We start from the raw sequence: 57,556 nt of genomic DNA, 5'->3' as shown, positions 1-57,556 counted from the left end.
AACAAATATTTAAATCTATTATGACATATCCATAAGGCATATAACATACCTTTTTTTTAAAGATAAAGACCAGCAGAATACATTAATTTTTATATGAAATTATGAGACAATTTCAGTTCTAAAATTTAGAAAAAATTTAGATTTATTCTACAAATGTAGTCTGTGAGATTTTTAAACATCCAAATGAAATTATTTAAATTAAAAATTTGATAATATATAATAAAATAATCACCTGGGTGGATGTCAAATGGAAAGGTTCGAGGCGGTTGCTGGTGTTTTTAGAATGTTCTTCAATCGGTGGAAAATGGTCATGATATTACCAAGGGTCATCTTTGAATTGTCAAAATTTATAGGCTATAAAAATAAGAAAACCGAAATCTATTACATAATTCATCTAGAATTTGGTATAAACAATTTAAAAGAAACAAAAATTAGAAATCACAATCGGGCATATCAATTTCTTCAATTGGCTGACTTTTTTAATTAATAAATGTTCAATTATTGGATTTTTAAAGTATTAGGATTAAAAAATATATTACAATTGTTTGACATGTGACATTCCCACGGTCTTCTAATTTGATAATAGTTTAGATTTCTTCATGAAAAGAACTATGTTTTTAAATATAACAGTTTTAAAGATATATTGTTATATTTATAACTATATTTATTACTTCAAAAACAATAAGTTAATTTTTATTTAATAAAATGTTAATTTTAGTTCAATTGATTGATAAAAATTCATGTTATGAACTATTATATATACTGGCACTTTGAGATAGGAATAGACTTAAGATAGGCATGGGACGAGTATGTTAATTTTTATACCAACTCCACTAATAAAAATATAAATTTATATCTGTCTCATATATGAATCATGTAAAGAAATTTTTATCCACTACGGCTTATCAAGTAAAATCTTTTACCTATTACCTACAATATTTAGCCCTCTTTAATTTTAAAGAATTTTATAAAATATTTAAATAATTTTAATTAAAATTATTAAACTTTAATTAAAATAAAATATAATTTAAAATAATATTTAAATATAATAATCAATAACAACTGTGTTCGAATATAATATTTTCGTACAGCATTGATTAAACATAATTTCTTTCTTTTTTAGCATCTTAATTTATTTTTTTAATGTCATGATTTATTTGTTTTTTTATACATTGATTTACTTCAATCTTTAATAAATATATATTTTAGATAACAAAAAGACTATATCTAATTATTTTAAAAAATTAAATTAATTTTTATTTTCATCAATGATAATGATTTTGTAAATTATTAATTGCAATCATCAAATGAAGAGTAGTGTTCTATCTATTAGAGGAATTAATTAATTATGTATTTTTGTAATTGTTAATAATTTGATTGATAACAAATTGTATAAATTATGTTACCGCAAATTAGGTAATTGATAGAATTAGAATATTTGATTGACCGTTAAATTTTCATCTTGTACATGTATATATACCCCACCTATATTCAATGGAAATCAAACTATTATTTTCAGTTTCATACAGTATCAGATCCACCACGCTCCTGACCTATTTCTTCTCTTCTCTTTTTTTTTCTTTCTCTTTTACAATTCTCCACACTCTTTTTCAACCTTAATAGCTTTCTAAGATATCTCTGCATCTTCCACTCTTGATACCATTATTCAAAATATAACTTTGATAGCTTGAAAATACATTCGAATTAATTTTTTATGTTTGATATATTTAATTTAGCCATTATTTGAATTTTGAAATGTATAATAAGGTTAAAAATGTACTTTTGAGTCAAATGAAAAAAAGATGAATAAGGACGAAGGAGCTAGAATAAGCATAAAAAAATATGAAAAAATGTGAGAACCTTTTAAATGAAGTGGTATAATGAAAAGTGGTAACTTTTACATAAAATGACATAACAAAGAGTGGTAACGTTTAGATAAAGTGACATCACAAAAAGTGATACCTTTTAGATAAAATAACACCATAAAAAGTGATGACTTTTAGATGAAGTGACATGTGAAAAGTGGTAACATTTTAGATAAAGTAACATGTAAAAAGTGGTAACTTTTTAGATAAATCGATATGTGAAAAGTAGTAACCTTTTATATGAAGTGACATAATCAAATGTGACAACTTTTAGATAAAATGACATGATAAAACGATGACAACCTTTCTCTCGTGGCTCCGCACTCCTATAAATAGTGGATGAGAGAAGGGAGGAAGAGACGTTCCAGATGAGAAAAAAATAGTGAGAACCATAGAGGTGAAGGAATACGAAGTTTATGATTTCTGAGAGTATTGTGAGGTTTTAGATAAAAATCTTGGAAAAACTCTACTAAATCTGTGAGAACAGAGGAAGAGGAAGAGAAGAGGAAGAAGGCTCAAAGTCAAAAAGAGGTTATAAACCGTTAGAAAGGTAAATATTTTCTTAAGTTTTGAAGTTTGATTTCTCTCTGATGTTTGAAATTAATTTTTAAGTATTGTGTTGGATATTTTCGAGTCAAGATAAAGACCAAAAAATCGTCCCGAAATTCTGCTGAATTTTTAAAAAGAAAAAATCATAAATAAAGTTAGAACTCTGCTGGAATTAAGATTACGATTGCTAAAGATCTACCGTAAGTGGATATTATGGATTCATTAGCCTAAGTAATTTTAGAGTATTTTACGTATTTTTAGTGTGAAAATGTAAAGTGTTTGAATTGTCTTTCGTATTTGCTAAGTAAGTATTTGTTAAAGTTTTACTTGGATATAAGTATTATTTCTTTTTTTATTTTCGAAATGTGATTTTGATATGTGTGCATCATTCTTTATGAAAAGAAGTTATTTCGAAAGCACTTGTATTATGTTAGGCTTCAATCTGGTTGTATATAACTGTTCTGTATTCGGGTATACTGGCAAAGTGATAAGTGTGTACTCATACATAACCATTCTGTATTCAAGTATATGGAGAAATAGTCTGATCTGCGTGCCCTAACTATTCCGTATTCAGAGAGTAGCAGTATTTCAAGGTATTCATGTATATCGTTCCGTGTTCGGGTACATGGAAAACTAGTGATAAATATATTTGCTTATTTATAATGTATGGTAACTGATTGATCCTCCATAATAATGATGAAGTATACAACATGAATCTGTTTTCTGATTTGTGCATTCATATTCTAATTCGTATATGTTTTGAAAAGATTATATGATATATGTTTTGTTGTGTAAAGAAACTATATATTGCATGTACTATGCTATAATTTCATAATATCGCTTATTGGGATATTTTATCGTACTCCCCTATCACCTTTTAGACACTGAAGATATCATTGCAGAGTGTGTGATGATATATATGAAATTTCTGAAGCTAGACTCTGATATTAAGGCTACTATTTCGTACTTTTTTTTAGTAATGTAAGTAAGAAAATTTAGAGCCTCGTACATATATTTATGTTTACATTTAATGGATGTAACACTTCTGCAACTTTGTTATGATTAATAAAGTTAAGTTATTTTACTTAACTCGAGTGTATGTGATTTAAGTAAGTATGCTCCGGTCATTATCTTATAAGATGGGTTATGGTCTGGACAAGTAATATCAAAGCACGATTCTAGGATATCCCTTGAATACAAAGCTTAGGGTTACATGAGATTTAGATAGAGTTGTGAAACATATTGAAATGCATCTAAGTTCGAATTTCATGAACGTAGAAAATGGCAAGGATAGCGAGAGAGCAGACATATCGGGTTCCAGAAGACTCGATCGAGAAGAGTCTAGATAAACTCATGCATATAGTCGAAGGCTTGACTACGGTGATAAGTCAACACGTAGTCCATAACCAAAGTGCTACTAATGGTAATAATACTAGTACCAGTAACACCCAACCAATGGAGAGAAATAATGAAAAACCCATTTAAATATTTAAGTGGATGGACCCACCATCATTTGCTGGAGCAACCGACTCGATATTGGCTGAACAGCGGATCATGGAGTTAGAGAAGATATTCGATGTTCTTACCCCACTTTAGAGCAAACGGTACAATTAGCCACATTCATGTTTAAGGGAGCTGCAGAACACTGGTGGCACCTGAAGAAGGGATCCTTGATGACACTAATCTTTTGAGAAGCATTTGGAGCGGTATTCTACAAGATGTATTTTCCTGACTTTGTTTGAGAACATAAACAAATAGAGTTCCTAGAATTAAAGTAAGGGAACATGATGGTGGCAAAATACACGAAAAAGTTTATACAACTGGCTCGATTTATGCCCAACTTAGTAGTAGATGGAAGCCTAAGAGCCAGGAAGTTTCAGAGAGGCCTGCGAAAAGTGATATGGGATAAAATCTTAGCTCTGAAGATTAATAACTACTAAAAAACAATGGAATAGTCTCAAATTATAGAAAAGCCTATAAGCCCAATCCCATAACAGATCCAACGGCTTCAACCATTTATACCAAATAATAAGAATAAGGCCCAAGAGCCATAACAACCTGATAAGAGACAGAAGGCGGATTTAATAATTTCTCCGAGAGCCTTAGCACAAGAGTTAGAGCAAATCTGCCCCCATTGTGGAAAAAATCATTGTAGCAGACCCTGCTACAAGTTGACAAAAGGATGCTTTAGATGTGGTAGTACTTAACATCAGATCAAAGAATGTCATATCAATAAAGAGCATACCAGACCAACAACTCAAGGAATAGTGTATACCATTACAGAGCAAGATGCTCAAGCCTCTCAGGATATAATCTAAGGTATGCTCACTATCTCTAATACCTTGGCTAAAGTTTTAATAGACCTAGGATCTATACACTCTTTTGAATCACATGAGTTTGCTTAGTATCTGAACATTGAACAGTCACATTTAGATTATGTATAGTAGTCTCTACTCCAGCCAATAAGGACTTGACCACTCTTATGATTTATCGAACATGTATTGTAGAGATTGCCAATAGAGAGTTACTAGTATATATCATATCTTAAACATGCATGATTTTGACATCATATTATAAATGGATTGGTTGACACTGTACCATACCAATATAGATTGTCATGGGAAGACGGTGACCTTTAATTTTCTCAATGATAACATTTTTAAATTAAAAGGGATTAAGGAGCCCCAACAACCATGCTTTATATCTTGCATTCAAGCTCAACGATTATTTAAGAAGGGATGTGCAAGGCATTTGGCTTACGTAGTAGAGAATAAAAGTAAAGAAGTCAGTCTACAACAAATATACATAGTAAAGGAATTTTTTAATGTTTGCCCAGAAGATCTTCTAAGTCTACCTTCGAATAAGGAGATCGAGTTCTTTATTGACTTAATTACGGGTACGAGCCCTATCTCTAAGGCTCCATATCGAATGGCGAAAGTCAAATCAGAGGAACTAAAAAAAAAATTGCAAGAATTATTGGATAAGGATTTCATCAGACTAAGTGTATCACCATGGGGAGCTCCAATACTATTTGTAAAGAAGAAGGATGGTACCATGCGGCTCTGTATCCATATAGGTAGTTAAACTAAGTTACCATAAAGAATAAGTATCCGTTGTCTCATATCGATGATCTATTCGACCAATTTCAAAGAGCCCAAGTATTCTCGAAGATTGATGTACGTTCTGGATATCATCAACTAAATATTAAGAAAAAGGATATTCCCAATACTGCCTTCAGGACTAGGTATGGCCATTACGAATTCTTAGTCATGCATTTTGGTCTAATAAATACTCCTACAACATTTATGAATTTAATGAACAGAGTCTTTCAACCATTCCTGGATAAGTTTATTTTTGTCTTCATTGATGATATACTGATATATTCATGGAGTGAGGCTGAACATGCGGAGCACCTGACTATAGTGCTTGGGATACTTAGCAAAAAGAAGTTGTATGTCAAGTTTAAAAAGTATGAGTTTTGGTTAAAGGAGGTTACCTTTCTCGGACATATAGTTTCAAAGGACGAGATATTAGTAGATCTAGTTAAAGTAGAAGCGCTAATAAATTAGAAAAGACCTATAATGGTAACTGAAGTCTGAAGTTTTCTCGATCTAGTTGGGTACTAAAGAAGGTTTATTGAAAATTTTTCAAAGATTTCTGCTTTACTAACTCAGCTCACTATAAAAGACATAAAGTTCGAGTGGAATGATAAGTTTAAATAAAGTTTCCAGGAATTAAAGAAACAGTTGACAACATCCCCAGTATTGACTATTCCTAACAATACTAGTGGATTCTTTATCTACAGTGATGCTTTATAGCAAGAATTGGGATGCATGCTAATGCAATACAAAAAAGTGATAGCTTATGGTTCTAGAAAATGAAAGAATCATGAGCAGAACTATCCTACACATGACTTAGAACTAGCCGCCATAGTTTTTGCCTTAAAGATCTGGCACCGTTATCTATATGGTAAAAGTTTTGAGATTTACACAAACTATAAGAGTTTGAAGTATTTGTTCTCGCATAAAGAACTTAATATGCACCAAAATAGATGGATGGATTTACTTAAAGATTATGATTGCAATATCCTATATCATCCGAGAGAATGCAATATGATTGTAGATGCATTTAGTAAGAGGATTACTTGCACTCTTGCCTACATAATATCCTCATAGTGGACATTTATAGAGGAGTTCCATAAGTTAAACCTGAATATCTGACATAAGAGATCAGGAGGATACCTAACCAATATAAAAATATAACCCATTTTGGTGCAGAAAATTAGAGAAGCCCAACAGTCTAATCTTACCTTAAAGTCGATTATGGAATATGTCAGTAAGGGACTTAGGCCAGAATCCAAACAATCGAAAGATGGTGTTTTGAAGTTTGAAAACAAAACAGGTGTGCCAAATAATAACAATATGAAAAATGAGATATTAAAAGAAACGCACTGCTCTTGATTTGCTATGCGCTCTGGTAACACTAAGATGTATCAGAACTTGAGAACTAAATACCAATGGAACGAGATGAAAAAGGATATAGCAGAGTTTATTTCTAAATGTCTCACATGCCAACAAATGAAGGTTGAACATAAAAGAATAACAGAACTACTTCTGCCCTTACTGGTAGCAAAATGAAAATTAAAATATATTACCACGAATTTCGTGGTGGGTCTACCTAAAACAAGATCCTACTATGATGTCATTTGAATTATTGTTGATCGACTAAGTCTGCTCATTTCCTGGTTATTAAAGTAAATGACCTACTGGACAAGTTAGCCAAACTTTATATCAAGGAAATTGTGAAATTGCATGGAATTTCAGTCACAATCGTCTCCGATCAAGATCCCCACTTTACTTCAAGATTTTTGGACCAGTCTACAGAATGCTATTAGGACCAAGTTATCCTTTAGTACGGCTTTCCATCCTCAAACAGATGGTCAATCAAAAACAGACAATTCAAACTCTAGAAGATATGCTACGAGCCTGTGTCATTGAGTTGCGAGGTAATTTAGACGATCATTTGCCTCTGATTGAGTTTGCGCATAATAATAGTTATCAATCCAGCATTCAAATGACACCCTATGAGGCTTTGTACAGAAGACCCTGCAGATCACTTATTTGTTGGGAAGAAGTTGAGGAATGAAAACTGCTTGGACTTGAATTAGTAGAAAAAACTATAGAGAATGTAAAATTGATTAGGAAACATCTTCTGATAGCTCAAAGTAGGTAGAAAAGTTATTCCAACAATCAGAGAAGAGATTTAGAACTCGAAGTAGGCGACCATGTATTTTTGAAAATCTTACCAATCGAAGGGATAATGAGATTTAAGAGGAAAAGAAAACTCAGTCTTAGATTTATTGGACATTTTGAGATATGAGATAGAGTGGGAGTTGTCGCCTAGGGTTGAGCATGGCAACCTAAGTTAGCCAACATACACAATGTCTTCCATGTTTCATCCAGATCCATCGCATGTACTCCGATATAAACCACTTGCACTTCAAGACAACCTATCCGACATTGAGCTTCCTGTGCAGATAGTGGATTATAAAGAAAAGATATTACAGTCCAAAGTAATCTCCTTAGTAAAGGTATTATGACAACATCATTCGATTAAAGAAGCCACATGGGAGCCAAAAGAGGAAATGAAGGCCAAATATCCACATTTATTTATGACAACTGGTAACTTCAATTTGGAGGACCAATTTTTTTAAAAAATGGGAGGATGTGATAGCTTGAAAATACTTCCAAGTTAATTTTTTATGTTTGATATATTTAATTTAGCCTCTATTTGTGTTTGAAAATATATAATAAGGTTAAAGATAGAGTTTAGAGTCAAATGAAAAAAGGATATATAAGAATGAATGAGTTAGAACAAGCATGAAGAGGCATAAAAAAAGTGAAAACCTTTTAAACGAAATGGTATAATGAAAAGTGATAACTTTTAGATAAAATGACATAACAGAAAGTGGAAACTTTTAGATGAAGTGACATCACAGAAAAGTGACAACTTTTAGATAAAGCGGCATATGAAAAGTGGTAACCTTTTAGATGAAATGGCATGTGAAAAGTGGTAACTTTTTAAATAAAACGACATGTGAAAATTAGTAAACTTTTAGATGAAGTGACATGATAGAATGGTTGCAACCTTTTTCTCATGGCTCCCCACTCCTATAAATAGGAAGTGGGAGAAGGGAGGAAGAGACATTCTTGATGAAAAAAAATAGTGAGAATCATAAAGGTGAAGAAAGAAGGAGTACGAAGTGTGTGATTTCTAATAGTATATTGAGGTATTAGATAAAAATCTTGCGAAAACTCTACTAAATTTGTGAGAGCAGAGAAAAGAGAAAGGAAGAGGAAGAATGCTCACAGTCAAATGGAGGTTATAAACCGTTAGAAAGGTAACATTTCCTTAAGTTTTGAAGTTCGATTTCTTTTTTATTTTTGAGATTAGTTTTTCAATATTGTGTTGGATAATTTTAAGTCAAGAAAGTGACCAAAAAATCATTCCAAAACTCTACTAGATTTTTTAGAGGAAAAAATCATAAATAAAACCAAAACTCTACCGGAATTAAGATTACGACTATTAAGGACGTAAGGTAAGTGGATATTATGGATTCATTAGCCTATTTAATTTTGGAGTATTTTACATATTTTCAATATAAAAATGTGAAAGTGTTCAAATTATCTTTCGTATTTGCTAAATAAGTATTTATTAAACTTCGATATAAGTGTTATTTCTCTTTTTTTTTTAAAATGCAATTTTTTGATATGTGTGCATCACTCATTAAGAAAAGAAGTTATTCCAAAAGTACCTGCATTATGCTAGGCTTCAATCAGGTCGTACATAAACGTTCTGTAATCGGATATATGATCGAAGTGATAAGTGTGCACCCATACATAGTTGTTTCATGTTTGGATATATGGAAAAACAGTCTAATCTACGTGCCTTTATCATTCCGTGTTCGGGGGGTAGCAGTGTTTCAAGGTACTCATATATGTCGTTCTGTGTTCTAATATATAGAAAACTAGTGATAAGTATCTGTGTCTATGCATAATATATAGTAACTGATTGATCATTCGTAATAGTGATGAAGTATACAAGATGAATATATTTTTTTAGTCGTATCTGTTTTGGAAAAATTATATGATATATGTTTTGTTGTGTGTAAAAAAATTATATATTGCATGTATTTAGTTGTGATTTCATAATATCGTTTATTGTGATATTTTATCTCACCCCCTTATCACCCTCCAGATACTGAAGATACCGCTGCAGAGCGAGTGGTGATACAGAGAAAATTTCTGAAGCTAAACTCTGATATTGAGGTTATTGTTTCATACTTTTGTTTTGTAATATAAGTAAGAAAATTTAGAGACTCGTACATATTAAGGTTATGTAATTTTAAGTACGTTCCAGTCATTACCCTATAAGATGGGATATGATATGTGACAACAACGACTCAAATAATTCTCTTGTTAGCATAAACACAACAAACATCACAAAATTGACCACTACCAACTAAATCATGTGAAGCCTCCAAATCAGAAGTCTATTAGAAGACTATGATCTATATGGCTTTCTTGATGGGTCTCATCCTAGTCCCATACTGACACCACTTCTGATGGTAAGATGACTCCAAATATGGCCTACAGAACATGAAAGTGCCAGGATCGTAATTCTTTTCAATGCACTTCTTAGTGTCGTCTTTATATGCATCCAACCTCTTTTTATCCATAATACCATCTCTCAAGAGGTATGGACCACTTTGGCCAATACATATGCCAAACAATCATGCGATCACATTAAACAGATCAAAGACTAATTAAAAAAATGTGTAAAGTGTTCTAAGACAATCTCATAGTATATGCAATTTATCAAGAATTAGACTAATGAACTTGTTCTTCTTGGAAAGCCCATTGATAAAGAAGATCTCATTAATAAGATTCTTAATGGTCCTGGCAAGGAATATAAAGTAACTTTCGATGTAGTTAATGTTTATGAAATGCTTATCTCCTTTGACAAAATTCATAAAACACTCATTAATAAGGAGGCATCTCTCCAACAATCATACACACCATCATCATTCTTTTCAATTAGCATTAATCCTATTAATCGACGTAACAATCAATCTAGGTGACCATTTCCTCCTTTTTGGCACCCTTTCACAACTGCCTTTTACAATCACGAATAACAATCTAATGCTCCTCGTTAATCGTCCTCCACCATGTCTGTATCTTGGGTATAGCTAAGGATGTGACACTCAAGGACATATTGTCAAGCTATACTCTCTTTTTTGCATTGTCAATACCTAATCATCATCGGCTCTATGGATAACACATCCATAGGCTGGGCATCCTGTTTCTCCATGGCAACTGCACACACACTTTATACCTCTTGAGACCATCGACACCCCCATATGGCTACTCAATAGTGGGGTGTCGCACCATGTCACCATAGACTTGAATAATCTTTCGCTTCACACTCCTTATGCAAGTCTGATGACGTTATGATTGGTGATGACTTAAGTCTTCACATTACCCATACTGGTTCCACCATTCTTCTTGCCCTTACTCGCATATTTAATTTATACAATGTCATTTATGTGCCTAACATGGAAAAAAACTTTATTTCTATCTACCAATTTTGTAATACTAATCATGTTTCTATAAAATTCTTACCCATAATTTTTCACGTGAATGATCTAAGCATGAGGTAATCCTTTTAATGGAAAACACTAAAGACGGTGTCTATGAATGGCCAACCTTCTCTTAAAAATTATATTATTTGCTCATTATCTTGTCTAGCTTCAAGACTACTTTCTCCGAGTGGCACTCCAAATTAGGTAATCTATCCTCATATATTCTTCATCATATTATGTCAACATTTTCTTTACCTTATTTTAAGTCACAAAACACTCATTGTAATGCATGTTTGAGCAATAAAAGTCACAAGTTTCTTTTTTTAGATATACGATTATTTCATGTCACCCCTTACATATCATATTTTATTATGTTCAGACCTCTCTTATTTACTCTATTGATAATTTTAAGTATTATTTTATTTTCGTTTATCACTTTATACATTATATATGGTATTACCCCTTAAAGTAGAAATCTTAAGTTAATGATGTCCTTATTTTAAAGTACTAGTAGAAAATGACTTCAAATACTCTAATGTCACTCTTTACTCCGATAATGGAAGGGAATATTAAACACTAGATCAATTTTTATCTCTCCATGAAGTTTTTCATCTCACATCTCCTCCACATACACCTGAATATAATGGTATCTCCAAAAGCTGATATCTACATATTATTGAAACCAGTCTATCTCTGCTCACTCATGCCTCATTTCTGCTTACATACTGGAATTATGACTTTGCAACTATAATGTATCTTTTTATTCGCATGCCCATACACACATTTTCCCTTTATTCTCAATATGAGTCCCTTTTATGCTCTCCACCAAACTATACAAAACTCTATATTGTTGGTTGTCTATGTTATCCATGGGTTTGTCCCTATTCTAGCCACAAACTTAAGTCTCAATTATTTCCTTGTGTGCTTGTTGGGTACTCTCTCACTCAAAGTTCCTATCTTTATCTTGATCTTTTTACTTTTAAAATCTACACATCATGTCATTGAAATTTGTGGAATCTATCTTTCCATTCAAGTCCATTCAAAGTCACCCTAGTTGTCCAAGCCTAAAAACACTCCCAACTTGGTTTCAATCAGCATCATTTCTTCCTACAAAGGTTATACCTCCCAACATAACCTCAACAGCCTTACCCCAACACTCAATTGCATCTCATAACCAGTCTATAGTTGATCACTCCATATCCTCCATCCACATCACACCCTCCAAAACTCAACATCCCGTACTTGTACCCCTATTTCTTTTCAATTAAACATTAGTAAGTCGAGCCTCATCATCCAATTAACCAAAACATTGTACCAACACCAATAATAACCCACATAATCCACCACCTAATTCATTACCTCTCTCTCAAGACGCCCCTCCTCTAAAGCCACCCACCAACACTCGCACCATGATCACTTGTGCTAAAAAAATTATAAACCCATCAAAAAACTTAATCTTACCATTACCGTTACCATCACCTCACACCATCAATTTGAGTAGCACACTTGATCCAAGCCCTTAAAGATCTTAAATAGCATCAAGCTATGTTTGAGAAGTATGATGTTTTTGTGAGGAATGAAGCTTGGAAACTTGTCCCACCTGATTTAATACAAATTCGTGTTGATTATAAATGGATTTTTATAATTAAATGTTTACCTTATGGCTCGATTGACTGGTACAAAGCTTGACTTGTAACGTTTAACTTCTTTTTTTTTCAAAAAAAGTGAACCTATAAGTGTGTACGCTTCTGGAAGTCAAAGAAGAAGAAAAGACTTGCACACTGGAGAAGAAAGAAGGCATGCAGGGCTCCCCTTCTCCCCCTACAAAAAAAAAAGATGTAGCAAATGAGAAGAGAGAGAGAAAGAGAGAATAGATCTCGAGTTATGCAAAGAGTGATAAAAGACGACACTAAAAAAGATTCTAGCTTTGTACACCGCAAATTCGATTGATCTACATGAGGATTGTTCAGAGAAAAGTCAGAAAAGACTATCAACGTTAGAATTAGAAATCCAGAGAGGGAATCATGTGGCAGTGTGTCCAGAGAAGAAAGAGATCTATGACGGCTACTAGGGGCAATTTTATAGATCCAAGGTGGTTTTGGGTATAATTTCACCAAATTTATTTTGGATCTGAGCACATATATTTTTACATAATGCTCCCCCACTTTGTGAAGGCATACTTATTGCCTGGGGTAAGCAGGCTCAAACTTACCTATTTTGGAAAGGACTTGTGTAAAAGGTTACTTATATTTACGAGGAGGTGATGGTCCCCCTATAAAGAATGTAGTGCCCACGCTATACTGATCGACGTGGCTCCATACGATATCCAAAGCCTTATAGAGGGCCTCTAGATTGCTGGGAAAACCCATTTAACCGATATCAAAGAGGGGTGGGTACATATGTGTGGTTAATTTAACATGTGATGTGGGTGAACCATGTCTATGGATACGACCTCAGTTAGACGTGGTTGGGAAGTCTCATACTAGATGTCGTTGTTAAGAATCTGTTATCTGTTATCTGGTACCCATAACCTTTTGGGGAATGGGGGTCTGTCATATATTATCTATTATCTAGTACCCATAACCCTTCGAGAAATGGAGGTATATTATCTGTGTAATACCCAGACCCAAAATTTTGCTTGGAATCAATTTTAAACATTTAAAAATATATAGAAAGTTATTTTTAAATTAATTATTTTAATTTTTTGTTGAATTTATTGGAAAAAAATAGGTTATGGATGAAATCGAAAATAATTTTAGAAAAAAGATGTGAAAATTTGAGTTCGGGAGTTGTTTTTGAAAGAAAAATTAGAAACAGGGGATCAGAGTATAAATAAAAAAATTGTGCCATGTAGGACTGCCCAGTCAGTAACCTCGATGAACCAAAGCATACTGGGTGGCGAGGCACGCTGACACTGGTGCCACGCGAGATGCCACGCGGGCGATCCGCGTGCCCCGCGATCGGACGATCTAGGATCGATCCTGCACACGTGGACGACTCGAATTTATTCCCCCTTTAAGTGTGATCAGATGACCAAGATCAAATCGTGATGGACGGTTCAGATTCATTTCCTCCTTAAGCGTAATCAGACCACCAAGATCAAATCGCGTGGGCAGTCCAGATTTATTTCTGTGTGATCGGATGAACGAGAACGATCGCGATGGATAGTTCATATCAATACTTGATGGATATAAATACCTCGCACCACACGAGAACACCAACCCTAGCCGCCAGCCCCCGCCGAAGAAAAAAACCAAGACACTGAAGAAGGAGGCCGACCGCCGACTGTCAATACATCGAAGCCACTACCGCACCAGAGTCACCGCCGACTGCAAAAAAAGGTAAAAATTCTCTCTACCCGCTCGAAATTCGATTTTGAGCACCAATATTGCCAAATTGAAGCAAAAGAGACGGCGAGTGAGCCAGAAACCACAGGGGAAGCCCGGCGGAGCCGCCGCAGGCAAAACAAAAAAATTCTCCGATGAGCTCCTTTTCGATTCTTGTTTCACGTGATTTTTTTATCATTTTGTTTACCGTCATTTTCTGTGTAGGTTAGCCAAAGAAAAAACCTCAGCCACGAAGGAGAACCAACGGAGCCGCCACACCGAGAGGCCTCCCCCCCCCCCACTGGTAGGTTCAGTTTTGTGTGATTTTTCGGCCAACCAAGGCTCCTAACATGTTTTTCTACATGGGTACGACTAAAACTGCCCAAAAAACTGGCCAAAACTAGCTAGACCGAGATGGACCGCCGCCGTGTTGGAACTCCAAAATTTATCGAATGAGTTTTGGACACCGATTTTGGATTTCTAGGATATTTTTAGGTACGTGAAAAGTTTTGTATTCTACAAGAAAAATTCAAGAAACCCAATACCCATTAGGAAACGTAGTAGGCAGCGCGACGTCCTAAAATACCGATCCGGATAAGGATCCCTCACCCTATTCTCTATTATGATAAATTGAGGTATAATAATTTATAATTTTGTATTTTTATGAAAAATTAGAAAATCCTAAAAATAATTACAGGTTACTAGTTACATTTATCCTCATTTTCTGTTGATTTTTATGTACTGCCTAAATTGCTTACTATTACATTATACATGTTTACATTGATAGTTTTATAGTCTTCTCGATTATCTAGGTTAATTGGTTCCTTCTTGCATGATTTATTTAGAAATCTGATTACTCAGTTATTGGTTATGATAAGTTTAACTGCTTGCTTAAATGCTGTTTTATTGATCGGTGAATATAAAATGAGATATTGGTATTGCATGGTTGATTGTTATATTGATGAAAATTTGTATGTGAAAGTCTTACTAGATACCCAGAAAATGGTGAACGGGTCCAGTATATAGGGAACCCTACCATGAACGTTACCTCAGTCAGACGGAGCTGGAAAGTCCCTTACCTAAGGTTTCAGAGATATGGTTTACCCTCATACCGGATGGAGTATCGAGGTAGTAGAATGTCTGACACCCATTACCGAATGGAGAATGGGGACGGCTGATTAATTGTTAAATTGGATATTGGGTTCATGAATAGGAAGACATCCCTATGAACCCCCAAGGGTACCGGTAAACGGGTAAAAATTAAAAGTAATCATCTCTTGTTATCTTATATGTGAAAATAAAAAGTGTACGGATATGGGTCTTCATAGGTTATTTTTGGAAAAACTTGTTACGTAAATACGGAATAAATGGTTTCCTTTATAGTAAATGAATTCACATTAAATTAAGGGCTTCATTAGTTATTTTTTTCTAATTTTTACCAATCTTCAGTTTTCCGTATTTGTGATTAGTGTGATATTCTTATTGGGTTAGTGTAGCTCACCCTTTCATTAATTATTTCAAATCAAGATGATCAAGATCCAGATTCCGATCAACAAGAGAGTTGTGAATAGTTCACCATCTGTACTCCCTTTAAAAGCTAGTGAAGGTCGTCTTAGGATACTTAGTTATTTATTTTTCGTTTATTTCTTTAATTTTTATTTGTTCTTTTAGAATGGACATTCTCGTAGCCCTATTGGGTATCTTAAATTCTTGTGTAAGGAATGTAAACCCTAACTCTATTATTCACTTTCGTATTTAATTTATGACTTTATTTCAATTTAAAGTTTTGGGCTTCTATAGTTGGTATCAAAGCCCCATTCCTTAGAACCATTCCTTAAACAAAGACCTAAGAAAACACTAAAAATGAATTATCACTCAACCATTCCTTGTGAAATGTAGGTACAGATAGATAATGAGAGGAAAACCCCCACTAAATCGAGCAGCCCCGGAGGGTTGGCTTCGAAATGATGTTGACCGACTCTTTGAGATAGAGAGGATTTTGCAGATCCAACCTGGGAGGAAAGGAGTGAGCTACCTGACCCTCCTCCGCTGCCACAGTTTGAGCCACCCTTGTAGCGAAAAAATCTAGAGCCACCCTGGTACAACCCTACTCCTCCATCGTACCGTCCGCACCACCACAATATAATCCAGTGCCTCCACCACATCACCCGGTGCCATCACAATACAATCTAGTGCCTCCACTGTATCATCCGACAGCACCACAGGGCCACCAAGTCCCTCTTCCACTGGACATAGTTTCACTAATGATGGACCCAGACTACATTGAAAGGTACAAAAGACTAAATTCGTCTACTTTTGCATGGGCATCCTCATTTGAAGAGGTCAAGTACTAGTTAGCTGAGATAGAGAAGGCTTTCACGACTCTTGGGATTGTTCCTGAACAAAAAGTTGTACTTACCACCTACATGCTTGTGGGAGAGGCAAGTCGCTGGTGGTAGCTCAAGCAGGTCACCCTGCTCGTACCAGTCACTTGGGAATAGTTCCTGATGGCTTTCAATGCAGAGTACCTCCTAGAACACCTCCGACATCTAAAGGAAATAGAGTTTGCACACTTAGTGCAGGATGATATGACTGTGTCAAAGTATACCCGAATGTTGCTAGAGTTAGGCCGGTACTCCTCTGAGAGCATGATGGATGAAAGCAGGAAGGTAAGGAAGTTCGAATGGGGCCACTGTCCTGATATTATACAGCAGTTATACATGTTCGAGCTCAGTACTTACTCAACCGTTCTGGCAAAGGCACAGGTAGTGGAGAGGAACTTTCGCATCTTTCTTCTAGCTGTGGGAAATTCCAACACCCACTGCACTAGTTTAGCATAACAAAAGACCTAGTCCAGTGACTCAGGCTTTGGTAACAAGATGTAGTAGAACTTGTCAGCGCTGTAGCAAAGATCATGGGTACCAACCCTACTATCACCTCAATAATACTTACCGCATATGTGGGACAGTCCAACATTACGCGAAAGAGTGCCCGCAAAATCAGAACCAGGCTAGAACTCCTATCTAGGACAGAGCTTACAACCTCACTCAACAGAATATTGAAGCCAACCCATATATGATACAGGCTACGTACACTCTTTGTAATCACCTTGTACATGTTTTGATTTATACTGGTACTTCACATTCATTTGTCTCATATGTTCTTACATCAAACTTGAATATATTACCTAAAAGACTTAATTCTGTGTTGTTTGTATCTACTCCTAGGAGTAGGACATTACTAGGGGATGTTATATACAGAGCTTATAATCTTACTCAGTAAAATGCTGAAGCCAACCCAGACGTGATATAGGATAAACTTAAGAAAAAACTTTACATTCAAGAGATTTCGGTAGTCCAAAACTTTCTGGATGTATTTTCTGATGAACTACTTGGACTGTCAGTGGACAAAGAAGTTGAATTCACCATAGATCTTCAGCTAGACACCCAGTCTATCTAGGTTGCCCCTTACCACATGAGTCTTGATATGGAAGAGCTGAGAAAACAGATCAATGAATTCCAGGATAGTAGGTTCATCCGACATAGTGTGTCCCCTTGGGGTGCTAGAGTCACATTTGCAAGGAAATGAGATTGGATGTTAAGGTTATGTATTGACTACAGATGATTGAACAGGGTCACGATCAAGAACAAGTACCCCCTCCCCAAGATCGATGACCATTTTGACTAGTTGTATGGTGCCTAATTCTTTTCCAAAATAGATTTACGTTCAGGTTATCATCAGGTAAAGATCAGGGCAAATGACATTCCCAATACAGCTTTTCGAACTAGGTACGGACACTATGAGTTCCTAGTCATACCATTTGGACTAACCAACACACCAGCCATCTTTATAGACTTAATGAATAGAATTTTCAGATAATTCCTAGATCAGTTCTTCATTGTATTTATCGATGATATCCTGATCTATTCAAAAAGCAGAGAGTAACACACTCACCATCTGACTCAGATTTTACAGGTTCTCAGAGAAAAAAAGTTGTATACAAAGTTGAGTAAGTGTGGGTTCTGCCTCGAGTAGACTACCTTCCTAAGAAACATCATATCAAGGGATGGAGTGTCAGTGAACCCCGAAAAAGTTGAAACAGTACTTGATTGGGAGAAATTGATCTCAATCAACGAGATTCGTAACTTTATGTGAATGACAGGTTATTACCACAGGTTTTTAGAATGATTTTATATCCTAACTGCTCCTTTGACCCGGCTCACATAAAAGAACGTTAAGTTTGAGTGGAACGAAGGACTGTGAAATGAGCTTTTTAGAACTAAAGAAACAGTTGACTATTGAACTTGTGTTGGCTTTACCGAGTGGGATAGGTGGATATATAGTTTATAATGATGCCTCCTACCTGGATTTGGGTTGTGTTCTAATGCAGTATGGTAAGGTCATAACCTATGGATACAGGCAGTTGAAGAGTCATGAGAAAAACTACCACACCCATGACTTAGAACTTGCCACTATTATCCACGCCTTGAAGACTTGGCGCCACTACTTGTATGGGAAGACTTTTCAAATCTATACTGACCATAAGAACTTAAAATATGTATTCACTCAGAAGGATCTCAACATACGTCAGATACATTGGATAGAATTCATCAAGGACTACGATTGCAACATTTTATATCACTCGAGCAAGGACAATGTGGTAGCCGACGCACTCAATAGAAAAAGTGAAAGTATGTTAGCTCACCTAATGGTTTCGGAATGCAAGGTAATAGGGGGCTGTGCAACAGATACGACTTCAGGACTTGAAAAGAGTTACATGTTTGGCACACCTAACTGTTCAACCTGAGTTGATCCAGAGAATTAAGGAAGCCCAATCCGCCAATTTCACCCTAGCAGCTCTCAGGAAAGATGCATAACAGGAAATAAATTTAAAATACCGAGTCTCTATCGATGGGTTGCTCAGATTTTAGGATAGGGTGTGTGTTCCATATGACAGTGAATTAAAAAGGGACATCATGACAGAGGCTCATATCTCAAAGTTTGTCATGCATCCCGGAAGTACTAAAATATGTCAAAATATACGACCATGATTTTGGTGGAACGGGATGCAAAGAGAGATAGCCGACTTTATTTTTAAATGTTTAATATGTCAACAGGTTAAGGCAGAACATCAATGCCCAAGCGGGCTACGTAAGCCATTCTCGATCCCAAAGTAGAAGTGGGAACACATCACAATAGATTTCGTGATAGGGTTGACTAGGACACGCTCAGGACATGATGCCATTTAGGTAATTGTTGACTGGCTCATCAAGTCTTCTCAGTTATTGGCTATCAAGATGACCGACCCATTGGAAAAGTTAGCAAGAATGTATATCAGAGAGATAGTCAAGTTACATGGAGTGCTAGTAACAGTAGTATCCGATAGGGAACCTAATTTCACTTCTCGATTTTGATCTAGTTGTCAGCAAACCGTTGAAATAAAACTATCTCTTAGTACTGAATTCTATCCTCAGACCGATGGACAATCAAATATGACGATTCGCATATTGGAGGATATGCTCCAAGCTTGTGTTCTTGACTTCGGGGGCCATTGGGATGATCATTTACCCTTAATAGAGTTTGACTACAATAACAGCTACCACACAAGTATCGACATGGCTCCGTACGAGGTGTTGTATGGCCGCCCCATGCAGATCACCGATCTGTTGGGAATAGGTGGGTGATAAAAAATTGTTCGACCCAGATCTTGTGGAGGAGACAACAACCAAGATACTTAAGATCAGGAAGAATATCCAGATAGCTCAGAGCATATATAAGAGTTATGCGGATACCCGAATGAGGGATTTGGAGTTCGAAAAAGGTGATCAAGTGTTTCTCAAGGTACAACTCGAACCTACAAACTGACACTACCTCCAGAATTATCCAGGTTCATAATGTATTTCATTTATCCATGTTACGCAAGTACAACTCGAACCCCTCATACATCTTGACCCACGTGCCCCTTTCACTTCAGGAGGATCTATCACATGAGAAGGTACCAGTAGGCATTGTAGATCAAAAGAGTAGAGTACTCCATAACAGAAAAATTTCATTCGGCAAGGTCCTATGGCAGAATCACATGCAGAAAGAGGCCACACGGGAGATAGAATCAGACTTCAGAGCCTAATATCCCCAACTATTTGGCTAAATGAAAGGGAAACAAATTTAAGGGATCAAATTTCTTCTTAAAGATGAGAGAATTGTAATACTCGGGCCCGAAATTTAGTTCAAGATTAATTTTAAATATTTAAAGATATATAAAAAGTTATTTTAAAATTAACTATTTTAATTTTTTGTTCAAATTTTTTAGAAAAAATAGGTTATTGATGAAATCGAAAATAATTTTTGGAAACGGGGGTGAAAAAAGTTGGTTTCAGATGATGTTTTTGAAAGAAAAATTTGAAACAGGAGGTTAGAGTGCAAATAGAAAAAATTATACCACGTAGGACCGCCCAGTCAGCAGCCCCAATGAACTAGAGCACGCTGTGTGGCTAGGCACACTGATGTCGGTGCCATGCAGGATTCCACGTAGGCGATCTGCATGCCCTGCGATCAAATGGCCCAGGATCGATCCCACATGCATGGACAGTCCAGATTTGTTTCCCCTTAAGTGCGATTGGACGACCGAGATCAAATCGCAATGGATGGTTCAAATTCATTTTCTTCATAAGCGCGATCGGACGATCAAGATCAAATAGCGATGGATGGTTCATATTCATTTCTTCCTTAGCTGCGATCGGACAGACGAGATCGATCACGATGGACGGTCCAAATCAATGCGGGATGGATATAAATGCCTTGCATCACATGGAAACCCAAACCCTAGTCGCTAACCCCCGCTGGAAAAGAAAACTCGGACGCTGGAGAAGGAGGTCGACCGCCGACTGCTACTGCACCGGAGCCATCGTTGACTGCCAAAAAAAGTAAAAATTTCTCCTACCACTCAAAACTCAATTTTGAGCACTCTTGTGGCCAAATCAAAGCAAAAAGGATGGCGGGTGAGCCGAAAATCACAAGCGAAGCCCGACAGAGCTACCACGGCCAAAATTCCAAAACCTCTCCGATGAGCCCCTTCCTAATTCCCGTTTCATGTAATTTTTCAATCGATGTGTTTACCATCATTTTCTATGCAAGTTAACCGAAGAAAGAAACTCAACCGTGAAGGAGAACTGGCGGAGCCATCGCACCTGGAGATCCCTCCAACGGTAGGTTCAATTTTTTATGATTTTTCGGCCAACCGAGGCCCCTAATGTATTTTTCTGTAGGGATACAGCCAAAACTGCCCAAAAACTAGCCAAAACTGGCCAAAACTAGCTAGTTCAAGGCAAACCACCGCTATGAGCGACAGAGCCGCCGCTAAAGCATGGCAGTGCCGCCATGTCGAAACCCCAAAATTGGCCAGAATGAGTTTTAGACATTGATTTTCAATTTTTAAGGTATTTTTAGGTACGTGACAAGTGTTTTGGATTCTGCTGAAAAAATTCAGTAGACCTGATACCCGTTAGGAAGCGTAGTAGGCAGCGCGACATCCCGAAATACCGATCCAGATAAAGATCTCTCACCCTATTCTCCGTTACGGTAAATTAAGGCTTAATGATTTATAATTTCATATTTTTATAAAAAATTATAAAAATAATTACAGGTTACTAGTAGAGATGAAGCCGATTAGTTCACATTTATCTTGATTTCCTATTGATTTTTATGTACTGTCTAAATTACTTACTATTACATTGTGAATGTTTACATTGATAGTTTTATAGTCTTCTCAATTATCTGGTTAATTGGTTCCTTCCTGCATGATTTATCTAGTTATCTAATTACTCGATTATTGGTTATGATAAGTTCAACCACTTGCTTGAATGTCATTTTATTGATCGGTAAATATAAAATGATATATTGGTATTGCGTGATTGATTGTTATGCTGATGGAAATCTGTATGTGAAAGACTTAATGGGTACCTGGCAAATGGCAAATAGGTCCGGTACATAAAGAACCCTACAGTGAACGTTACCTCAGTCGGACAGGGCTAATAAATCCCTTATCAATAATGTTTGAGAGATATGGTTCAGCCTCATACCGGACAGGGTATTGAGGTGGTGGAATGTTTGGCGCTCATTATCAAACGGGGTATGGAGACGATCAGTTAATTGTTAAATTAGATATTTATTTTATGAGTAGGATGACATATCTATAGACCCCCAGGGGTACTGATAAGTGGATAAAAATAAAAATTGATCGTCCCTTATTATTTTATATATGAAAATAAAAAATGTATGGATATGGGTCTTTATAGGTTATTTTTGGAAAAACTTGTTACATAAATATGGAATAAACGGCTTTCTTTATAGTAAATGAATTTACATTAAATTAAATGCTCCATTGGTTATTTTTTTAAATTTTTATCAATCTTCAGTTTTTCGTATCTGTGATTAGTGTGATATTCTTACTGTACTAGTGTAGCTCACCCTTTCATTAACTATTTCATATCAAGAGGATAAAGATCCAAATTCCAATCAACAAGAGGGTTGTGAATAGTTCACCACTCGGACTCCCTTCAAAAACTAGTGAAGGTCGTCCTAGGATCCTTAGTTATTTATTTTTCATTTATTTCTTTAATTTTTATTTGTTCTTTTAGAATGGACATTCCCGTAGCCCTATTGGGAATCTTAAATTCTTGCGTAAGGAATGTAAACCCTAACTCTATTATTTGCTTTCACATTTAATTTATGACTTTATTTTCATTTAAAGTTCCGGACTTCTACAATCTGTTTAAGTATGCACGTGGTAGAAGGAATCCATTTTTCCCTTATGATATTAACAGAAATGACATCACGCAATGAAACCTTAAAAAGAGTAAAAGTGAAAGTAAAATATAAAACAAAATGTGCAGATAGTTATTTTTTGTGAAATCGTGTATAAGTAAGATGTGAAAGAGTGAATATATCCATGAACTCGATGTGAATATGTAATAATATGATTGGGAAAAATATGAATATGTTATTTGATGTGTTATAAGTGAATGAATGATTTGTTATTATGGGTATAATGATGTATGACTTATGTATTAGAAATAATTAAATTACAAAATTAAAAAATTTATTAGTGAGTTTGAAATAAAGAAAGAATTATTAAAAGACGAAAAAACTCATTTAACCAGTATTAAAAAGGGGTGGGTGTGTACATGTGTCTAATTTGGCATGTGGTGTGGGTGAACCATATATGTGGATACGAACTTAGTTAGATGTGGCTAGGAAGTCTCATATTAGATATAATAATTGGGAATCTGTTATTTTTTATCTGGTACCCATAATTCTTCAGAAAATGTGGGTATGTTATATGTTATCTATTATCTGGTATCCATAACCCTTAAGGAAATAGGGGTCTATTATCTATTTAAGCATCCACGTCATAAAGGGAATTCATTTTGCCGTTGATGACATTAACGGAAATGATATTGCACAATGAAACCTTAAAAAGAGCAAAAGTAAAAATAAAATATAGAATAAAATGTGAAAATAGTTGTATTTGTGTGTATAAGTTGTAAAAGTGTGAGAAAGTGTACACGAATTCATTATGAATATGTGATAATATGACTATGAGAAAATTGTGAATATATAATCCAATGTGAAATCTGATCCGATGTTTTATCAATGAAAATATGATTTATGTTTTTTGAGCGTACAGAAGTTCAGATGGAAAAAAGAAAAGAGATTAGCAATAGATATGAGAAAAAGGAAAGTGAAGTTAAAGTTTGTGAGAATGTGAAATTTTGGCTATGTGAGATTTATGTTTTGGTATTGTTTTTTTTTTTCGGGTTTTGTTTTGGATAAAATTTGCATATGTTTTCTAAATCTTGTGTGATTAAGTGTGTGCATGTTTTTTTTTTTTGGGCATTATCCCTTTTTTTCTTACTGAACTTGTGAAGCTCACCTCAATTCATATCTTCTCTAGTGCATATTAGTTCAGGTCATAAGCATGTTCAGGGTTAAGAAAGACAAAAAGAATCTTCCATGATTTTGGGACGTTTTATTTTGTAAAATATATCCAAATATAGTATAGTAATTTAATTTAAAGATTTTTGTGAGCCTCATATTGTAACTTCGTACAAGTAATGATTAAATCTTAAATTTTAGCATATTACTTCGTAAACCTATCAAGTTTATACGTGTAGTAGCGCTCATTTCTTAATAGAGAATGTGAGACATTACCCACTAATTGCTAAAGGGTTTCATCAGCATCTTGGTGTTGATTATCATGACACATTCAGTCCAATTATCAAACTTACCACTATTCGCTTGGTCCTTAGTCTTGATGTTAGTTCTGTCTGCTATATTCATCAACTTGAAGTTAACAATGCATTTCTACAATGTGATCTCTCTGAAGATGTTTTCATGGCATAACCACCAGGTTTTCTTGATTGTGATCGTCCTACCCATATGTGCAAGTTACACAATGCTCTATATGGTCTCAAACAAACACCACGGCCTTGTACCATGAGTGAAGACAATTTCTTGTATCCTATAGGTTTACAAACTCTTATGTTGACACATCACTATTTGTCTTCAACACTAGCTGTACTCTACTATATCTCTTTGTGTATGTTTATGACATAATTATTACTTGAAGCAATGCCACAGTAATTCAATAGTTTATTGATCTTCTTAACAAATGATTTTCTATCAAAGATCTTGGTGATTTGACTTATTTTTTTTATGTTGAAGTTGTCACTACTTCCATTGGTTTCCTTGTCTCTCAGTGAAAGTATATCTTAGATCTTCTCGCTCGTACAAATATGACAGAGGCCAAATCTGTCACCACTCCACTTACCATAAAGCCAACACTTATAGTCCTTTCCAGTATTATTTTAACATGTTTTTTTGAATATTGAACAGTTGTTGGAAGTCTCCAATACCTATGCCTCACTCACTTTGATATTACATATGTTGTTAAAAAGTTATCTCAGTTCGTGCATCGACCTACTATTGATTATTGGAATGCTATCAAGCGCTTGTTTTGCTATCTTTCTTGTACAACTTATCATGGTCTTGCCTTACATCGTCACACATCGATGTTGTCATGCGCTTGTTTTGCTATCTTTCTGGTACAGCTAATCATGACCTTGCCTTACATTGTCACACATCTCTATCTTTTAATGCCTTCTCAAATGTTGAATAGGCTAATAAAAGGATGACTACACCTCCACAAGTGTTTATATTGTTTATCTCAGTCGCTATAACATATCTTGGTCCTCTTAGAAATAATACACGATTGCATGATCCTCCACTGAAGCTGAATATCATTCTGTTGCTACTACAACTACGGAGTTACATTGGATTTGTTCTCTTTTAACTAAGCTTGACATTTGTATTCTTACTACTCTGATTATCTATTGTGACAATGTTGGTGCAACTCATCTTTATTCCAATCCTATCTTCCATTCACGGATGAAGCATGTTGCAAATGAATATCATTTTATTTAAGATCAAGTCCAAGTAGAGCTTTACTTGTCACTCATATGTCCTTAGAAGATCAATTAGCATATTTCTCAACCAATCCTCTTCCACGCACTCACTTTCAACTCTTGATTGGACTCTCCACATGATCTCCATCTTGAGAGAGCATATTAGAGGAATTAATTAATTATATATTTTCATAATTATTATAAATAATTTGATTAACAACAAATCTCACAAATTAGGTAATTGACAACAAATTATATGAATTAAGGCGATTCACAGTAAATTCCACGAATTAAGTGATTAATAAAATTAGAATATTTGATTGATTATTAATCTCTTATTTTGTACGTGTATATATACATCACTTATATTCAATAAAAATCAAGTCATCATTTTCAATTCCATACTATCAAATATTGGTAAGTGATTTGTCTTGTTCATGATTTTTTTTTTTCAATTTCCTCTTTTGAAAACAAACATGCACGCAGGGTACTAATAAATATTTTATATTTTTAATGGAAAAGTTTGATGATTAATGCTAAAAAGCAAGAAAGTGGATAGAAACAATTATAATTCATGTACTTGAAAATTATCAAAAAGTTTAAGAATAAATCATTTAAATTATATAATGTTTCTATAATTAAATTAATTTTTTAAGTTTGAATACTATTGAAATTGAATTTAAAATAAACTAATACGATGTTTATAAATTAATACTGAAATGATAATGCAGATTAGTATTATTAATCTTATATGAACTACACATTAACTTATCGAACTTAATTAATTTAGTTTTTCGAAGTAAACTTACAAATATATGAAGATATTGAAGGAATAATGGTTTTAAATTGTTAAGGGATAGGCTTGGGGAGGGCACTGTTTAGGTCGGCCATGATTCTTGGTCCCGGGACGTTGATGAAAATTATTGGTCTCATTTGATGTGAATATTAAAAATTAATTTAAAATATTGAATATGAAGTTAATATATAAATTAAATTATTTTAATTCTTTTTTTATTTAATTTGGATTTGAATCTAAATTTTTGATTCGTTAATTATATACATAAAAAATATAGACCTCAATAATTCATGATTTTTAAGAAATATAAAATTCATTTATTTAGCAGATTGATTACATATAATATACATAACATATGAAAATGAGGTAATATGATATCTTATATGTAATTCAATTGCGTTAAAATTTTTTTTTTTTAAAAAAAGTTAAAATTAAACTATTACATTCAATGTTTATAACACAATGGGTTTTTATTAATTAGATTCAATAATAAATTACGTAACTAATTATAATCAATAAGCATCCAAAATTGGGTGGAAATATCAGATGTTAATTTCTTTTCCATCTATGTTTTCTTTATTGAGAAGGAACGAAAAATGTTTATTAAATTAAACACAATCGACACGTTGATTTTGTTTTGCCACCAATCGATCTTCATCTCTTCCGAAACTCAAAGTCCCACGCCGGCATCCACATAAAAACCATACTGGCCGGATAAAACCTAATTTTCTCCCCCCTCTTTTTTCTATGAAAAAAAAATGGCACCTGTCAGGTCACCACCGTGCCCATGTCGCCACGTGTCTGAAGAACTTACGTGGCAGAATCTGATCGTCTTGTTGTGTCAACATACGTCTTGTCAGTATCCGAATTTAGGGTCTTAATCTGGACAAGTGTAGTCGCAAGTAACTTGTCATATATATGTTGAGCAAGTTGGGGAAAAACCAAAAACATCCTCGAGCGAATCAATTCGTTATAATCTTTTTTTTAAATTGCCCTTTTTATCCTAAACTTTACTTGCCCACCTCGCCTTTGCTTTTCCTTTCTTCTCCACATATATCCTTTTCTTCTTCAACCTTCCTTTAAATTTACTACTCACCTCAACCAATAAGAGGAAGAAATGTGTTACCCAGGTAAAGCTCCCGCTGTTAGGCCGCGTGGCTTGGTGATACATGGTGGAATATGGTGGTCTCTTTTGCGGCACGAAACGCCGGTGACCCAGCATGAGGCGCCGGCGCCGACAGGAGAGGGTAGTGGTGGTGATGGATCGATCAAGTACTGCGTCTGTTCGCCAACAAGGCACCCGGGGTCGTTCCGTTGCCGGCACCACCATGCTGAATATGTTTGGGGTGGTCGGGTAATTAATAAGAAATTATCAGTTTAGCAAGTGATATATCATGACTACAAGTATGTGTACATATATATATATATATATATATGTATATGCATGTATGCGTTGAAAGGAGAAGAAAAAGATGATATATGGAACACCAAGTCGATCGCATTCTTGTTTTCTTAAGTTTCTGTTTGCTGATTATTTAATTTTTAGTACTTCAATATATATGTATATGTATATATCGTGTTATAAAAATTAGTAGTCGTAATCATCAGATTGGTAATACCGAACGTTGTGCTTCAAATTTCTATGTGGGCGTGTAACTTATACATATAGAATGATGGGGGGATGGCATAGTTTCATTATTGCTAAAATTCTAAGGCCAACTTTGTCAAAAACAAAAAACAAAAAACAAAAATAAAAGGCAGTTAATGAAAGTGAGAAGCGACTGAGTTGATGATGACATTGGAGAAGTTACTTCAAACTTGTAGGACACTTGTCTACATCGCTCATTTTTGCTTCACCAACACGAGTTTTCTACCGCATTCTTCTCTAATAACACACCTTTGACAAATTTATACGCCTTTAAAATTGTTCATAAGGATCAGTCAAGTTAAAAAATTAGTGGGTACCTTTGTCGTCTTTTGAATTAAAAATGTCAGTTTTCAGATTTGCCTAACGCGAGAACGGTATATAAAAATTCAAGAGGAGAAACCTAGGCTAATGGACATATAAATATTGTGTATACAAAATGGTGTGTATTAATATGTACTTGTGCATGCATCTATATGACTTCTTAAGAATATTAGAAACAAAGTTAGTGGTTTTAATTTTGAGTGATATTTTTTAGCGAACGTTATCGGAGATGTCAATTATGTATAATATTTTTAAAGACGCGCAAGGTGGCTGTAGTTTAGTGGTAAGAATTCCACGTTGTGGCCGTGGAGACCTGGGCTCGAATCCCAGCAGCCACATTTTTTTAAATATATGAAAATAAAGATTAAAAAAATAAAGGCGGATACACTACAATGAATAGGTTTTTTTTTTTTTTATTTTTTAAAATAAAAAAAAAAGGGTTTGGTTGTGTGATAGAGTGATGTAGAAGAGCCATCTCACTGGAATATTCCTGTCAATCCATAAAATTCTAATATCATTAAATCCACACAAATCATTAATACTTTTACTTTTCTTCTTGAAGGTATCAATTTTAGTTCTAGGCTATACCTTCGTTTTCTCATAACACAAATGAAGAAAGAAAATATCTTATTTATCTAAAATTAATTTATAAATAATTTATAATTAGATATAAATTTATAAAAAAATAATAAGTCAGAAAACATGACAGCTGTCATAAAAAAAAAGTGAAAACAAAAAGCATTCCATCAGAATGAGAAAGACAAAAAACAACAAAGAAAATGCACTTGAGCGAAAACGAACCAATAGACGAGAAAACCTTTGTGGTGACTAGTAGCCTTGGTTTCGTGGACTTCGCCTTCTGCTTTGAACTGCTCCATCATAGTGTCGTGCAACGTCCTCCTAATCCAACGATTTCATCATTCGGGGAGTCCACTATATTCAAAATCTCATTTCAATCCCACTGCAATATTTTAAGTTTGACTTTTCACTTTCTCTCAATAATTTGATCCCTTAAACTCAGTTATTTTTATTACCCTTCTCATTCCGATTTGATCGAGTTTAACCCTTAAGATTTTATTTTATTTTATTTTTAATAATTACACAAATTTCGTCACTTCACTTTCACAAAAATACCAATGGTGAACAAAATGAGTGTTCACGTCTGGGAGGAGATTCGAAAAGCCTTGGTCTTGAAGCAATAACGAGAGGGCCGAGGGATGACCTGGCTCGATCCAAAATGGAACTGGCCAAGACTGTTAGTGAGAGGTGGCCCATCGTCATAAATATAGCCCAGCAATCGGTCGTAAGCATTGCACTTGATCTTGCTCTTCTTCCTCTGGATTCTCCAGTAATCGAGGGTCTCAAAAAATGGGCTAATCTTGTCCTCCTTCCCAAATCTGAACTGGGTGGCATCCACGGAAGAGAAGGAAAGAGTGCCCTTGTTGCGGGGTACAGGTGTGCAACGTTGAGGTTAAGATTGGTGCTGCACTCGGTGCAGCAATGGAGTGATGAAGCCACTGTTGCTTCCCGTGCCTTGTGATTGTATTATGATGAGGTGGATTCGTATTGGGAAGGTAGTCTATATATCCAAAAGAAGGCCAAATTTTCACAAGCATGTTAAAGATTTTTGCAACTGACAGCCAAAATTTCAAAAGCAAGTTAAAAATTTTCACAAGTTCTTTCTTTTTGGAAGTTTTTGGCTTTTCCTGATAGAGTTTGTTGAATAATGAGAGAAGGCAGCTCGACCAAGAAGATGACAGATGAATAAAGGCAGCTGAGTAATAGTTAGCCAGCATTGAAGCGGGATTTTTAAAAAAATTTCATATAGACCAATATTGAAAATTAATACAAAAATTAATTTTAATAAAAATTCATAGCAGATGATATAAATCACTATTCTTCTCCAAAAGAATTCATTGAAACATTCAATTAAAAATTAACATTAAAAAATTGTACATAATATCACCATACTGCATTTTGAATACAATCTAAAAAATGTACAAGGGATAACTTTCGAGTAAAACTGAAGCTGACACTTTTTTTTTTGTTCATTAATGAAAAACGTAGAAGTAGTGCTGCAGTTCCTACCTGAAATGAATTCATTTTCATTACTCTTTTCTTTGTATTAGTTAACAAGTATCATCCACCTATAAATGATTTATATTAACATACTGAGAAGACTTGCATGGTATACCAAAGAGCTATGGCAGAGCTAATAGCTTCTATCTCCAGCACCCGAACATCCCAAACCATACAGTAGCTACTGACTTCCAGTTCATCATTGGTAAACTATGCTGGACCCTCAAGACATCACTGCAGAAATCAAACCAAGGTTTCCTTCATTAACAAAAGAAGGAAAAAAATCATCCCCAAAATGCAAGCATTTCCCTGCACTGTCTTATGGCAAGAACTATAATCAACCAGAAATTAATCTCTGCAACCAGAAAACGTGTCTATTATTGAGTTCAGATTAGCCATGATGAAGGACAAGTTCCTCACCTCAGGGTGACAATCTTGACGGACAATTGTCTGATTGTTTACATTAACATCCACCTCACATGATACTTTTCCCTGAAACATCACAATAGCACAACTTTAAATGTGTTGACACGGGATGATACTGTTAAGCTGTGTATTTCTGCATATTACAAAGAACCCGAAGGTGGAGGAAGGAAAAGCAAGTGGTAAAAGCAAGTCATAAAAGCACAAAAAAAGTAGACACTTGAGTTTCTTTTCGGGAAGGCAGAAAGGAGCCTTAACTTCTTTTAGTGACTAGATAATGGAGTTCCAAACAAGATTTGTATTAGTTATTAAAAAAAAAATGCCAAAGCTCCAAGTCATTTTTAAGTTTGTTAGGTATAAACAGAAACTTCTTTTATCAACATATCAAAAATTATCATGATTCCTATTATGCTTATGTGGACTGTGTGGAAGGTTAGGAATAGTAAAGCGTTTGAGGGACTTGATGATACAAAGGGTTTTGATGTACTGAAAAATAGATGGCCTAGTACCCTAAATTTTTTGTTTACAGGTCATCCTCCCGTATTCTTTGAGACTTTCCGGAATATTTTCGGTTTGGACGATTAAGCTGTAAATAAACTGTACATGTTTTGCATTTTCGGTACTCGTAGCAATACAACTATATTACTTTTCATTTTTAAAAAATTTATCATGATTGAACAAAAAGAATCTTAATAAGGAACAAGGGATCCTTAATTTATTTCTTTTCTATTAGCAGGCATCTAATATCTTATCCACACATGGAAACACACTAATAATTCTGTCTTATCTTGCTCTTTCAGCAACTTTAATGTGTCAATCTTTATCAGTCAACCAAAACCCACAAATATCCTTCAACTTAAGTTTACATGCCCGTTAAAGGTACAAGCAGTCCTCTCAACATGATATCACTTTGAGGGAACGAAAATTTTTTTAGGAGGAACACAACTCTGAAGGAGAAGTAACAAAACTGCATAAGCTCAAATGTATAATCTTAATATCAGCAGTTGAAAAATACAAAGATAAGAATCACCCTTGCCAGAAAATTTCCATAATCATCAAAGCTAAGTTCTAGGTTAATAGGACACAACTCTGAATTCATTGATGTACAGCTTACTTTCAAGTGAAACAGCTGATAATTTGAATTAGTATGCGACGGAACAAAGTTCCAATTAGACAATAAATAGTAACATTTTTTCCCATCACCATGCTTTGAAATTGTTCACCAAATAAAACATCGCCCGAACAAAGCAGATGTTTGCTGCAAATCAAAGCACATATTTGCTGCAATCCTAATGCTAAGTCATTAGGCACAACCCTCGATTGACTTCATAATTAAATCACCTAAAATCTAACCCTATTTTACCGTACACAACAGACCAAAACCTACAATCTAATGGGTTCAAATCATCCAACCACCACATATAATAAGGCCAAAAACAAATACAGAGATGTAAAATAACCACATCTTAAATAAGTTGAAAATACAATAACAAGAACAGATTGAAGTGCCCATCTGGACTTTTCCAAGTAAACTAGTGAGTACTAAAAGAAATACTAACTCTAGCCCTATGCTTGCAATTCTATATACCCTTTAATCCTAATCGTCAGAAACTAACCCAAAACTGCCAGATTCAGGCATTGAAGATAACCATCACGTTTGCCACCTTTCAATCTAATAGATTCAACTCAAACCAGAATCAAATAATTAAATAAATAAATAAAACTCAAACAAGCATATTGTGTTCTTTTTAATTTTGAAAAAAAAATGGTACCTGGAGCGGGATTTTGAAGAAGAAAACCCCGAGGTCTCCTTTGACCCGAGTATCAGTATCAAAAGGGATAACACCCCTAGACAAATCTCCGATCAAGTAAATCACGTCGTGGATAACCTCGAGGCCATCAAGATCAAGGATAGCGTTGACGTACGAACTTCCCCTGGCACTCACATGTCCTCCATTGGAGCTTACGAGCCCTAGCTCCCTTCCTCTGTATCCAATCGAGACGAGGAGGGAATTGTAATCGAGAGAGAAGAAGTCCCGGTTTTGAACCTTGATGGTGACTGAGAAAGAGAGGTCGAGGGTAAGTTTCGGGGACGTATTGAACCGGACATGGTTAAGGTGGATCCTAGCTAGTTTGAGGTTCGGGTCGGAGGGATAGAGGAAGAAGACAACGGCAGCTACGAGGAGGAATGATGCGATGAAGAGCAAGCATCGGCGAAGGCAATGGTAGTAAGGGGGGTACCTGTAGTACGAAGGGAGTATAACTACGACGTTTTGCAGAGGAGCGTCCTGAGGAAGAGGAGCGTAGGGTATGGAATCCTGCTTCGGGGACATGATTTTGTTCTGCTGGTAAATGGTGGGCCGGTGCCGGTGGGGTTTTGGCTGATGAAAGATTATAAACGAGATAAAAAGAATCAGTAGAGCCACCACGTCGTCGTTTTGAGTATCTGTACTTGTGTTGTTGTCTTGAGTCCTGATTCAAATCTTGTGGGAGAGATTAGTGCAACTGATATTGTATTTTAATACCAATTCTATATTGAAGTTTATATTGAAGTTCATAATATTTTATATCTAGCTATGATTAATGATAAGTATTGAATGTTTAAATTATTCCCATAAGATTTTAAGAAAGAAAATTTTAATGTGTTAATATTATTTTAATTTTACACATACAGATTGAAACGTGGTTAAAAACATTAAATTAAACTAATTAAATAAGAATCATTTTGTGTTTGTAGATATGGAGAAACAATTTTCAACTTGCTTTTTAATTTACATCACCACATTTTTTTGTAAACTTAAATAAAAAAGTTTAAAAGTAGACAGTTAATTTTTTTCAATTGTTAAAACTAAATAATAAAATTTGGTAATTGACAATTTAATTTTTTTCTTAATTTATTTTATATAAACACAAAAATATAAAATATAAGGCTCAGAACTATGAGAAAAATACAATGTGGATAGTGAAGTTGAAGTGTTAAGAATAATAGAGATGATAAGAGTTGCATTTACAATGTTGGTGACGGTGATACACTATAATAGCAAAACTAAAAGAAGTAATCGTAGTTACGAGAAAAGTAATAATAGTAAAGACAGTTAAATAGGTAGTGACAATAGAATTAATATTGATGATAATATTGTTATTGATATTAATTACGACAATAACAAGAAGTATTTTATAATATGGTTTGAACTTAAATTTGACTAATCAAATTGAATAGACCAAATTAAATAAGACTTAATTATGTTTAATCTAGTTTTCAATTAAACAGTGAAAGAATACAAAACATAATTTCAATATGATTCCTAGTCCTAACTTAATGCATTGAAACTCCACAAAAGAGAAGACATCCTAGTAAGGAATAAGAAAAGACATCCATAAATTCTATAACCACTAGAATTTCTCGGATGTCCATTCCTTTACTTGTCTTGTCTAATCACACATTAAGCTATTAAATTGCACCTCATAAATCAAAATCAACATATCATTTTCTTTGGGTATAAATAATAAGAAAAAAGAAAAGAAAAAGTCATTAACACGAAAAGAGTATTTTGTTAGAAATATTGAATATAAGTCTTTCATGGTAGTAATTCACATTAAAGTGATATACTATTAATTAGTTCATCCCTAGTATTACATCAAAATCTATAATATCTAGTAATATTAAAACTACATCTAACTCCATGTCTGCTATTTATTTAATCCATGACTTGTACACCATATTTGTTGCTAAATTATCACTTGTAGGCATAGATACTACCAAAGTAAAATTCAAAAAATACTAGAGAAATATTTAAGTACCTAGAAAATGCATGATAAAAGAAAAAATGTGTAGATCCAAGGTTAATTAAAATACATGTTATGTGCTTACAACTAGAATACATAACTTGAATTATGTCGATGGCAACTTCAACATCTTCGACTGTGATGGAGTAGACACAGCATTGTATAGCTAGCATGGGCAAGTCCTTGGGTTGAAACATGCGTTGTTGAGTCAGTAAAACATGATATCTCTATGATTTTTGTAGCAGCCCCGGAAATTTAAAATGGAATTTTATATTCAAAAAGTATCAAATGCGGAAGCGATGTCAAAATTTGAATAACATCCCTTACACTGAAACCGAAACGTGCTCACAAAATATAAAAGATTAAACTACCTAAAGGAGAAACTTGAAAGTAAAAACTACGAATGTGACTATGGAGTCTTTAAGCGTCCCCTTCGTCGTCCTCCTGCAGAATCGGCTTGGGAACGATGTCCTCTTGATCTGAAATGATTAAATAAGGAATGAGCTACACTAGCCCAGTAAAGACATCACGATATCTCACCGTCACGGAGGTAAAGGTGGGTAGAAAACACAAAACGACCAATGGAGCATAATTTACAACAAATCCTTTTATCGATAAATAAAACCTTTACCATTTACTTACCTCGGTGAAATTCATAAAACAATATATGAAAGCAATAACATCATTATCATCATGGAAACATATATATGAACTGTATAACATAATACCTATCACACTTTTTGTAATTCAATCGTTACACAACATATTTTCCTAATTCACCAGCCCACTAGTATCCATGGGGATCCATAGGGGTCCCGCTACCCGTAAATCCTTAATACTTGAAATCAAATTCCAGGGCCGTCCCCATACCCCGTCCGGTATGGGCGCCAAAACACATAAGATCTCCATACCCCGTCCGGTATGGGAGACCACAATCCCGGTAGGGTCCCCTACGGACCCGGTCCGTCCACCATCTCCCAGGATATCTAGTCTGACTGATCACATTATACCATTATCCATTTACATAATTGTTCGTTCTCTTTTTCCTCAATCAGCATCATTAATCCACATACAAGCAAGCAAAACGATAATTTATGCTAAGCAGACAACATACAGCATCAATATTCCGGTCATTTAATCCATAATCAATAAAACAGTAAAACATGCACACGAAACTATAAAATGAAAACATCGAACCTCATGCAACGTTTAAAACTGTAAAACAGGCCAAATAATAATTAACCGACAAACACACTAGACTCCGGCTCCATTAGGGACCCTAAGCAATTTCACACATTCGTTGATTCATGAAATATCATTTTATCATTTATTGAACTTTAAAACCGTGATAGGAAATAAGGTGAGGGGTCCTTACTCGTTTCGGGGTCCGAACACGGCTTCACAGTGCGCTTGCAGGCTGTCCCTAATTTTCCCTGAATTTTTCTCGGAGAACTGAAACGCACTACTGGTACCTGCACGTGTTCCAAAAAAAATCCCAAATTAGGCCCAGGGCCCCTTTCGGCCCAAATCGCAACTTCGGCACGGCGGCTCCGCCGTGCTCCGGCGACGGCGTCGCCGCTGGCGGCGGCGATTCGCCTCGGGTTGGCTGTTTTCGGCCGTTTTCGGCCGAATTCGGCCACACTCGCATCGGTCCCTGCGAGAAAACAACCCTAGGGCCCTCGGGGGGCCAAAAAATCACGGAGAAACGGAGCTTACCGGCGGCGGCTCTCCAGCGAGGTTCGTGTTTTGGTGATTCGGCTCCGGTCAACCTGTAGAGAAAAGAGTGGTGATCACGGTGATATAAAAATTGCATCAAACGGAGGCCGGGAAGGGCCTCATCGGAGGCAAAAACCGAGAAGGGCGCGGCGGCGCCGCTGGGCTTCGGCCGTGCATTCCAACCGTTTGGCCGAGATTTTGGCTCCGATTTGGCCACAGGAGGAATCAGCGTGGAAAAACGAGTCGGGGGTACGAAATTTACCTCGATCGGCGGTCGGAAGTTCCTCCGGTGCGGCGGTGGGTGGTGGCGGCCGGCTTCTAGTTCGTCTTCTCCGACGAGTGGCAGGCGGCTAGGGTTTGTGGTCTAGTGTGGGGGTTCTATTTATAACCCTTTGCCTTTTGATCTCAGCCGTCCATTTTGTTTTAAATCTGGGTCGTCCGATCACACGTTTGATCTGGGCCGTCCGATCGCGCCCACGCGGATCGCCAACGTGGCCCTTTTTGGAACGACGTGGTTTTGCCACGTGGCAGGTCCCGGTTGGCCGGGACTGCTGACGTGGCTGCCGACGTGATTTTTTTTTTTTTTTTCCTCGGTCCGGGTGCTACAATTTTTGCCACAATGAATAAAACTATGATCTTTTCTGGCCAATAGTTACTATAATGGGACAGGTTGAGCTACTCTGTGATGTGAGCAAGGAAAAGAAAAAGAATTTCTTCACAAGGGATAAATCGACCAAGATAGAAAGAGGGAGATTCCCCATAGAATTTTCTTTCCTATTCCTGCAAAAAATCTTCCCATTAAATGGGAGAATAGAAAAAGGAGGAAAAATTCATCCTAAGCTGCAAATAATTATGGAAGAAAAGGAAAACACAATTAAGGAGGCAAATTTCATAGTTTAGAAAACTCATTTTATAGGTGACCATAATTCCTCTTTATTGGCTCGCCCTAATTCTCCCTTTTTATTCCCTTAAATCTTCCACAGTTAATTAAGATCTTCTCAATTTAAAAGAGAGATCACATCTACCCTATTTTAGAAAGCAATATTTTTAATTGTTATAAGTTTTCTATTGTATTCTATATTTATTTTCCTATGTAATTTTACAATTAATTCAAGAGGTTGTTTTTCTTATTATTCACATGACCTACGCTATAAATAGACAGTTAATTCATAGTTGTATTCATTCAAATTTAAGATAATAAAATTACAAATTTTTAATTTTCAACTAGTGATATTTCTTTAACATTCTTGTTGATTGAAAATTTGGTGTTTATTTATCAAGGTAATTGTTGGCATTTTCATTAATCTTTTTTCTTGAATTGATTTTAACTTATCAAGATTTTTCTTATGGTGTTCTAATCAATTCACTTATTTCTATTACTTTAGTTCCAATCACATGTTGATTGTAGGTTAAGTAAAGAGAGCTTATCTTGACATTAAATTTTGGTACTAAATTTATATGTGTGGGTTTTTTATCACATTATTAATCTTGGGTTTTATATCACCCTAGGTCTCTTTTTTTGATAGCCCCACCCTCAAACTGGCTTCTTGTAGAGTATTAGAGGCCTAAAACTACTTGTTGCCAATGTAGAGCTTTCAATAATAGTACTCATAATGAGCTGCACCTTGACCATAACCTATCGATAAGTACAAAGTTCAAGGACTATCACTGGGTTCCTGATATTTAGATGGAGGCCCCACTAAAATCTCCTGGCTCTCTTCTCTTCAAATTTTATTATGGTATCAGAGCCAATTCTTTGAGTTTTTCTTCTGTATTACACTTTTGATAATTCTTTTGAGAATTTTCTTTTTATCCTTTAGAGGATCTGATGTAGTCTTGAACTTGTTTTTTTTTTTCTTAATTTGTGTTCGATTGAAATATAGATAGCAACAAGTTCGAATCCATATCTGTCAAATTCAATAAGAAAAATTATGTTATTTGGGAATTTCACTTTCAGATTTTTGTTGAAGGAAAAGGACTTTACTATTCTTGACGGATCTCAAAAGAAAATTGGTGACGAAAGAATAAATAGTGTATAGAGAACCAAAAATTCTCAAATTGTTACCTGAATATTGAATTCAGTAAAACCTGATATTGCATTAAGCCTCAAATCTTTCTAAACTGCGCAGAAATGTGTAAACATTTTCAGATAATCTATTCTCAAGTTAATCAATCAAGGTTGTTCGAACTTGAATATGAGATTGCAGACATCAGCCAAGAGGAAAAAGAAATTTGTAGTTTTTATGTTGACATATTAAAATTGTGGACTGAACAAGATATGATATTATCAAATACCATCTCAAGTGCAGCATATGAAGAGATAAAGAAAGAAAGAAATTGTGGAAGAGTGATGCAATTTCTCTTGAAGCTTCTATCAGAATTTAAAAATATAAGGGCCATGCTGATCATTTGAGGAAATCTGACTATGGAGTCTGTTCTTAGAGATCTTGTTCGTGAAAAAACTCGACTAAATACACAGGCACAATTAGACACAAAATCTAATACAGTTGATGCAGCCTTTATCACTTGAAGTGGAAAATTTCAGCCAAAACGAAAACATAGAGGTAGAGAAGATATGCGATGCAAACATTGCAATGAACTTAGACATGTTCAATCACAAGAAGCTAGGACACATCATTTTAGATTGTAGAATTTTGAAAAATAAACGAAGCCAATTTGCTTTTATTACTACAAAGTCTTATCAAGAACAAGAAAGTACTAATGAGATCCTCCTTACTCCTCAAGCAATCTAAAAGATGATTCAAGAAACATTGTAGTCAACTCTTCGAGGTGCAATCTCTTTTGCTTTTTAGTTGTTGGGTTATCAAGTAAAGGAATTAAATATGCTCATTTGTATCTTGACTCTGACGCCTTTAATCACATGATTGGCTAAAAACACCTATTTTCTAAAATCAAACTTTATTCTTTAAATCAGTCAATTACAACAGCTGATGGAAGAAAATTACCAATTAAAGGAGTTGGTACTATATGCTTACTTAAGACATCCAAAAAATCCCTATATCTGCCTAATACATTTTATGTACCATGTCCAATTGCCAACTTAGTCTCTGTTGAACAATTAACTTACCATAATTATTTAGTTAAGTTTTTTTCTCTTGGTTATGATGTGTAGGACCTTCAAACGAGCTAAGTGATCATGAAGGGGCATAAAAGTGGACGTTTATTTCATTGACTTGGATTAGATAAAGAAATCCCCATTGTGTCTTTCCGTTTCAGCATCACCATCCTCATTTGTTTCATGTGTCAATGATACATGGAGTCTGTGCATCGTCATCTTGGTCATCCACATGTTAGTAGGTTAGAGTATATGTTCAAGTCCAATTTTCTTCCAGGAAAATTGAATTTTCAGTTTATTTTAGTTAAAAATTGTCATAGTTGTGCTCTTGAAAAATTAGCTAAATTACCTTTTGCTTCTAGTAGTACACATGTTAATGCACTTTTCAATTTAGTTCATTGTGATTTATGGGGCCCCTCACCCGTTTTGTCTAGACTTGGCTATCGATATTTTGTTTTATTTATTGATCAGTTTATACAATTCACTTGGGTATATTTTTTAAGAGTTAAATCTGAATTAACAAGCATAGTAAAGACTTTTATCATTATGATTGACACACAATTTGGTAAAACAATCAAAAAAATTTATTCATAGCCTTGTGGAGAATTTTATGCTTATGATCTTATCAAATTTTTTCAAGAAAAAGGAATCTTACCTCAACAATCATGTCCTGATACACCAGAACAAAATAGGGTAGTAGAGCAGAAAAACTGTCATGTTTTGAAAATTACCATAACTCTTTTACTAGCATCTTCCGTTCTTTCAAAGCTTTGGGTAGATGTAGTCCATACGACTGTCTACTTTATTATCAATAAACTATTCTCATTCTTGATAATCAATTGCCATATTCTTGTCTTTATTAAAAATCATCAGACTACTTATATATTCGGATTTTTGGTTATGTTTGTTTTGTATTATTAGCTCCACATGAGCGAACTAAGTTATCTGAAAAATGTGTCAAATGTGTTTTTCTTGATTATAGCAACAAACAAAAAGACTATGTTTTATATGATCCCTATCATCAATGTATGTGTGTGTCTCGTCATGTCATTTTTTTAAAAAATATATATGTATTATTATGTGTTATCTTCTAGTCCACCAGATTCAGGTTCTTCTAATTCTTTTTTATATGAATTTTATAATCCTCATACCAAGGATAATGAAGCAATGTCTACATCACCACTTAATGATTCTAGTTTTAAAGGTCTTTCCTCCACAATTGTCATTGATGAACCAACACCAAGTCTACTATCTTTGAAAAGATCCATCCATATCAACTTTGGTAAGCCACCTGTTTAGTACACCTTATTTACTAATCTCAATTCTATCAAGATTCCTTATACTTTTAACTAAGCAACAGAACAAACATGTTGGAGAAAAGCAATGGAAGAAGAACTTGAGGCACTATAGGAGAATCATACTTGGGATGTAGTTCTTCGACCACTTGATACGTCAATAATAGGGAGTAAATGAGTTTATACCATTACGGTTAAACCTGATGGTACTTTAGATCGATATAAAGCACGTCGTTTAGTAGCACAAGGATATAAGCAAGAATATGACATTGACTATGAAGAAACATTTTCTCCTGTCGCTAAGATGGCAATTATCCGCACCCTATTTGCTGTAGCATCATGTAAGAAATGGACGTTGCATCAATTAGATGGGAAAAATATTTTTCTTCATGGAACTTTGAAAGAAACAATTTATATGGAGTGCCCTCCTGGTTATTCTCATATGGATCCTAATAGGTTTTGTTTACTTCATAAATCTCTTTATGGGCTTAAATAGGCTCCTAGAACATGGTTTGAAAAATTTCAATTGATTATTTGTTCAACTGGATTTCAATAAAGCTCTAATGATCACTCACTCTTTATTCAAAACTCTAATGCTGGTATGGTTATGTTAGTTCTTTACATGGATGATATGGTTTTTATTGATGGTGATCAACAAGCATTGAAGAGTTCAAGAAATTTCTCAATGATTCTTTTCACATGAAAGATCTTGGCAATCTCACTTATTTTATCGAGTTAGAAGTTTTATATTCCTCTAATGGTATATTTCTCACCCAACACAAGTACATCGAAGATTTACTCAAGTTGGCCAATCTTACTGATAATAAAATTCATGCCACTCCAATGAAACAACATTTGAAATAAAATGAGACGATGGTGTACTTATCTCAAATCCCACTGTGTACCAATATTTGGTAAGCAGCCTAATTTATTTGATTATTACACATCCTTATATCTCGTTTGTTGTCCAAGTTGTGAGCCAATTTGTTTCTCAACCTAGACGACATCATCTTTTAGCCCTTCATCGTATTCTTCGTTAGTTGAAAGGTACTTGTGATCGTGGGGTATACTTTTCATCCAATAGATCACTCACTTTCACTACTTATGCAGATGCAGATTATGCTCGATGTGTTGATACTCGGCGTTCTACTATAAGATGATGTGTTTTCTTGGATGATTCTTCTACCTCTTAGAGGTGTAAATAGGAAGACCGGGTGTCAAAATCTTCTATAGATGCTGAGTATCGGTCCATGTCATCTATAAGTTCTGAAATTGTATGGCTTGAATGGCTTCTTAAAGAGCTTGATGTTTATTGTCCTCAACCAATCACACTCTTTGGAGACAATACTAGTGCAATTAGCATTGCCACTAATCCTGTGCATCATAAACGAACGAAATATATCGAAATAGACTGCTATTACATCCGTGAACTTGTATATGATAAAATTCTTCATCTTGTTCACATCTCCTCTCATGATCAAATTACTGATCTATTTACAAAAGTCATGTCTTCTGCATTACATGCATATCTTATGAGCAAATTGATGTTGGTTGACCAACACCATCAATTTAAGGGAGAATATCAAGAGAAATAAATTTACAGATATGTAAGGAATAAATTTACAAGTTTGTTATTTATCTCCTAATATTTAGAGATTTTAATTGTATATTTTTAATTAATTTTTTTTTATTAGGTTGCTATAATTTGACAAGTTTCTTTGTGTGTGTGTGTGTGTGTGTGTGTGTGTATAACACTGTACTCTTTGAATCAGATAAAAAAAACCATTATAGCTCTTTAAAGTTTATTATAGTCAGCAGCTAAGAGATTTCCCTAGGTGAGCAAGGCGAATTCTCTCTCTTTCTTATGGTGAATGTGCTCGAGGATAGTTTCGAGGAATGTATACCCTGATATCAATTTTAACGACTCAAACTCTCATCTAGAGTCTTGATCTTTCACGCATAGTAAAATGGTAAAATAATTCATAGAAAATATCTTACGCAGTAAATTTAAAAATTTAAAAGTAAATCCTTAATATTAGGTTTAAAATTATTAAATACATTCCTTGCATACTAAATCTGAAATATTCAATGTCTATGAGGCATATCTAACGTCTAAAATAAATACTTATGGTAAAAAAAATAAATAACTTTAAGTTTTGTTTAAAATATAATAAAATAAAAAGATCTTATAACAATTCTCTCATCATGCAGGAGTCTGATCCTGATTATTCTAATATGAATAATTAAAGTGAACGTAACATACTCAGTAAATATATAAATACCAACAAATAATATAGTAATCTATTTAAATTTGTAAAAAATATAAAACTACTGACAGAAAGAGTTTGAAAATATTTCTCCTTTAATTTTAGAAATACGTGATACCTACACCCCAACTCAGTTCATTAAACCTTCTAAATTAGTTTATTCATCTATATGTTATTGTTTGTTTCTCTCACAATGAAAACGACTAATACTTAAAGTCCATTAACCTTTTCTAGTATCATTATGTTTGTATCATTCCTCAAAAATTCTTATTTACAACATTCATGTATTACTTACAACTAATTGCTATTTAAGACACAATTATTTCAATACATATCAGAATTCAGTATTCCAGTATCATAATTTAATACATAAGCAATTCAGTATTTCTATATCATAAGTTTTATATGTGACTTCGTACTCATTTTTATCAGTTTATATCTTATTAAAAATAATTTCATCGCGCAATGTTATTTTTAATAATATTATCGAGAACAGTAAGAATATTCTCTACCACGTGAATATATTACAATTTACAGTCATACAGTACTTATCACTTCGCCACGTTCAGTTTAAGTTATATCCACAGGTAAGGTTCACAATCACCTGCCAAATTGGCTACACACACGCACCCACCCCCTTTAATACTGGCTAAATGAGCTTTCCATGTCTTTGTTATTGTATCTTTAAATTAAAGTTAATTTACCAGCTCATCTAAAATCGCTCAAGAGCATTATTTCTTAATTTTGTTTATTAACCTATCAATTCTATAATTTTAAATTTAACTTATTTCAACAATTCAGTTTACTAATTATACATACTCATCAAAATAAACTCTTTTATGTATCCTGAATATACTCACAATTCGTACCATAACAGAGAGATTATATAAGAATTCAGTTATAAAATAGATTATAGCAAATTATCAATAATTGTAGTAGTAAACATAAATAAAAACATAAAATCAATAATAAAATCTTATTGTAATCCTGCACAAAATTACAATTTAAAATAAAATTATTAATTATTAGATTCCATAATTTTAATCTCTTAAATATAGTAAACTATTTTTTAAGCACTCATGCACTTATGTAATTTCTGTCTATATCTGTTTTACAAAAATATTCCCTGAGACAAAAGATCAACCTACCCAAACCGAGTTTCAAGACTCACCATGCGCAACCATTCGAAGACCGTGTGCCTCCACGCACTGCCACCAGATGGCTAAGCATCGCCACCAAAACTACCGCTTGCCACTTCTAGAACCACTACTCATTGCTGCAGGTCGACCGGAACTCTCAGTAAAACGCGCAGCGCACTCAAACCCAACGCAAATCTGGTCAAATTGCGTTAGGAAACAGTGTAGATGCGTGAAATCACGCAATGGCCGCGGCGCTCCGATCTTCTTCTTGGCTCTAACCGCTGCGCTCAACACCTGCCTCCTCCTCTTTCTTTTTCTTCTCCTCTCTCGGCTGCCGATCCATGACAGCCGTCCTCCCTCTCTCTCTCTCTCTCTCTCTCTCTCTCTCTCTCTCTCTTTTGTCGGATCTTTTTGTTTTCTCCCGATGTCAAACGACTCTTCCCTTTTTGTTGGCAGAGAAGGAGAGCCCTACACGCCTCTTCTTCCTTCTTCTCCGGCATGCAGGTCAGTTCTTCTTCTTCTCCTTCTTCTTTAGCGTCTGGTTGTCATTTGCTTTTTCCTTTTTTAATTATTACTATTATTATTATCAGTTATTTTTTATTTCTTTTTTCTAGCTGAATATTACAATATCCGTTTGATATTTGAGGAAAATGAAAATGATGATTCTTTTTTTTTTTTTTTTAATATAAAAGGAAACATGATGATCAATTGGTTGGTAAAGGAATCTAAATTATATTGTGAAGACCCACAATCATGGGTACACATTCCGATAATATTTTCATTGCCTTGTAAGAAATAATTATATCAGAATTTAGAGTAAAATGAAATTAAAATAATATTAATTAATAGAATCCTCTATTCTTATATAAAATTTTAATTAAAATAAATAATTCATGAATATAAGTAACAAACCAAAAAATTATTTAAAATTTTAAAAGAAAGATGGAAAAAAAACCTTCCGATATCCACAATTTTCCTAAAGTCTGCTACCAATTCAATACCTCTATATATATATATATATATATATATATATATATATATGTAAATTTTAAATAATAAAGGTAGTGATCCGTTGAATATTGATTAAGGTAATGATAACCCATGGACCCAAAAATATCATGCCAATATATTAAATTGATAGTGTGAAAATTAAGATTGAAGTTCAAATAATTCCATATTTTAATTTCATTTTTTTTTTTTAACAAGAAAGAAAAGTAGAACCAAATGAAAGTGATTATATAGATAGATATAGTTGAATATTTGTCCACTGTCATTATCCATCCATCCATCTATTAAGATGTCCAATTTTTCACAATTGGTTGTTGATTCTCAATATAAAAAAATAAAAATCTTTATTCCACCCTTTTATTTAATTTATAAAAGTTGTTATTATTATTATTAATTTTATTATCGTCCGTCCAAAACTCATCCCAAAACTCCTGTTATGGTCCATAAAAAAATAAATTAATAATTCATCCTTGTAACTCTATTATATATTTATATAATGTATATATTGGGATAATGATCGAAGGTTAAAGGTCAAGATTGATGCAGAAATGGAAGCTAATTTCTGTGGTTGGATTTTTTATTAGTAATTCAAATAATTTTATTTATAATTTGTAATTATTCTCAAGTTCTTAAATATTTCTTTAAAATTTAAAAAATTAGTAGTTATATTTCAAACAAAAAACCTTATATTTAAAAGAACAAATTATATATATTAGTACATATATTTAACGAATTAAAGAGGTAAGCAATTAATACAGGAGGCATACAGCATAAACAGAATCGTAATATTGAACAATTGCACATATATATATATATATATATTCAAATTAATTTAAAACATCACACTACAAGAAACTATCAACAAACTCGTGCATCATATATATTATACACATATACTTTCTGCTTTTCTTTTTCCCCATTTTACAAAGTTAAGAGACATACATTTATATATATATTTTAATAACCAAGAAAGATAGTCTGATATATGATAGATACAAAAAAGTAACAGGAGTGATGAGAGTAAATACATGATTTATGAAGAGTTGAGTGACCCGGGGGAAATAGAAGCCACAGAATTTTTATGATTAGCAGGTATGGACTTTGATCTCTTAATCCATGGGACAGAGGAGCGGTGAAACCTGCACCTGAAGGAGCCTTGGTGGGTGGTGGGCGAGCACAGACATTGGCCTTTGGCTGAACCACCGGGAGGTGCACCGTCGCTTTTGGCGCTCTTGGGGGAGGAGCTGGTGGAGATGGGTCTGATCGATGTGGCCATTTATGGATTTAATTGATTTCTTGACAAAACAGTAGTGTTGGATTTGAAGCAAGTGAAAATGGGCAAAACGGGCCGGGTGTTATAATGGAGGTGGTTTATATAAAGACAAAAGGGTAAATTGGGTTTTTAGTTTTCTGATTTGTACTTTATATACATTTACACACACACACACACATCACTAGTAGTGTGGGATTTCAACAAGAGTAAAATCACATCTATCATCTCAAGGGTGGTCCATTACTTTTAAAATAAATAATTTTTTATGAAATAATTAACATTTAAACTAACACATAGATAAAATAAATAAATAAATAAATTATTTATTTTGAGAAAAAGAATGAACTAAATTCTTCAAAATTCAAAGATAACGCAGGAATATATTTAGTTGGATGGAGTTTACTTAATTTTTTTTTTCTTTTCAGTTTAATTAAATTATGCAGACTCCTATTTATTTGAATAATTGTTTTAAAAATAATAATTAAATTTATATTATAATTAATCTATACAGCATAAATGTAGGATTAATTAGGTTTAATAATATTTCATTATTTATTAAAAGTGGCATCACCATAATTCCACCTTATTTGTCCACATCGTCACCAAACAAACAATATAAGTGGCCCAGGATCTCCCTCTTATTATATTTGGAGGAAAAAAACTGAAAAGCCATCATCAAGAATGAAGATTACACGTAAATGGAAAAGACAAAAAAGCCCAACGAATATATATATATATATATATATATATATACTTCAATAATGGAATATATTTTACGCGTATATATTAATTAATTAATTTATTTATTTACAAAGCACCCAAGAAATAATATATATGTACATAATATTGAGTAATCTTATATAAATTATGGAATATATTTTAATAATCAATTATTTCAATAATTTGTACTTTAACATCTGAAGATGACTCTATTTATTAGGTATTTATGATAATATAACTTAACATGTTCTCCCACATGCTATATTTATTTGATCAAGTGATCTCATAATATATTAATCAAAATATTTAAATAAATTAATTGGAAACCAATTTTAATAAAATTTTCTAATCTAAAAGAATATTATTCCTCTAAAGCCTACTGCGATCTATATCATGCAAAGATAGATACAATATGGTTTTGGTAATGCATTAGACGCAGAAAGGAGCAGATGGTGAGTTGAGAAAAAGATTATTACTTTTTCATGTTATACAATAATATTTAGAAGAACATATATATATATATATATAATAAGTTTAAAATGTTTACATACATATTAAGCTTCATATATTTGTAAAATTCACATTTGTGATAATAAAATGCATTCATCACCATATTATGTCAATATATTATTTCTACAATAAACTATTTATTTTATATTATTAAAATCGCCAACGTGGACGAGATTCCCGTTTGAAGAGGAGCTTTTCTGCAACCTCTTTGTTTTCACATTTCAAGACTGCTAGCTAAACGACATCGCATCAGGCATGGGCTTCCCCCTACCCATCTCTCCCGTCTTGAAGCGCACGACTTCTCTCACTTGGACCGATTCCCCACGTAATATTCAAATACCATTTTCGAAAATCTATTTATCACAAAATATAAAATATATAATTGCAAACAAAAAATGCAATAACTTATTCACTACAAATTAAATAAATTATTTCAATACATTGTAGGGAAGGAAATCACGATTTGAGTTATGTAGTTCGGTGGTAAAATGATTCAAATTTCATACTGATCTTGAATAAATTATAATTTTAAATTTTTTATTTAGGAATTGAAATTGAAGAATATTAAATTTTCTACATAATATAATATGTACAGTGTTATTGACATAAAAGTGAAAGCAGTGGGATTGAAATAGGACAAGTGGAGTGGGGGAATTGGTTGACATGTTGAGAAATTTTGCAATTACTGTGATGCCTTCCCTTGCATTCTCACGTGTAATTTCCATAGTAACTCCTGTAAAAGAATGTTTGTTTATAAATTCAGACTTTATTAAAAATATATAACTTTTTATTTAGTGTGATTAATAACATAATATATTAATACATTTGTAGTGTAGTAGGACGATGATCAAATTAAGTTAAAATATTAACTAACTTATTATATTTTTAAATAAAATAAATATTATGTAAAAAATAATTTTTTTTTTATTAAAATAGACATAACAAGTTAAAAGACCATTTTTTTTTTTTTTAATTTTCAAAGAAAAAATTATTATATACACTTTTTATTATAATGTAATTAGTTTTTCTCATACAAATAAAAAAACATGAAATCTTTTTAATCTATAAAAAAAAAATATATGATAAGTCAATCAAACTTTAGATATTTTTCCATCGTAACCTCTTCACAATTACCTTAGTATTGTGATTAAAAGAAACAAATGACAAAACAAAAAAGTTACTTATGTTGTAGCGCCCGGACCGAGGAGGAAAAAAAAAAAACCACGTCGGCAGCCACATCAGCAGGCCCGGTCAGCAGTCCCGGCCAACCGGGACCTGCCACGTGGCAAAACCACGTCGTTCAAAAAGGGCCACGTTGGCGATCCGCGTGGGCGCGATCGGACGGCCTAGATTAAAACAAAATGGACGGCTGAGATCAAAAGGCAAGGGGTTATAAATAGAACCCCCACACCATACCACAAACCCTAGCCGCCTGCCACTCGCCGGAGAAAACGAACCAGAAGCCGGCCGCCGCCACCCGCCGCCGCACCGGAGGAACTTCCGACCGCCGATCGAGGTAAATTTCGTACCCCCGACTCGTTTTTCCACGTTGATTCCTCCTGTGGCCAAATCGGAGCCAAAATCCCGGCCAAACGGCCGGAATGCACGGCCGAAGCCCAGCGGCGCCGCCGCGCCCTTCTCGGTTTTTGCCTCCGATGAGGCCCTTCCCGGCCTCCGTTTGATGCAATTTTTATATCACCGTGATCACTACTCTTTTCTCTACAGGTTGACCGGAGCCGAATCACCAAAACACGAACCTCGCCGGAGAGCCGCCGCACCCGAGAGCGCCGCCGCCGGTAAGCTCCGTTTTTCCGTGATTTTTTGGCCCCCCGAGGGCCCTAGGGTTGTTTTCTCGCAGGGACCGATGCGAGTGTGGCCGAATTCGGCCGGAAACGGCCGAAAACAGCCAACCCGAGGCGAATCGCCGCTGTCAGCAGCGGCGCCGTGGCCGGAGCACGTCGGAGCCGCCGTGCCGGAGTTGCGATTTGGGCCGAAAGGGGCCCTGGGCCTAATTTAGGATTTTTTGGAACACGTGCAGGTACTAGTAGTGCGTTTCAGTTCCCCGAGGAAAATTCAGAAAAAATTAGGGACAGCCTGCAAGCGCACTGTGAAGCCGTGTTCGGACCCCGAAACGAGTAAGGACCCCTCCCGCCGGTAAGCTCCGTTTTTCCGTGATTTTTTGGCCCCCCGAGGGCCCTAGGGTTGTTTTCTCGCAGGGACCGATGCGAGTGTGGCCGAATTCGGCCGAAAACAGCCAACCCGAGGCGAATTGCCGCCGCCAGCGGCGGCGCCGTCGCCGGAGCACGGCGGAGCCGCCGTGCCGGAGTTGCGATTTGGGCCGAAAGGGGCCCTGGGCCTAATTTGGGATTTTTTGGAACACGTGCAGGTACCAGTAGTGCGTTTCAATTCTCCGAGGAAAATTCATGGAAAATTAGGGACAGCCTGCAAGCGCACTGTGAAGCCGTGTTCGGACCCCGAAACGAGTAAGGACCCCTCACCTTATTTCCTATCACGGTTTTAAAGTTCAATAAATGATAAAACGATATTTCATGAATCAACGAATGTGTGAAATTGCTTAGGGTCGCTAATGGAGCCCTAGTCTAGTGTCTTTGTCGGTTAATTGTTATTTGGCCTGTTTTACAATTTTAAACGTAGTATGAGGTTCGATGTTTTCATTTTATAGTTTCGTGTGCATGTTTTACTGTTTTATTGATTATGGATTAAATGACCAGGATATTGATGCTGTATGTTGTCTGCTTAGCATAAATTATCGTTTTGCTTGCTTGTATGTGGATTAATGATGCTGACTGAGGAAAAAGAGAACGAACAATTATGTAAATGGATAATGGTATAATGTGATCAGCCTGACTAGATATTCTGGGAGATGGTGGACGGACCGGGTCCGTAGGGGACCCTACCGGGATTGTGGTCTCCCCTACCGGACGGGATATGGAGATCTTATGTGTTTTGGCGCCCATACCGGACGGGGTATGGGGACGGCCCATTTCACCCTCATACCGGACGGGGTAATGAGGTCTATGGTTTGGCGCCCATACCGGACGGGGTATGGGGACGGCCCTGGAATTTGATTTCAAGTATTAAGGATTTACGGGTAGCGGGACCCCTATGGATCCCCATGGATACTAGTGGGCTGGTGAATTAGGAAAATATGTTGTGTAACGATTGAATTACGAAAAGTGTGATAGGTATTATGTTATACAGTTCATATATATGTTTCCATGATGATAATGATGTTATTGCTTTCGTATATTGTTTTATGAATTTCACCGAGATAAGTAAATGGTAAAGGTTTTATTTATCGATAAAAGGATTTGTTGTAAATTATGCTCCATTGGTCGTTTTGTGTTTTCTACCCACCTTTACCTCCGTGACGGTGAGATATCGTGATGTCTTTACTGGGCTAGTGTAGCTCATTCCTTATTTAATCATTTCAGATCAAGAGGACATCGTTCCCGAGCCGATTCCGCAGGAGGACGACGAAAGGGACGCTTAAGGTCTCCATAGTCACATTCGTAGTTTTTACTTTCAAGTTTCTCCTTTAGGTAGTTTAATCTTTTATATTTTGTGAGCACGTTTCGGTTTCAGTGTAAGGGATGTTATTTAAATTTTGATCTCGCTTCTGCATTTGATATTTTTGAATATAAAATTCCATTTTAAATTTCCGGGGCTGTTACATATGTAATAACAACCTAATTATAGATTGACAAATTTGGTGATTTAAGTCAATTTGGATTATTTTAAACTCTTGGAAATTTCGACATTTAATAAAATTTAATATAATATATGAAATCATTACACTATATCTGTAAGTTTTAAGAATACTCAACTCGTAAGCTTTCTAACGAGGCTCTTAATAATAAAAGATGCGACTGTGTCAAGTACAGGACCAATTTGTTCTTTTGGGCCGAGAATTAATCAGAAAACGGGACAGGACATCGGTAATTGAGACCAAATTACAATATTTACGAAAATGGGCCTCCACAGAAATTTCAAATATGTGTTTGCGAATTTTTAAATTTGTATTCATTTGGGCTATAAACAAATATATAAATTTTGTAGGATTTAAAATATCAAAAGAAATAGAAACTAATATCGCACTAAATTTTAAATTTAACTAGTTCTAAAGTTTTGATGTATTATCTCAATAACACTTAGAATTTTATCTAATATTAGTTGTCGTTCACCTTTAATTAAAGAATTCATTATTTTTTAATTGAATAAAATGTGAATTTTAAATAATTTATTTAAAATATAATCAGAAATTTAATTTTAATTTTTAATTTTTTATTTTATTTTTTTAAAAAAAGAAGTTCAGCATGAGGTGGCGGCTTGATATTTGAGGATCAATTTGGGTTTTCTTAGGCATATAATATATTAGTGATCTATTTGGAAAATTTTTAAATAATAAAGAGTTGATTAATTGAGTGAAATGTAAGAATTTGATGGAAATGAGATGCCATTTGAATAAAATATTTATGACTTATTAAATAAGTTATGTATATTTTTATTTTAATTATTTGACTTCCATTTTTACAAAGTTTATTTTGTGAAAAAAAATTTAAACCCATCAAGAAAATGTGTGAGAATAAGTTTTTAAAATTATTTAAGAAAAATACTTGTATTTGTATGTAAAAGTGGGACCAAATTAAAAAATGATAATAATTGGAGTGTTTAGAAAAAATTTAATATTACTGAAAAGAATATATTTAAATAGCAGAGTAATTTAGACTATTTAAAATAAATAAATTAAAAAAAATATATAAGTACTTCAACACTAAACCACTGATTAATTTAATTGGATTTCAAAACTTATCTTCAAGGCTATAATAGATTGCAACAAATTTATTTGTTTTTGGAATTTTTAAGATTTATATTATCTTAATTATAAAATAATAACAAATTAAAATCTTGAATAATTTCCAATAGAATTAGAATTAGTGAAATTTAATATTATAATTTCACTTAGAATGACATAGAAACTCAAAACTCAGTCTTCAAAATCACTCTGCAAATAAAATTCATTTTTTTCGTGCAGGATTGTAAATCAATTATTAATTTTTATTCTTCTTAGCTCAAATTTGATTTATTTTTCATTTAATTCATCATGAATATTAATTTTTAATTTTAATAATATAACATATTTACTGTACTTTATCTTCCACCCATCACTTTAAATAATTTGCAAATAAAATTTTAATCCCCATTTTTTTATATTAAAATTATATAAAGCTAAACAAAAGGAAGCACATATATATATATAAATAAATAAATAAATATTTTTAATAGACGAAGAAGCATGGTTGCTTATTTATATACATTGTATGGGCATATCGTGTGAGATAAGAAACGACCCGATAAGTAAGCGATTTGTGTGAGATATACGGAAATTTTCGCGAATAGGAAAGATAAAAAAGAAAGCTGAAAGAATAAGCAAATGCAGAAGTTAAACCAACTTAACAGTCAACATGAGAGAACTACCATTCTCAAGTCTTCCCTTCGGAAACCTATGCTCGCACTCCTCTTTTTACTGCTTCCAGGTTACCTAAAACGTGTAATCCTCCGTGGAAACCATAAAAAAAAAAAAAAAGGGTGTGGCACGAACAAATTCTCCCTTGTTATTATCGCATATATTTTGGGCATTTGCTGAATTGGCTTGGGGAATTAGCTTTCAAACTTATCTCTTCTCTGAGTTTCTTCTTCCTTGAAACCTCTGTGAAATTTTGATCGGTTGATAATGGCAAGGACGGGCAATAAGAACCAACAAGCGAAGCTGGTGGGTATGTTTTTCTATTTTTGTTTTAGATTTTATTGCCTCTTTCTCATTAACAATGGTGTCACTTGAAGAAAAGGGTTTAATACTATATATATTTTCTTATATGAATTTCTCCTTTTGCTTCAGTTAATTAGATACATAGATATATACAGTTAGTTAATTGTATGTGTATAGTCTGTCTGAAAGAGATAGTGTTAATCATGGGAAAAAGATAAATAGTTATATCACTCTCATCGGTAGATTTTGCATTATAAATATTGTTTGAGATAGTAATTTAAAGAAATTTTTCATAATATATAGGATTTATGAGCTGTTACCGTATATGTATGTGTGTGTATATATATATAAAATCACGATAATATATAAACAAATCACGAGGGGCTTTAAGACAAGTAATTAGGATAGATTTACACTTTGTTTTGGTATGAGCATTGTGTTTTCTTGCATTTTTTTTTTCAAAGTTTAAGTGTTTGAGTGCTTTGAAATATGCTTTTCATATAACCAACAGTTCATAAAAAAAGGTAACTAAAATAAAGATAAAAGTATAATATAATTTGCAAATTAAATTAGACTACTGATCAAATAAAAATTAAATTCTATTATCTCATAAATATGGATACTTGAGAAAAATGCCCCTTCAATTTTCTTTTAAAGTAACCTACTGAATATGATGAATTTTAGTCTATTGATTCAATTACTATGATGTCTCAAAGGATTTTTGAAAAGGGTAAAATGAGGTTTTGACAAATTTATCGTAAGTTTATGATTAAATTTTGTTTTATTTATTAGTGTGTATTCAAGTCTATTCGATAATTTGATATTTAACTTGTAAAAAATTTAATTTTAACTATTTTAATAAAAAAAATAAACTAAAAAAAATATTTAATTTGTATATAACGGTTTTGATTCGACTTAATCTAATGTATTCTTATGGAGAAATACAATTAAAGAGTCATAACAAAAGATATACATATATATTGTAAAAAGAAAAAAAAATACACTAAGTGAAATCACAAAATAAGAAATGAAGTTACAAAAGAATGAATTCATTTGATGCAAATGAGTTGCCTTTTATAGGCATATAATTAATGTAAACAAAAGTCATGTTCATTGCCACTAACTTCTCCACTAACTAAGTCATGTTCTCTTATTCTCTGCCACTAATTTCTCTACTAATCAAGTCATGTTCTCTACCACTAACTTTTTCATTAACCAAATCATGTTCTCTTATTCTTTGCCACTAATTTCTCCACTAATAGCTCTTTAATAAATCTTTAAATAGTAGAAACTTAAAACCAAATATTTAAGACTCGGTAAAATAATAAAAGACTTGGTAGACAATAATTTCGGTTAAATAAAAATCATGTTTTGACTGGTGTTGTAATTTTAATATTCCCCTTCACCATTAGCTTACATTTTTTCCACCATCAGGAGTTGATGACAAAAGCTTCCAAACTTGTAGCTACTCAAGCCTTTTGTGAACAAATCTATAACTTAGTCATTTGTGTCAATATACTTTAACCAAGTTTCCCTCTTACAGAACTTTCTCCCTGATGAAGTGATAATGCACCTCTAACTATTTAGTTCTTGCATGAAAAATTAGATTCTCAACCAAACGTATTGTTGACCAATTTTTGCAATATAGAAACATTGTAAGGCTTGTTAGTTGATGCAGGTCTTTCAACAATTGCATAAGCCAAGTGCTCGCTTATGTTCCCATTACTGCAATTTGATACTTTATTTATGTTGTTTACACAGACACATTTGGTTGCCTTCTACTATACTAAGAAATTGCTCCTGATACAAGCATAAAAATGTACCCAATAGTTGAACGTTGGGTATCATAATCACCTATATAGTTAGCATCAAAATGACTAACTAGCTTACAATCTCCACATTTCTTATATAAAATGTCATAGCTAAGTGCACTTTTTCCATATCTTAGAATTTTTCGTACTGCTTCTAAATGAGTTTCTTTGAATTTTCATGTGTTAACTCATCACATCGACTGCGTAAGAAATAATAACTCTGGTTAAATTAAGTAGATCAAACTACCCACCAATTTTTGATATATTGTTGCATCTTTTAAATCTCTCCATTTATGAGCACAATTTTTGGAATTTTACTTCATTGGCGTTGAAATTGGCTTACTTTTAAGAATTTTAAACTTCTTTAAAAAATCTCCAGAATATTTTTACTAACAAAGAAATATTCCTTCCTGAGTACAATCAAACTCTAGATTAAGAAAGTGTTTGAGCTGCCCAAGTCCTTTCTCCTAAAAATGATATGATAGATTTTCCTTTATACAGAGAATTTTTACTTCACAATCTCTTGTTATATCAAATCATCCACATATACTAGCAAAATAGTTAACTTCTCTCCATTAGCTTTGACAAACAAACTAGAATCCACATGTGTCATCGAATAACCATTGTAAGTTAAAAATTCAGCAATCTTACCATACCAAAAATCTCATTGCTTTTTTTAATCTATAGGGCACATTCCATAGATTAGGACACATATTTAGAATGATCTTGACTTTAAAAATCTATTAGTTCGTACATATAGATCTCTTGATCCAACTCCCATGCAGAAGTGCATTCTTCACATCCATTTGCCGTAAGTTCCAGGAGTTGCTTGCTGTAAGTGCAAGTAAGACTCGTACAATTGTAAGCTTTACAATTGAGCTAAATGTTTCATCATTGTTTAGTCCCACATTATTTATATAATTCTTAAGCTACTAAACAAGCCTTGTGTCTTGTAATTGATCCATATGTGCGTTGATTTATCTTATAAACTAATTTACAGGAAATAGGCTTTACATCTCTTGGCTTTGGCACGAGTTCCAAAGTCTAATTTCATTATAATGCAATAACTTCCTCTTCCATAGCTTTATTCCACTCTATATTCTAAGATGTTTCCTTAAATGTCTTTGATTTATTTTGCATATGTTTAGGAACATTGACATATTTGGAATTTGACTTTCTAGTTCTTATTAATCTTCTGAGTGAAATTGACAATTATGTTTCTGCATACTCATTTTCTTTATTTGCTCGTCACATGCACCAATTTTTTAAGGACTTTGAGCTATGCCTTCTTTGACATCACAACTATTATTTGCATCTTTAGTTTCTCCTAAGCTTGGCTGGATCTGCATAGATTGCAGCTCATATTTGAAAGCATTTGAATATGGTAATATCTCCTTTTTTTAGGACCACCATGAGGATATTTCATCAAATACCACATTTCAAGATATTTACAAGTTCATAGTTGTAAGGTCACAATATTTTCACCCTTTTTGTTGTTGTCATATCCTATAAATATATACCTAATAACTTTCTTATTGATCCTATTATATAAATGATCAAATACAAATATATGATATACACGTCCAAAAACTTGAAAAAAACTAACTATAGGTTTCATGTTCCATAACTTTTCAAAAGGTAAAAGAAAACAAAAGCTTTTTTTAGGAAGTCTATTGATTACAAAAGTTATGTCTTAATTGGTTCTACTCAAAATTATCCCAGCAGATTTTTCACATGAAGGGTACTATGATAAAATTCTTCTAAGTGTATGTTCTTCCTTTCTACTACACCATTTTGTTGCGAAGTGCCTGAACATGTGAATTGATGACACATTTGACACTTCTTAAGGAAATTAGAGAACTCGTGTGAGGTATACTCTCATGTCGGTACATAAACAATGAACTTTTTTACCAACCTCTACTTCTGCTATCTTTTTAAACTTTTTAAAGTTTAGAAGTATTTTAGATTTTTTGTTAAGATAATAAACCCACATATACCTAGAAAAATCATAATAAAAGTCACCATGTACTTCATCACACCAAGAAAGATTTGTT

General features: G+C 34.0%; 2 protein-coding genes, 1 non-coding gene and 1 pseudogene across 4 annotated transcripts in view; 2 read left to right on the top strand and 2 right to left on the bottom strand.

The window, feature by feature from the left end:
* The first annotated feature begins 28,874 nt into the window (after positions 1-28,874).
* On the top strand, positions 28,875-28,946 carry TRNAH-GUG (transfer RNA histidin (anticodon GUG)). Its single transcript has one exon. It is a non-coding gene; the product is annotated as a tRNA-His (tRNA).
* An 818-nt stretch (positions 28,947-29,764) lies between these two features.
* Positions 29,765-30,861, bottom strand: LOC110822801 (uncharacterized; annotated as a pseudogene).
* Positions 30,711-33,553, bottom strand: LOC110822811 (Late embryogenesis abundant (LEA) hydroxyproline-rich glycoprotein family). Its single transcript, XM_022053031.2, has 3 exons — positions 32,883-33,553; positions 31,108-31,179; positions 30,711-30,921 (listed from the first exon to the last, which is right to left on the bottom strand). The coding sequence occupies exons 1-3, from the start codon at positions 33,441-33,443 to the stop codon at positions 30,919-30,921; spliced, it is 636 nt and encodes a 211-aa protein (XP_021908723.1). The 5' UTR covers positions 33,444-33,553; the 3' UTR covers positions 30,711-30,918.
* A 19,803-nt stretch (positions 33,554-53,356) lies between these two features.
* The window catches only part of LOC110816637 (ras-related protein Rab5-like), a 7,817-nt gene continuing 3,617 nt past the window's right edge, over positions 53,357-57,556 (top strand). The window contains exon 1 of one of the 2 annotated variants that reach the window (XM_088207108.1): positions 53,357-53,698. Coding sequence is in view for 1 of the 2 variants with exons in the window: in XM_088207107.1 (XP_088063233.1) it covers positions 53,656-53,694 (39 nt within the window). In the remaining variant the exon portion in view is untranslated. The remainder of the gene's footprint in view (positions 53,699-57,556) is intronic. The other variant, XM_088207107.1, reaches the window with a different exon arrangement.

Source organism: Carica papaya, chromosome 7, assembly GCF_054855325.1.
Source record: "Carica papaya isolate Zhongbai chromosome 7, ASM5485532v1, whole genome shotgun sequence".
Classification (NCBI taxonomy): domain Eukaryota; kingdom Viridiplantae; phylum Streptophyta; class Magnoliopsida; order Brassicales; family Caricaceae; genus Carica; species Carica papaya.
This window is presented reverse-complemented; position numbering and strand designations above follow the sequence as displayed.

What these genes read in the sequence shown, in the direction of transcription:
- LOC110822811 (XM_022053031.2), bottom strand. Translation starts at nt 33,443, where the DNA reads ATGTCCCCGAAGCAGGATTCCATACCCTACGCTCCTCTTCCTCAGGAC. An exon ending in TCTTCAAAATCCCGCTCCAG is followed by an intron (nt 31,180 to 32,882) that starts GTACCATTTTTT and finishes GTGATGTTTCAG; the next exon opens with GGAAAAGTATCATGTGAGGT.